Here is a 72,089-nt window from a genome sequence, read left to right on the forward strand (position 1 = left end):
TTTAGAGCCATAGAGGAGGAGTTTAGAGCTATAGAGGAGGGGTTTAGAGCTATAGAGGAGGGGTTTAGAGCTATAGAGGAGGAGTTTAGAGCTATAGAGGAGGAGTTTAGAGCTATAGAGTAGGGGTTTAGAGCTATAGAGGAGGAGTTTAGAGCTATAGAGGAGGAGTTTAGAGCTATAGAGGAGGGGTTTAGAGCTATAGAGGAGGGGTTTAGAGCTATAGAGGAGGAGTTTAGAGCTATAGAGGAGGAGTTTAGAGCTATAGAGGAGGGGTTTAGAGCTATAGGCCGAGGGAGATTGACAGTTCTTTTGTGTTTCTTCCATTTGCAAATAATCACACCAAATGTTGTCACCTTCTCACCAAGCTGCTTGGCGATGGTCTTGTAGCCCATTCCAGCCTTGTGTAGGTCTACAATCTTGTCTCTGACATCCTCGGAGAGCTCTTTGGTCTTGGCCATGGTGGAGAGTTTGGAATCTGATTGATTGATTGCTTCTGGGACAGGTGTCTTTTTACAGGTAACAAGCTGCGGTTAAGGAGCACTCCCTTTAAGAGTGTGTTCCTAATCTCAGCTCGTTACCTGTATAAAAGACACCTGGGAGCCAGAAATCTTTCTGATTGAGAGGGGGTCAAATACTTATTTCCCTCATTAAAATGCAAATCATTTTATAACATTTCTGACATGTGTTTTTCTGGATATTTTAGTTGTTATTCTGTCTCTCACTGTTCAAATAAACCTCCCATTAAAATTATAGACTGATCCTTTCTTTGTCAGTGGGCAAACGTACAAAATCAGCAGGGGCTGCTCAAATACTTCCCCCCTTCCCCCACTGTATACCATATGGCCAAAGGTAATAAGAGTACTGTATTGTATTTGCATTTTGGCCTACATGCAGTGGACAATTTGAGTATTTTTGGTCTGGAGACAAATAGGAGCTGGTCCAGGACGCAACGACAGGGGATGGACAGAACTTGGATTGGGCGCCTCCAAACGATAGATGCCTAAGGGCTTGAATGAAAAATATTAAACTTACTTTTGTTTATTTACCTGATGGGAGGCGCCATCTCGGGTGAGGTTAGATGAGTATCGTTTTTTAGGGTGCTAGGAACGGGTGGGGGGCCGTGGGAGAGCCGCTCATGATAAATGTTTATTTATTTAATTATTTATGAATTCATTCTTATGTTTTTCAAGCACTTCCCGTTCATCCACCTCTGGCCTGCTCGCCTCCCTACCTCTGAGGAAGCACAGTTCCCGCTCAGCCCAGTCAAAACTGTTCGCTGCTCTGGCACCCCAATGGTGGAACAAGCTCCCTCACGACGCCAGGACAGCGGAGTCAATCACCACCTTCCGGAGACACCTGAAACCCCACCTCTTTAAGGAATACCTGGGATAGGATAAAGTAATCCTTCTAACCCCCCCCCCTTAAAAGATTTAGATGCACTATTGTAAAGTGGTTGTTCCACTGGATATCATAAGGTGGACGCACCAATTTGTAAGTCGCTCTGGATAAGAGCGTCCGCTAAATGACTTAAATGTTAAATGTAAATGTAAATGATGGCACTTATTTTATTGATATTTTTTTTTTTATTCGTTAGTGTGGCTTTATGGTTTTACCTCATTTCTTGTATACTTTTATAGCCCTTATTTTGAGTTGAAAGCACTTATTTTTACAGTCAGCGTTGATTCGTCTACTGTGGATTTGTGTTTGGTTTAATATTATTATTGTTATTTTTATTTGTCTGTTGGGCGGTTCCCCTATTTGGTCCTCTCCTTTTCCCTTTATTTTTTCCTTGGATCCCGAATCTAACCCCTAGTTCCTAGTTCCTAATTCCCAATACCAGTTCCTATACCTAAACCTAACCCCTAGACCTCAATACTCAACCCTAACCCCTAGTCCCTAAATCCTAAATCCCAGTCCCTATACCCTACTTTAACCCCTAGATCTGAATACTTAACTCCCAGTTCTCCAATCCTGATGCCCTATCCTAACCCCTAGACCCTTATACCTAACCCTAACCCCCAGTTCCTAAAATCCTAATCCCCTACCCCAATCCCTAGATCCTCATGCCTAACCCTAACCCCATACCTAATCCTAATTTGACCCAACCCTGACGTTAACCCTAACTCTAACCCCAAGTTCCCAAATCCTAACCCTAATTTCCCACCCTAACCCCTACACCCCCTTATCTAACCCTAACCCTAACCTCAACCCCTACACCCCCTTATCTAACCCTAACCTCAACCCCTACACCCCCTTATCTAACCCTAACCTCAACCCCTACACCCCCTTATCTAACCCTAACCTCAACCCCTACATCCCCTTATCTAACCCTAACCTCAACCCCTACATCCCCTTATCTAACCCTAACCTTAACCCTAACCCCCAGTTCCTAATTCCCCATCCTAACCTTAACCTTTATACCCCCTTATCTAACCTTAACCCTTGGAGCTCATATACCTAACTCTAACCCCTAGACCCTCATACCCAACCCTAACTTCTGGACTATCGCTCTGACCTTGGCCCCTAATCCTTAGGATTGTATCCCTGGTTCTTAACCCAGGTTTTATTTTTCAATTATGATCCTGGTTCTCTTTTATCCCCCCCACCCCCCCACCCTTTTTTTTTGTTGTCATTAAAGTATTTTTTATACAAAAGTGTTACCATTTATTTTAAAATGTTTTGCCAGTGCACATCAGATTCGTCTGTCATTATTAAACCTAACCCTGAACCCTTAACCCTGAAAGGTAAGTGTTTTATAGGTAAACATCCCTATGTGGATGGTTATGGTCAGGTACTTCTCTGAAGCTTTAACCATTAGCACTTGCTGATATGCGTGACTCATGTCCAATTTTGTGAACTGTTGCCACTTTGGGTTATGGGGTGATAACTCTATTTACAGTCAACTGGTAGTCACCGCAGAATCTGATGGATCTGGTTTGAGTATGGGAACAACTGGTGAATCTGATGATCTGGTTTGAGTATGGGAACAACTGGTAGTCACCGCAGAATCTGATGATCTGGTTTGAGTATGGGAACAACTGGTGAATATGATGATCTGGTTTGAGTATGGGAACAACTGGTGAATCTGATGATCTGGTTTGAGTATGGGAACAACTGGTGAATCTGATGATCTGGTTTGAGTATGGGAACAACTGGTGAATATGATGATCTGGTTTGAGTATGGGAACAACTGGTGAATATGATGATCTGGTTTGAGTATGGGAACAACTGGTGAATCTGATGATCTGGTTTGAGTATGGGAGCAACTGGTGAATCTGATGATCTGGTTTGAGTATGGGAACAACTGGTGAATATGATGATCTGGTTTGAGTATGGGAACAACTGGTGAATCTGATGATCTGGTTTGAGTATGGGAACAACTGGTGAATATGATGATCTGGTTTGAGTATGGGAGCAACTGGTGAATCTGATGATCTGGTTTGAGTATGGGAACAACTGGTGAATCTGATGATCTGGTTTGAGTATGGGAGCAACTGGTTAATATGATGATCTGGTTTGAGTATGGGAACAACTGGTGAATCTGATGATCTGGTTTGAGTATGGGAACAACTGGTGAATCTGATGATCTGGTTTGAGTATGGGAACAACTGGTGAATCTGATGATCTGGTTTGAGTATGGGAACAACTGGTGAATATGATGATCTGGTTTGAGTATGGGAACAACTGGTGAATCTGATGATCTGGTTTGAGTATGGGAACACCTGGTGAATATGATGATCTGGTTTGAGTATGGGAACAACTGGTGAATATGATGATCTGGTTTGAGTATGGGAACAACTGGTGAATATGATGATCTGGTTTGAGTATGGGAGCAACTGGTGAATATGATGATCTGGTTTGAGTATGGGAGCAACTGGTTAATATGATGATCTGGTTTGAGTATGGGAGCAACTGGTAGTCACCGCAGAATCTGATGGATCTGGTTTGAGTATGGGAACAACTGGTGAATATGATGATCTGGTTTGAGTATGGGAGCAACTGGTGAATATGATGATCTGGTTTGAGTATGGGAACAACTGGTGAATCTGATGATCTGGTTTGAGTATGGGAACAACTGGTAGTCACCGCAGAATCTGATGGATCTGGTTTGAGTATGGGAACAACTGGTGAATATGATGATCTGGTTTGAGTATGGGAGCAACTGGTGAATCTGATGATCTGGTTTGAGTATGGGAACAACTGGTGAATCTGATGATCTGGTTTGAGTATGGGAGCAACTGGTGAATATGATGATCTGGTTTGAGTATGGGAACAACTGGTGAATATGATGATCTGGTTTGAGTATGGGAACAACTGGTGAATATGATGATCTGGTTTGAGTATGGGAGCAACTGGTGAATATGATGATCTGGTTTGAGTATGGGAGCAACTGGTTAATATGATGATCTGGTTTGAGTATGGGAGCAACTGGTGAATATGATGATCTGGTTTGAGTATGGGAGCAACTGGTGAATCTGATGATCTGGTTTGAGTATGGGAGCAACTGGTGAATATGATGATCTGGTTTGAGTATGGGAACAACTGGTGAATCTGATGATCTGGTTTGAGTATGGGAACAACTGGTGAATCTGATGATCTGGTTTGAGTATGGGAACAACTGGTGAATATGATGATCTGGTTTGAGTATGGGAACAACTGGTGAATATGATGATCTGGTTTGAGTATGGGAACAACTGGTGAATCTGATGATCTGGTTTGAGTATGGGAACAACTGGTGAATATGATGATCTGGTTTGAGAATGGGAACAACTGGTGAATCTGATGATCTGGTTTGAGTATGGGAACAACTGGTGAATATGATGATCTGGTTTGAGTATGGGAACAACTGGTGAATATGATGATCTGGTTTGAGTATGGGAGCAACTGGTGAATCTGATGATCTGGTTTGAGTATGGGAACAACTGGTGAATCTGATGGATCTGGTCTGAGTATGGGAACAACTGGTGAATCTGATGGATCCATCTGGTCTGAGTATGGGAACAACTGGTGCTGCCCACTCAGACATTAGCAGAGGATATTCCCGTCGAGCGTTTGTATATTTCCACTTCCACTTTAGGGCTTCATGGGACACGGAACTGACCTTGGCCCATTGAATCTGGGAGTAGCATCTGCAGCAACATGAATGGTAGCTTGGACAACCCTTTCATTCTCCCTAGCTCTTCTTTGAAAACACACTCACGCTTTGAAAGCACCTGCTGCAGTGTAAATGACATGTCTGATTTCATCCCAGTTAAATTGTATTTCCTCCAACCACCTCCTCCTCTCCCTCGTAAACTGGGGGCTGAGAGAGACAGACCTCTCTTTTGTCCTTTGATATTCCACTTGAACATCAGCGACTCCAATCCCAAGTGATCTTCTCACGCTGTGTACCTGTTGAGTCTAATGGGTGTGTTTTCCTATTATCCCACACGCGCATAACACTTTTCATGTTTGAATTTTCACAGTCAGAACTGAGACCGTGTTTTTTTTTCCCCTTCGCAACGACAACAGGCTCTGTTGACTGCTTCCACGCGGCTTTCCCTTTTCTTCCAAACTCGGCGCGCTCAGAGCTGCTCTGTTTCACTGTATGACACACAGTTGCACCCCCTTGCCTGCTGATCCAGAGCATTTCTATGTGCGGACTCCATGGCCAGGGGACAGTAGGGTTGCATTCTTATTGAACGTGAGATTAGGCTCTTAATAACAACAAGCGTATTTGTATCCTGTCATCATTAATCCCACACACCAGCCGATCGCGTAGCATTTTGCGATAATGTATTCCCATAGTTACAGTCCAGTGCTAGTTTTCTCAACTCAGCCACGTTTGTTCCCCCCCACCGATTCCCTAGGTTTTCTCAACTCAGCCACGTTTGTTCCCCCCCACCGATTCCCTAGGTTTTCTCAACTCAGCCACGCTGTTCCCCCCACCGATTCCCTAGGTTTTCTCAACTCAGCCACGTTTGTTCCCCCCCCACCGATTCCCTAGGTTTTCTCAACTCAGCCACGTTTGTTCCCCCCCACCGATTCCCTAGGTTTTCTCAACTCAGCCACGTTTGTTCCCCCCCCACCGATTCCCTAGGTTTTCTCAACTCAGCCACGTTTGTTCCCCCCACCGATTCCCTAGGTTTTCTCAACTCAGCCACGCTGTTCCCCCCACCGATTCCCTAGGTTTTCTCAACTCAGCCACGCTGTTCCCCCCACCGATTCCCTAGGTTTTCTCAACTCAGCCACGTTTGTTCCCCCCACCGATTCCCTAGGTTTTCTCAACTCAGCCACGTTTGTTCCCCCCACCGATTCCCTAGGTTTTCTCAACTCAGCCACGCTGTTCCCCCCACCGATTCCCTAGGTTTTCTCAACTCAGCCACGTTTGTTCCCCCCACCGATTCCCTAGGTTTTCTCAACTCAGCCACGTTTGTTCCCCCCACCGATTCCCTAGGTTTTCTCAACTCAGCCACGCTGTTCCCCCCCACCGATTCCCTAGGTTTTCTCAACTCAGCCACGCTGTTCCCCCCACCGATTCCCCTAAGTTTTCTCAACTCAGCCACGTTTGTTCCCCCCACCGATTCCCTAGGTTTTCTCAACTCAGCCACGCTGTTCCCCCACCGATTCCCTAGGTTTTCTCAACTCAGCCACGCTGTTCCCCCCACCGATTCCCTAGGTTTTCTCAACTCAGCCACGTTTGTTCCCCCCACCGATTCCCTAGGTTTTCTCAACTCAGCCACGTTTGTTCCCCCCACCGATTCCCTAGGTTTTCTCAACTCAGCCACGTTTGTTCCCCCACCGATTCCCTAGGTTTTCTCAACTCAGCCACGCTGTTCCCCCCAACCGATTCCCTAGGTTTTCTCAACTCAGCCACGCTGTTCCCCCCACCGATTCCCTAGGTTTTCTCAACTCAGCCACGTTTGTTCCCCCCACCGATTCCCTAGGTTTTCTCAACTCAGCCACGCTGTTCCCCCACCGATTCCCTAGGTTTTCTCAACTCAGCCACGCTGTTCCCCCACCGATTCCCTAGGTTTTCTCAACTCAGCCACGTTTGTTCCCCCCACCGATTCCCTAGGTTTTCTCAACTCAGCCACGTTTGTTCCCCCCACCGATTCCCTAGGTTTTCTCAACTCAGCCACGTTTGTTCCCCCCACCGATTCCCTAGGTTTTCTCAACTCAGCCACGTTTGTTCCCCCCACCGATTCCCTAGGTTTTCTCAACTCAGCCACGTTTGTTCCCCCTCCACCGATTCCCTAGGTTTTCTCAACTCAGCCACGTTTGTTCCCCCCCACCGATTCCCTAGGTTTTCTCAACTCAGCCACGTTTGTTCCCCCACCGATTCCCTAGGTTTTCTCAACTCAGCCACGTTTGTTCCCCCCACCGATTCCCTAGGTTTTCTCAACTCAGCCACGTTTGTTCCCCTCCACCGATTCCCTAGGTTTTCTCAACTCAGCCACGTTTGTTCCCCTCCACCGATTCCCTAGGTTTTCTCATGCTGTGTAAGAGTTTTGCTTCCGTCCCACCTCCTCACCCATACCTGGGACCCGTCTGCACACATCAACAACTGACACCCTCGAAGCATCGTTACCCATCACTCCACAAAAGCCGCGGCCCTTTGCAGAGGGAAACAACTACTTCAAGGCACTGTTGCCAACTTAGCGACTTTGTCGCTATATTTAGCGAGGACCACTCTAGCGACGCATTTTCAAAAAAGCGACTTTGGAGACTGACGTGAAAGCACGGATCGTTCTTACTCTTCTCAACGAGCAGCGGGTGCTGCCATGGGCCCCAGCCCCGCCATGGGCCCCCCCCAGCAGGTGCTGCCATGGGCCCCAGCCCCAGCAGGTGCTGCCATGGGCCCCAGCAGGTGCTGCCATGTGCCCCCCCCAGCCCCGCCATGGGCCCCAGCCCCGCCATGGGCCCCAGCCCCAGCAGGTGCTGCCATGGGCCCCAGCCCCAGCAGGTGCTGCCATGGGCCCCAGCAGGTGCTGCCATGTGCCCCCCCCAGCCCCGCCATGGGCCCCAGCCCCGTCCCAAAGCACTCACAGGTGGCCCAGTCCTCGCGCTGCAGTCAGAGCAGGAGAAGTTCACCCCTCCGCGTCCAGACTGCAAATGAATCGCGCCGCTGGCTGAGTAAACCCCGTATTGAATCAATACTGCCATCTATTGGTAAACATAATACTTAACATACATATATACCAGGTTACAACACTTTTGATATCATTATTTTTGTTTACGATTCTATACATTTTGTTTTGCAACTGTTCGGTTTTTTGATTTCAGCATCCATTATTTCCCTCTTTCTTCGAAAATATAATGTTTACATTTTCAACTTTATTTTTTTCGTGTTTACGATATATTATATTTAAAATTCAATACATATGAATACATATAATATAAATCTGTCGTTCTGAACAAGGGTCAGACTGTTCCCCGGTAGGCCGTCATTGTAAATAAGTATTTGTTCTTTAACTTCATTGTCTAGATAAATAAATCAGAGAGGAAGAGCGTACCGACCTGGTGGAAGATCTGCCTCCAGCAGGTGGTGTAGTTTCGCTCACCAAGCAAGGAGTTTTTTACACGGAGGTCAATTAGTGTCGAATTTGGTCAGCAAAAAAATAGATGGCTTGTTTGCTGTGATCTTGTTTGCTGTGATCTTGTTTGCTGTGATCTTGTTTGCTGTGATCTTGTTTGCTATGATCTTGTTTGCTGTGATCTTGTTTGCTGTGATCTTGTTTGCTGTGATCTTGTTTGCTATGATCTTGTTTGCTATGATCTTGTTTGCTATGATCTTGTTTGCTATGATCTATGAGGAGCACAGCATCTTCCTCCACAGAATGAGGTGAGGAGCACAGCATCTTCCTCCACAGAATGAGGAGTACACCATCTTCCTCCACAGAATGAGGAGTACAGCATCTTCCTCCACAGAATGAGGAGTACAGCATCTTCCTCCACAGAATGAGGAGTACAGCATCTTCCTCCACAGAATGAGGTGAGGAGCACAGCATCTTCCTCCACAGAATGAGGAGTACAGCATCTTCCTCCACAGAATGAGGAGTACAGCATCTTCCTCCACAGAACGAGGTGAGGAGCACAGCATCTTCCTCCACAGAATGAGGAGTACAGCATCTTCCTCCACAGAATGAGGTGAGGAGTACAGCATCTTCCTCCACAGAATGAGGAGTACAGCATCTTCCTCCACAGAACGAGGTGAGGAGTACAGCATCTTCCTCCACAGAATGAGGAGTACAGCATCTTCCTCCACAGAATACAACACATTATCATTTCAACATCCATTATTTCACCCTTCCTTGAAAATATATAATGTTTACATTTTCAACTTTATTTTACATGTTTATGATTTATTTTATTTTAAATTCAATACATAGGGCATAGTTTTAATTCATCTCGCTCTGCAGAAACGGAGCACAAACTCTCGCGATGTTTCCGTGCTTCGTGAACAGCCTTGTCGGTCTGGACGTAAATAAGCTGCTTGCGCATCTCAGCTGACGCGGCGGGAACGGGGAAGAGCTCGAGATCCCGGCGGAGGTGAGTTGTGTCTCCGGTAATAGAGTTTGTAACGTGGTGATAGATCGGGTTAGAGTCCAGGGTACAGAGAGTTACAGCTCCGCTGGGAAACAGAGTGTGTGACAGGGCGGGGTGAGGAGAAGACACCGCAGGTCTGCAACTAAGTCACGGAGAATTGTCGTTCCTCTCTCCATCCCAGCCCGAGTCTCTTTTCCCTTAACGTGTGTATTGCATCTAACCCCAACACCTTTAGAAGGATGTGTATTCATCAGTCGATCCGGTTCAGCTCCTGATGTAAAATAAAAGCCCGATTCTGTTCGCTCCTCGCCTCGCGCGGTGAAAGGCGACATTGTATTCGCGAGACCCAACCGGGCTGCTGCTGCTGCTGCTGCACGTGACTAAACCCCGCTGTAATATCGGTGTATCTGAACCCGTAACCCAACCATAATCTAACCCATCTGCTCTTATATCATCCGGCTGAAGATGAGACTGTCAGTCCCATGTTTCCTATGTGAGTGGTGTGGAACAGTGAGTAAAGGAATCCGACTAATAGTCTTATTTCATATTATTATTCTTCCTGGAGCATACAGACTCCTCCCATCTCATCTCTCCTCCCCTGTCGTCCTCTCCTCCCCTCCTCCCATCTCTCCTCCCCTCCTCCTTTCCTCCCCTCCCTCCTCCTCCCCTCCTTCTCTCCTCCTCTCTTCCTCTCCTCTCTCCTGTCCTCTTCTCATCTCTCCTCCCCTCCTCCTCTCATCTCTCCTCCTCTCATCTCTCCTGTCCTCATCTCTCCTCCTCTCCTCTCTCCTGTCCTCCTCTCCTCTCTCCTCCCCTCCTCCTCTCATCTCTCCTCCTCTCATCTCTCCTCCTCTCATCTTTCCTGTCCTCTCCCTCCTCCTCTCCCTCCTCCTCTCATCTCTCCTCCCCTCCTCTCTCCTGTCCTCCTCTCTCCTGTCCTCATCTCATCTCTCCTGTCCTCCTCTCCCTCCTCCTCTCATCTCTCCTGTACTCCTCTCCCCCCTCCTCTCATCTCTCCTGTCCTCCTCTCCCTCCTCCTCTCATCTCTCCTCCTCTCCTGTCCTCCTCTCCTCTCTCCTCCCCTCCTCCTCTCATCTCTCCTCCTCTCATCTCTCCTGTCCTCTCCCTCCTCCTCTCCCTCCTCCTCTCATCTCTCCTCCCCTCCTCTCTCCTGTCCTCCTCTCTCCTGTCCTCATCTCATCTCTCCTGTCCTCCTCTCCCTCCTCCTCTCATCTCTCCTGTACTCCTCTCCCCCTCCTCTCATCTCTCCTGTCCTCCTCTCCCTCCTCCTCTCATCTCTCCTCCTCTCCTGTCCTCCTCTCCTCTCTCCTCCCCTCCTCCTCTCATCTCTCCTCCTCTCATCTCTCCTGTCCTCTCCCTCCTCCTCTCCCTCCTCCTCTCATCTCTCCTCCCCTCCTCTCTCCTGTCCTCCTCTCTCCTGTCCTCATCTCATCTCTCCTGTCCTCCTCTCCCTCCTCCTCTCATCTCTCCTGTCCTCCTCTCCCTCCTCCTCTCATCTCTCCTGTCCTCCTCTCCCTCCTCCTCTCATCTCTCCTCCTCTCCTGTCCTCATCTCATCTCTCCTGTCCTCCTCTCCCTCCTCCTCTCATCTCTCCTGTCCTCCTCTCCCTCCTCCTCTCATCTCTCCTGTCCTCCTCTCCCTCCTCCTCCCATCTCATCTCTCCTGTCCTCCTCTCCCTCCTCCTCTCATCTCTCCTGTCCTCTCCCTCCTCCTCCCATCTCATCTCTCCACTCTCTTCCTCTCCTCCCTCTTCTCTCCTCTGCTTCTAACTACAGAATAATGTGTGTGTGTACATCTCTACAGGAAGAGGAAGTGACTAGAGGTCGACCGATTATGATTTTTCAACGCCGATACCGATTACTGGAGGACCAAAAAAGACGATACCGATTAATCCACCGATTTTTATTTTATTTATTTATTCATTTTTAATTGTATTTTATTTGTAATAATGACAATTACAACAATACTGAATGAACACTTTTATTTTAACTTAATATAATACATCAATAAAATCAATTTAGTCTCAAATAAATAATGAAACATGTTCAATTTGGTTTAAATAATGCAAAAAACAAAGTGTTGGAGAAGAAAGTAAAAGTGCAATATGAGCCATGTGAGAAAGCTAACGTTTAATAAGTTCCTCGCTCAGAACATGAGAACATATGAAAGCTGGTGGTTCCTTTTAACATGAGTCTTCAATATTCCCAGGTAAGAAGTTTTAGGTTGTAGTTATTATAGGAAATATAGGACTATTTCTCTCTATACCATTTTGTATTTCATATACCTTTGACTATTGGATGTTCTTATAGGCATTATAGTATTGCCAGCCTAATCTCGGGAGTTGACAGGCTTGAAGTCATAAACAGCGCAATGCTTGAAGCACAGCGAAGAGTTGCTGCCGACCACCGCTCAGTCAGACTGCTCTATCAAATCATAGACTTAATTATAACATAATAAACACACAGAAACACGAGCCTTAGGTCATTAATATGGTCGTATCCGGAAACTATCATCTCGAAAACAAAACGTTTATTATTTTCAGTGAAATACGGAACCGTTCTGTATTTTATCTAACGGGTGGCATCCATAAGTCTAAATATTCCTGTTACATTAAACAACCTTCAATGTTATGTTATAATTACGTACAATTCTGGCAAATTAGTTCGCAGCGAGCCAGGCGGCCCAAACTGCTGCATATACCCTGACTCTGCGTGCAATGAACGCAAGAGAACTGACACAATTTCACCTGGTTAATATCGCCTGCTAACCTGGATTTCTTTTAGCTAAATATGCAGGTTTAAAAATATATACTTCTGTGTATTGATTTGAAGAAAGGTGTTGATGTTTATGGTTAGGTACAGTCATGCAACGATTGTGCTTTTTTTGGCAAATGCGCTTTTGTTAAATCATCCCCCGTTTGGCGAAGTCGGCTGTCCTTTGTTAGGATGAAATAGTCTTCACACAGTTCGCAACGAGCCAGGCGGCTGACGAGGTAAAAATCTGTCGTTCTGCCCCCTGAACAAGGCAGTTAACCCACCGTTCCAAGGCCGTCATTGAAAATAAGAATGTGTTCTTAATTAACTGACTTGCCTAATTAAATAAAGGTGTAAAAATATATATATATAAAAAAAATAATAATAATCGGCCAAATCGGTGTCCAAAAATACCGATTACCGATTGTTATAAACTTGAAATCGGCCCTAATTAATCGGCCATCTCTAGAAGGGACACACTATAGCTGCAGAGTTCAACACTTCCCCTCCTCCCCTCTCTCCTCCCCTTCTCCCCTCTCTCCTCCCCTTCTCCCCTCTCTCCTCCCCTTCTCCCCTCTCTCCTCCCCTTCTCCCCCTCTCTCCTCCCCTTCTCCCCTCTCTCCTCCCCTTCTCCCCTCTCTCCTCCCTCCTCTCTCCTCCCCTTCTCCCCTCTCTCCTCCCCTTCTCCTCCCTCCTCCCCTTCTCCCTCTCTCCTCCCTCTTCTCTCCTCCCCTTCTCCCCTCTCTCCTCCTTCTCCCTCTCTCCTCCCTCTCCTCTCCTCCCCTTCTCCCCTCTCTCCTCCCCTTCTCCCCTCTCTCCTCCCCTTCTCTCCTCTCCCTCCCTCTCCTCTCTCCCCTTCTCCCCTCCCTCCCCTTCTCCCTCTCTCCTCCCTCTTCTCTCCTCCCCATCTCCCCTCTCTCCTCCCTTCTCCCCTCTCTCCTCCCCTTCTCCCCTTTCTCCCCTTCTCCCCTCTCTCCTCCCCTTCTCCCCTCTCTCCTCCCCTTCTCCCCTCTCTCCTCCCCTTCTCCCCTCTCTCCTCCCCTTCTCCCCTCTCCTCCCCTCTCTCCTCCCCTTCTCCCCTCTCTCCTCCCCTTCTCCTCCTCTCCTCTCCTCCCCTTCTCCCCTCTCTCCTCCCCTTCTCCCCTCCTCCCTCTCCTCCCTCTCTCCTCCCTCTCCTCTCCTCCCTCTCCTCTACAGGAAGAGGAAGTGAAGGGTTCCATATTTAGGATGGTTGGAACAGAACTGTGAAGCTCAGTGTTTTAACCCAGACACCACTTCCCCTTCTCCCTCTCTCCTCCCCTTCTCCCCTCTCTCCTCCCCTCTCTCCTCCCTCTCCTCTCCTCCCTCTCCTCTCCTCCCTCTCCTCTACAGGAAGAGGAAGTGAAGGGTTCCATATTTAGGATGGTTGGAACAGAACTGTGAAGCTCAGTGTTTTAACCCAGACACCACTTCAGAAGAGATGGAATAATAATTACTATCTTTTTATCTGAGAGGGGCAGATACAACAACAACTGCAATAGTAAGAACAGTAGAAAAAATATCCCTAATAAAACATCTATAAAACAATAATACTAATAGTTGGAATGACAGCCACATAACCTTTATTATTAGTAGTAGTAATAGGTTATAGGTCCTTAGTGACATAACCTTTATTATTAGTAGTAGTAATAGGTTATAGGTCCTTAGTGACATAGCCTTTATTAGTAGTAGTAGTAATAGGTTATAGGTCCTTAGTGACATAACCTTTATTATTAGTAGTAGTAATAGGTTATAGGTCCTTAGCTACATAACCTTTATTATTAGTAGTAGTAATAGGTTATAGGTCCTCAGTGACATAACCTTTATTATTAGTAGTAGTAATAGGTTATAGGTCCTTAGTGACATAGCCTTTATTATTAGTAGTAGTAATAGGTTATAGGTCCTTAGTGACATAGCCTTTATTAGTAGTAGTAGTAATAGGTTATAGGTCCTTAGTGACATAACCTTTATTATTAGTAGTAGTAATAGGTTATAGGTCCTTAGCTACATAACCTTTATTATTATTAGTAGTAATAGGTTATAGGTCCTTAGCTACATAACCTTTATTATTATTAGTAGTAATAGGTTATAGGTCCTTAGTGACATAACCTTTATTATTAGTAGTAGTAATAGGTTATAGGTCCTTAGTGACATAACCTTTATTATTAGTAGTAGTAATAGGTTATAGGTCCTTAGCCACATAACCTTTATTATTAGTAGTAGTAATAGGTTATAGGTCCTTAGCCACATAACCTTTATTAGTAGTAGTAGTAATAGGTTATAGGTCCTTAGCCACATAACCTTTATTATTAGTAGTAGTAGTAATAGGTTATAGGTCCTTAGCTACATAACCTTTATTAGTAGTAGTAGTAATAGGTTAAAGGTCCTTAGCTACATAACCTTTATTATTAGTAGTAGTAATAGGTTATAGGTCCTTAGTGACATAACCTTTATTATTAGTAGTAGTAATAGGTTATAGGTCCTTAGTGACATAACCTTTATTATTAGTAGTAGTAATAGGTTATAGGTCCTTAGTGACATAACCTTTATTATTAGTAGTAGTAATAGGTTAAAGGTCCTTAGTGACATAACCTTTATTATTAGTAGTAGTAATAGGTTATAGGTCCTTAGCTACATAACCTTTATTATTAGTAGTAGTAATAGGTTATAGGTCCTTAGTGACATAACCTTTATTAGTAGTAGTAGTAATAGGTTATAGGTCCTTAGTGACATAACCTTTATTATTAGTAGTAGTAATAGGTTATAGGTCCTTAGTGACATAACCTTTATTATTAGTAGTAGTAATAGGTTAAAGGTCCTTAGCCACATAACCTTTATTATTAGTAGTAGTAATAGGTTATAGGTCCTTAGCCACATAAACTTTATTAGTAGTAGTAGTAATAGGTTATAGGTCCTTAGTGACATAACCTTTATTATTAGTAGTAGTAATAGGTTATAGGTCCTTAGCCACATAACCTTTATTAGTAGTAGTAGTAATAGGTTATAGGTCCTTAGTGACATAACCTTTATTAGTAGTAGTAGTAGGTTATAGGTCCTTAGTGACATAGCCTTTATTATTAGTAGTAGTAATAGGTTATAGGTCCTTAGTGACATAACCTTTATTATTAGTAGTAGTAATAGGTTATAGGTCCTTAGTGACATAACCTTTATTATTAGTAGTAGTAATAGGTTATAGGTCCTTAGTGACATAGCCTTTATTAGTAGTAGTAGTAATAGGTTATAGGTCCTTAGCTACATAACCTTTATTATTAGTAGTAGTAATAGGTTATAGGTCCTTAGCCACATAACCTTTATTATTAGTAGTAGTAATAGGTTATAGGTCCTTAGTGACATAGCCTTTATTATTAGTAGTAGTAATAGGTTATAGGTCCTTAGCTACATAACCTTTATTATTAGTAGTAGTAATAGGTTATAGGTCCTTAGCCACATAACCTTTATTATTAGTAGTAGTAATAGGTTATAGGTCCTTAGTGACATAACCTTTATTATTAGTAGTAGTAATAGGTTATAGGTCCTTAGTGACATAGCCTTTATTATTAGTAGTAGTAATAGGTTATAGGTCCTTAGCTACATAACCTTTATTATTAGTAGTAGTAATAGGTTATAGGTCCTTAGCCACATAACCTTTATTATTAGTAGTAGTAATAGGTTATAGGTCCTTAGCCACATAACCTTTATTATTAGTAGTAGTAATAGGTTATAGGTCCTTAGCCACATAAACTTTATTAGTAGTAGTAGTAATAGGTTATAGGTCCTTAGTGACATAACCTTTATTATTAGTAGTAGTAATAGGTTATAGGTCCTTAGCTACATAACCTTTATTATTAGTAGTAGTAATAGGTTATAGGTCCTTAGCTACATAACCTTTATTATTAGTAGTAGTAATAGGTTATAGGTCCTTAGCCACATAGCCTTTATTAGTAGTAGTAGTAATAGGTTATAGGTCCTTAGTGACATAGCCTTTATTAGTAGTAGTAGTAATAGGTTATAGGTCCTTAGTGACATAGCCTTTATTATTAGTAGTAGTAATAGGTTATAGGTCCTTAGCCACATAACCTTTATTAGTAGTAGTAATAGGTTATAGGTCCTTAGTGACATAGCCTTTATTAGTAGTAGTAGTAATAGGTTATAGGTCCTTAGTGACATAGCCTTTATTATTAGTAGTAGTAATAGGTTATAGGTCCTTAGTGACATAGCCTTTATTATTAGTAGTAGTAATAGGTTATAGGTCCTTAGTGACATAACCTTTATTATTAGTAGTAGTAATAGGTTATAGGTCCTTAGTGACATAGCCTTTATTATTAGTAGTAGTAATAGGTTATAGGTCCTTAGTGACATAGCCTTTATTATTAGTAGTAGTAATAGGTTATAGGTCCTTAGTGACATAACCTTTATTATTAGTAGTAGTAATAGGTTATAGGTCCTTAGCTACATAACCTTTATTATTAGTAGTAGTAATAGGTTATAGGTCCTTAGTGACATAACCTTTATTATTAGTAGTAGTAATAGGTTATAGGTCCTTAGTGACATAGCCTTTATTATTAGTAGTAGTAATAGGTTATAGGTCCTTAGTGACATAGCCTTTATTAGTAGTAGTAGTAATAGGTTATAGGTCCTTAGCTACATAACCTTTATTATTAGTAGTAGTAATAGGTTATAGGTCCTTAGCCACATAACCTTTATTATTAGTAGTAGTAATAGGTTATAGGTCCTTAGTGACATAACCTTTATTATTAGTAGTAGTAATAGGTTATAGGTCCTTAGTGACATAGCCTTTATTATTAGTAGTAGTAATAGGTTATAGGTCCTTAGTGACATAGCCTTTATTATTAGTAGTAGTAATAGGTTATAGGTCCTTAGTGACATAGCCTTTATTATTAGTAGTAGTAATAGGTTATAGGTCCTTAGCTACGTAACCTTTATTATTAGTAGTAGTAATAGGTTATAGGTCCTTAGCCACATAACCTTTATTATTAGTAGTAGTAATAGGTTATAGGTCCTTAGCTACATAACCTTTATTATTAGTAGTAGTAATAGGTTATAGGTCCTTAGTGACATAGCCTTTATTATTAGTAGTAGTAATAGGTTATAGGTCCTTAGCCACATAGCCTTTATTAGTAGTAGTAGTAATAGGTTATAGGTCCTTAGTGACATAGCCTTTATTATTAGTAGTAGTAATAGGTTATAGGTCCTTAGTGACATAACTTTTATTATTAGTAGTAGTAATAGGTTATAGGTCCTTAGTGACATAGCCTTTATTAGTAGTAGTAGTAATAGGTTATAGGTCCTTAGTGACATAGCCTTTATTAGTAGTAGTAGTAATAGGTTATAGGTCCTTAGTGACATAGCCTTTATTATTAGTAGTAGTAATAGGTTATAGGTCCTTAGCTACATAACCTTTATTATTAGTAGTAGTAATAGGTTATAGGTCCTTAGCCACATAACCTTTATTATTAGTAGTAGTAATAGGTTATAGGTCCTTAGTGACATAGCCTTTATTATTAGTAGTAGTAATAGGTTATAGGTCCTTAGTGACATAGCCTTTATTATTAGTAGTAGTAATAGGTTATAGGTCCTTAGCTACATAGCCTTTATTATTAGTAGTAGTAATAGGTTATAGGTCCTTAGCTACATAGCCTTTATTAGTAGTAGTAGTAATAGGTTATAGGTCCTTAGCTACATAACCTTTATTATTAGTAGTAATAGGTTATAGGTCCTTAGTGACATAACCTTTATTATTAGTAGTAGTAATAGGTTATAGGTCCTTAGTGACATAACCTTTATTATTAGTAGTAGTAATAGGTTATAGGTCCTTAGTGACATAGCCTTTATTATTAGTAGTAGTAATAGGTTATAGGTCCTTAGTGACATAGCCTTTATTATTATTAGTAGTAATAGGTTATAGGTCCTTAGCTACATAACCTTTATTATTAGTAGTAGTAATAGGTTATAGGTCCTTAGTGACATAACCTTTATTATTAGTAGTAGTAATAGGTTATAGGTCCTTAGTGACATAGCCTTTATTATTAGTAGTAGTAATAGGTTATAGGTCCTTAGTGACATAACCTTTATTATTAGTAGTAGTAATAGGTTATAGGTCCTTAGCCACATAACCTTTATTAGTAGTAGTAGTAATAGGTTATAGGTCCTTAGCCACATAACCTTTATTATTAGTAGTAGTAATAGGTTATAGGTCCTTAGTGACATAACCTTTATTATTAGTAGTAGTAATAGGTTATAGGTCCTTAGCGACATAGCCTTTATTATTAGTAGTAGTAATAGGTTATAGGTCCTTAGTGACATAACCTTTATTATTAGTAGTAGTAATAGGTTATAGGTCCTTAGTGACATAGCCTTTATTATTATTAGTAGTAATAGGTTATAGGTCCTTAGTGACATAGCCTTTATTATTAGTAGTAGTAATAGGTTATAGGTCCTTAGTGACATAACCTTTATTATTAGTAGTAGTAATAGGTTATAGGTCCTTAGTGACATAACCTTTATTATTAGTAGTAGTAATAGGTTATAGGTCCTTAGTGACATAACCTTTATTAGTAGTAGTAGTAATAGGTTATAGGTCCTTAGCTACATAACCTTTATTATTAGTAGTAGTAATAGGTTATAGGTCCTTAGCTACATAACCTTTATTATTAGTAGTAGTAATAGGTTATAGGTCCTTAGTGACATAGCCTTTATTATTAGTAGTAGTAATAGGTTATAGGTCCTTAGTGACATAACCTTTATTATTAGTAGTAGTAATAGGTTATAGGTCCCATAACCTTTATTATTAGTAGTAGTAATAGGTTATAGGTCCTTAGTGACATAGCCTTTATTAGTAGTAGTAGTAATAGGTTATAGGTCCTTAGTGACATAACCTTTATTATTAGTAGTAGTAATAGGTTATAGGTCCTTAGTGACATAGCCTTTATTATTAGTAGTAGTAATAGGTCATAGGTCCTTAGCCACATAACCTTTATTAGTAGTAGTAGTAATAGGTTATAGGTCCTTAGCTACATAACCTTTATTAGTAGTAGTAGTAATAGGTTATAGGTCCTTAGTGACATAACCTTTATTATTAGTAGTAGTAATAGGTTATAGGTCCTTAGCCACATAACCTTTATTATTAGTAGTAGTAATAGGTTATAGGTCCTTAGTGACATAGCCTTTATTATTAGTAGTAGTAATAGGTTATAGGTCCTTAGTGACATAACCTTTATTATTAGTAGTAGTAATAGGTTATAGGTCCCATAACCTTTATTATTAGTAGTAGTAATAGGTTATAGGTCCTTAGTGACATAGCCTTTATTAGTAGTAGTAGTAATAGGTTATAGGTCCTTAGTGACATAACCTTTATTATTAGTAGTAGTAATAGGTTATAGGTCCTTAGTGACATAGCCTTTATTATTAGTAGTAGTAATAGGTCATAGGTCCTTAGCCACATAACCTTTATTAGTAGTAGTAGTAATAGGTTATAGGTCCTTAGCTACATAACCTTTATTAGTAGTAGTAGTAATAGGTTATAGGTCCTTAGTGACATAACCTTTATTATTAGTAGTAGTAATAGGTTATAGGTCCTTAGCCACATAACCTTTATTATTAGTAGTAGTAATAGGTTATAGGTCCTTAGTGACATAGCCTTTATTATTATTAGTAGTAGTAATAGGTTATAGGTCCTTAGCCACATAACCTTTATTATTAGTAGTAGTAATAGGTTATAGGTCCTTAGCTACATAACCTTTATTATTAGTAGTAGTAATAGGTTATAGGTCCTTAGCCACATAGCCTTTATTAGTAGTAGTAGTAATAGGTTATAGGTCCTTAGTGACATAGCCTTTATTAGTAGTAGTAGTAATAGGTTATAGGTCCTTAGTGACATAGCCTTTATTATTAGTAGTAGTAATAGGTTATAGGTCCTTAGCCACATAACCTTTATTAGTAGTAGTAATAGGTTATAGGTCCTTAGTGACATAGCCTTTATTAGTAGTAGTAGTAATAGGTTATAGGTCCTTAGTGACATAGCCTTTATTATTAGTAGTAGTAATAGGTTATAGGTCCTTAGCCACATAACCTTTATTATTAGTAGTAGTAATAGGTTATAGGTCCTTAGTGACATAGCCTTTATTATTAGTAGTAGTAATAGGTTATAGGTCCTTAGCTACATAACCTTTATTATTAGTAGTAGTAATAGGTTATAGGTCCTTAGTGACATAACCTTTATTATTAGTAGTAGTAATAGGTTATAGGTCCTTAGTGACATAGCCTTTATTATTAGTAGTAGTAATAGGTTATAGGTCCTTAGTGACATAACCTTTATTATTAGTAGTAGTAATAGGTTATAGGTCCTTAGTGACATAGCCTTTATTATTAGTAGTAGTAATAGGTTATAGGTCCTTAGTGACATAACCTTTATTATTAGTAGTAGTAATAGGTTATAGGTCCTTAGCTACATAACCTTTATTATTAGTAGTAGTAATAGGTTATAGGTCCTTAGTGACATAACCTTTATTATTAGTAGTAGTAATAGGTTATAGGTCCTTAGTGACATAGCCTTTATTATTAGTAGTAGTAATAGGTTATAGGTCCTTAGTGACATAGCCTTTATTAGTAGTAGTAGTAATAGGTTATAGGTCCTTAGCCACATAACCTTTATTATTAGTAGTAGTAATAGGTTATAGGTCCTTAGCCACATAACCTTTATTATTAGTAGTAGTAATAGGTTATAGGTCCTTAGTGACATAACCTTTATTATTAGTAGTAGTAATAGGTTATAGGTCCTTAGTGACATAGCCTTTATTATTAGTAGTAGTAATAGGTTATAGGTCCTTAGTGACATAGCCTTTATTATTAGTAGTAGTAATAGGTTATAGGTCCTTAGTGACATAGCCTTTATTATTAGTAGTAGTAATAGGTTATAGGTCCTTAGCTACATAACCTTTATTATTAGTAGTAGTAATAGGTTATAGGTCCTTAGCCACATAACCTTTATTATTAGTAGTAGTAATAGGTTATAGGTCCTTAGTGACATAGCCTTTATTATTAGTAGTAGTAATAGGTTATAGGTCCTTAGCCACATAGCCTTTATTAGTAGTAGTAGTAATAGGTTATAGGTCCTTAGTGACATAGCCTTTATTATTAGTAGTAGTAATAGGTTATAGGTCCTTAGTGACATAACTTTTATTATTAGTAGTAGTAATAGGTTATAGGTCCTTAGTGACATAGCCTTTATTAGTAGTAGTAGTAATAGGTTATAGGTCCTTAGTGACATAGCCTTTATTAGTAGTAGTAGTAATAGGTTATAGGTCCTTAGTGACATAGCCTTTATTATTAGTAGTAGTAATAGGTTATAGGTCCTTAGCTACATAACCTTTATTATTAGTAGTAGTAATAGGTTATAGGTCCTTAGCCACATAACCTTTATTATTAGTAGTAGTAATAGGTTATAGGTCCTTAGTGACATAGCCTTTATTATTAGTAGTAGTAATAGGTTATAGGTCCTTAGTGACATAGCCTTTATTATTAGTAGTAGTAATAGGTTATAGGTCCTTAGCTACATAGCCTTTATTATTAGTAGTAGTAATAGGTTATAGGTCCTTAGCTACATAGCCTTTATTAGTAGTAGTAGTAATAGGTTATAGGTCCTTAGCTACATAACCTTTATTATTAGTAGTAATAGGTTATAGGTCCTTAGTGACATAACCTTTATTATTAGTAGTAGTAATAGGTTATAGGTCCTTAGTGACATAACCTTTATTATTAGTAGTAGTAATAGGTTATAGGTCCTTAGTGACATAGCCTTTATTATTAGTAGTAGTAATAGGTTATAGGTCCTTAGTGACATAGCCTTTATTATTAGTAGTAGTAATAGGTTATAGGTCCTTAGCTACATAACCTTTATTATTAGTAGTAGTAATAGGTTATAGGTCCTTAGTGACATAACCTTTATTATTAGTAGTAGTAATAGGTTATAGGTCCTTAGTGACATAGCCTTTATTATTAGTAGTAGTAATAGGTTATAGGTCCTTAGTGACATAACCTTTATTATTAGTAGTAGTAATAGGTTATAGGTCCTTAGCCACATAACCTTTATTATTAGTAGTAGTAATAGGTTATAGGTCCTTAGCCACATAACCTTTACTATTAGTAGTAGTAATAGGTTATAGGTCCTTAGTGACATAACCTTTATTATTAGTAGTAGTAATAGGTTATAGGTCCTTAGCGACATAGCCTTTATTATTAGTAGTAGTAATAGGTTATAGGTCCTTAGTGACATAACCTTTATTATTAGTAGTAGTAATAGGTTATAGGTCCTTAGTGACATAGCCTTTATTATTAGTAGTAGTAATAGGTTATAGGTCCTTAGTGACATAACCTTTATTAGTAGTAGTAGTAATAGGTTATAGGTCCTTAGTGACATAACCTTTATTATTAGTAGTAGTAATAGGTTATAGGTCCTTAGTGACATAGCCTTTATTATTAGTAGTAGTAATAGGTTATAGGTCCTTAGTGACATAACCTTTATTATTAGTAGTAGTAATAGGTTATAGGTCCTTAGTGACATAGCCTTTATTATTATTAGTAGTAATAGGTTATAGGTCCTTAGTGACATAGCCTTTATTATTAGTAGTAGTAATAGGTTATAGGTCCTTAGCTACATAACCTTTATTATTAGTAGTAGTAATAGGTTATAGGTCCTTAGTGACATAGCCTTTATTAGTAGTAGTAGTAATAGGTTATAGGTCCTTAGTGACATAGCCTTTATTATTAGTAGTAGTAATAGGTTATAGGTCCTTAGTGACATAACCTTTATTATTAGTAGTAGTAATAGGTTATAGGTCCTTAGCCACATAACCTTTATTATTAGTAGTAGTAATAGGTTATAGGTCCTTAGCTACATAACCTTTATTATTAGTAGTAGTAATAGGTTATAGGTCCTTAGTGACATAGCCTTTATTATTAGTAGTAGTAATAGGTTATAGGTCCTTAGCTACATAACCTTTATTAGTAGTAGTAGTAATAGGTTATAGGTCCTTAGTGACATAGCCTTTATTATTAGTAGTAGTAATAGGTTATAGGTCCTTAGTGACATAGCCTTTATTATTAGTAGTAGTAATAGGTTATAGGTCCTTAGTGACATAGCCTTTATTATTAGTAGTAGTAATAGGTTATAGGTCCTTAGCTACATAACCTTTATTATTAGTAGTAGTAATAGGTTATAGGTCCTTAGTGACATAACCTTTATTATTAGTAGTAGTAATAGGTTATAGGTCCTTAGTGACATAACCTTTATTATTAGTAGTAGTAATAGGTTATAGGTCCTTAGTGACATAACCTTTATTAGTAGTAGTAGTAATAGGTTATAGGTCCTTAGTGACATAGCCTTTATTAGTAGTAGTAGTAATAGGTTATAGGTCCTTAGCCACATAACCTTTATTATTAGTAGTAGTAATAGGTTATAGGTCCTTAGCTACATAACCTTTATTATTATTAGTAGTAATAGGTTATAGATCCTTAGTGACATAGCCTTTATTAGTAGTAGTAGTAATAGGTTATAGGTCCTTAGCCACATAACCTTTATTATTAGTAGTAGTAATAGGTTATAGGTCCTTAGTGACATAGCCTTTATTATTAGTAGTAGTAATAGGTTATAGATCCTTAGTGACATAACCTTTATTATTAGTAGTAGTAATAGGTTATAGGTCCTTAGTGACATAACCTTTATTATTAGTAGTAGTAATAGGTTATAGGTCCTTAGTGACATAACCTTTATTAGTAGTAGTAGTAATAGGTTATAGGTCCTTAGCTACATAACCTTTATTATTAGTAGTAGTAATAGGTTATAGGTCCTTAGTGACATAGCCTTTATTATTAGTAGTAGTAATAGGTTATAGGTCCTTAGTGACATAACCTTTATTATTAGTAGTAGTAATAGGTTATAGGTCCTTAGCCACATAACCTTTATTATTAGTAGTAGTAATAGGTTATAGGTCCTTAGTGACATAACCTTTATTATTAGTAGTAGTAATAGGTTATAGGTCCTTAGTGACATAGCCTTTATTAGTAGTAGTAGTAATAGGTTATAGGTCCTTAGTGACATAACCTTTATTATTAGTAGTAGTAATAGGTTATAGGTCCTTAGCGACATAGCCTTTATTATTAGTAGTAGTAATAGGTTATAGGTCCTTAGTGGCGCGTGCGTACGTGCGTGTGTACGTGCGTGCGTGTCAGGGTTTCCGTTAGGAAAATGTGTCTCTGGACATTTGAGACATTTACCGGACCCATATGCATTGGTTGGTAACCTGATTATGGCATCTACCCACAGAATCACATTTACATTATGGTAATTCATCCACAGTGCTCAGAATGACAGAATCACATTTACATTATGGTAATTCATCCACAGTGCTCAGAATGACAGAATCACATTTACATTATGGTAATTCATCCACAGTGCTCAGAATGACAGAATCACATTTACATTATGGTAATTCATGCACAGTGCTCAGAATGACAGAATTCCATTTACATTATGGTAATTCATCCACAGTGCTCAGAATGACAGAATTCCATTTACATTATGGTAATTCATCCACAGTGATCAGAATGACAGAATAACATTTACATTATGGTAATTCATCCACAGTGCTCATAATCACATTTACATTATGGTAATTCATCCACAGTGCTCAGAATCACATTTACATTATGGTAATTCATCCACAGTGCTCAGAATGACAGAATAACATTTACATTATGGTAATTCATCTTAGCAGAACATGCAACTCCAGGAAGCAATGATGTCCTTCTTACCGAATTCCGATGAGCACTTTGAAGAAGTTAGAATTTACTTTTCCTCCAAGTAACGAACAGCAAAATCACTAGTCTGTCGCAATACTATCCCCAATAGTCCAAAAGTGGACCTATTCTATTGGTCAGCTTGTCATTCTGTGAGGAAATAAATCTCCTATTCCAAACCAACTCTGGGAGTATATCCCGAATTCACACCAGTAAGCCTAGGCTACACCCCAAAAAACATATTTAAAAGTAATGAGGCTGATGCAATTATTTCTTCACATTACAGCTGCGCAGCAATGCGCACACAGCAGTAGGCTACGCGCGAATGTTCGTTACATAATGCAATTAGTGGGAAACACCTGGTCAAAATCGCACTGCACATACGAGCGGTTTCATGGGACTTAAAAATATCTGTTAGAAACTTACAAAGAGGGGAGATCTAAAGATGCAACAACTAGCATGGGTTGCTAATATGACTAGGATTATCATCAGCTAGCATGGGATGCTAATATGACTAGGATTATCATCAACTAGCATGGGTTGCTAATATGACTAGGATTATCAACAACTAGCTTGGGATGCTAATATGACTAGGATTATCATCAACTAGCATGGGTTGCTAATATGACTAGGATTATCAACAACTAGCTTGGGATGCTAATATGACTAGGATTATCATCAACTAGCATGGGATGCTAATATGACTAGGATTATCATCAACTAGCATGGGTTGCTAATATGACTAGGATTATCATCAACTAGCATGGGTTGCTAATATGACTAGGATTATCAACAACTAGCATGGGTTGCTAATATGACTAGGATTAACATCAACTAGCATGGGTTGCTAATATGACTAGGATTATCATCAACTAGCATAGGTTGCTAATATGACTAGGATTATCATCAGCTAGCATGGGATGCTAATATGACTAGGATTATCATCAGCTAGCATGGGTTGCTAATATGACTAGGATTATCAACAACTAGCTTGGGATGCTAATATGACTAGGATTATCATCAACTAGCATGGGTTGCTAATATGACTAGGATTATCAGCAACTAGCATGGGTTGCTAATATGACTAGGATTATCATCAACTAGCATGGGATGCTAATATGACTAGGATTATCATGAACTAGCATGGGATGCTAATATGACTAGGATTATCATCAACTAGCATGGGTTGCTAATATGACTAGGATTATCATCAACTAGCATGGGTTGCTAATATGACTAGGATTATCATCAACTAGCATGGGTTGCTAATATGACTAGGATTATCATCAACTAGCATGGGATGCTAATATGACTAGGATTATCATCAACTAGCATGGGTTGCTAATATGACTAGGATTATCATCAACTAGCATGGGTTGCTAATATGACTAGGATTATCATCAACTAGCATGGGTTGCTAATATGACTAGGATTATCATCAACTAGCATGGGTTGCTAATATGACTAGGATTAACATCAACTAGCACGGGTTGCTAATATGACTAGGATTATCATCAACTAGCATGGGTTGCTAATATGACTAGGATTATCATCAACTAGCACGGGTTGCTAATATGACTAGGATTATCATCAACTAGCATGGGATGCTAATATGACTAGGATTATCATCAACTAGCATGGGTTGCTAATATGACTAGGATTATCATCAACTAGCATGGGATGCTAATATGACTAGGATTATCATCAACTAGCATGGGTTGCTAATATGACTAGGATTATCAACAACTAGCATGGGTTGCTAATATGACTAGGATTATCATCAACTAGCATGGGTTGCTAATATGACTAGGATTATCAGCAACTAGCATGGGTTGCTAATATGACTAGGATTATCATCAACTAGCATGGGATGCTAATATGACTAGGATTATCATCAACTAGCATGGGATGCTAATATGACTAGGATTATCAGCAACTAGCATGGGTTGCTAATATGACTAGGATTATCATCAACTAGCATGGGTTGCTAATATGACTAGGATTATCATCAACTAGCATGGGTTGCTAATATGACTAGGATTATCATCAACTAGCATGGGATGCTAATATGACTAGGATTATCATCAACTAGCATGGGTTGCTAATATGACTAGGATTATCATCAACTAGCATGGGTTGCTAATATGACTAGGATTATCATCAACTAGCATGGGTTGCTAATATGACTAGGATTATCATCAACTAGCATGGGATGCTAATATGACTAGGATTATCATGAACTAGCATGGGTTGCTAATATGACTAGGATTATCATCAACTAGCATGGGATGCTAATATGACTAGGATTATCATCAACTAGCATGGGTTGCTAATATGACTAGGATTATCATCAACTAGCATGGGATGCTAATATGACTAGGATTATCATCAACTAGCATGGGTTGCTAATATGACTAGGATTATCATCAACTAGCATGGGATGCTAATATTACTAGGATTATCATCAACTAGCATGGGATGCTAATATGACTAGGATTATCATCAACTAGCATGGGATGCTAATATTACTAGGATTATCATGAACTAGCATGGGATGCTAATATGACTAGGATTATCATCAACTAGCATGGGATGCTAATATGACTAGGATTATCATCAACTAGCATGGGTGGCTAATATTACTAGGATTATCATCAACTAGCATGGGTTGCTAATATGACTAGGATTGTTCCTTTGGCTACTGGACAATGAAAGAAAATTGATTTGAAAACCAATAAAATAGGTTACTGGTTTCAATGTCATATGTAAATCTTAATTTTTTAGTCATTTAGCAGATGCTCTTATCCAGAGCAATTAGGGTTAAGTGCGTTGCTCAAAGGCACGTCAATAGGTTTTTCACCTAGTCGGCTCAGGGATTCAAACCAGCAACCTTTCGGTTACTGGCCCAACGCTCTTAACCACTAAGCTACCTGCCACCCTAAAATAAACGCCTCCACATTTATAGAAACGGATTTTGGCTCGGCTACTAAAACGTTAAGGTTTCACACAATGAAGTATGTTTTAAAATGCATTCTGCCTCCAGATCAAAGTAGTGTGTGACACGCTGAAGCCTACTTACCATTACCTAAGCGCTTGAATGCTTGAATGGGAAGCGCGCTTCAATTACCGTTTGAGAAATAAAAATAGTAGCTCTTTTTAATCGTGGCCATCAAAACTGTTTTTAACAAGCTATTTCAATGATTGGGCTTCTAGAAGCTTCAGTCCTGCAGCGACAGGAGCTGTAGCAGCAGCTCTCGCACTGCCTGACAGATTTTCCGCTCGGACTAGAGAATTGGCCGGTGTCAATTTTATATCTCGGCTTTTCATTTTCTATTACCGGCTAACGTAAATCCTGGTGTGTGTGTGTGTGTGTGTGTGTGTGTGTGTGTGTGTGTGGAGGGAATGCAGGCCTCTGGCAGTTACCTGTGACTTTACAGGCTGAAGGTCCATAACTATAAATCAAATCTAATTTGATTTGTCACATACACGTGTTTAGCAGATGTTATTGCTGGTGTAGCAAAATGCTTGCGTTTCTAGCTCCAACAGAGCAGTAGTATCTAACTAAATGCTTGTGTTCCCAGCTCCAACAGTGCAGTAATATCTAACTAACCGTTCAGTACACCTGGTCATCACCTGGTCATCTGGCAGCTGTCCAGCCTTAGCAGTCTAGACCGGTTAGGGTAGTGTCCAGCCTTAGCAGTCTAGACCGGTTAGGGTAGGCAGCTGTCCAGCCTTAGCAGTCTAGACCGGTTAGGGTAGGCAGCTGCCCAGCCTTAGCAGTCTAGACCGGTTAGGGTAGGCAGCTGTCCAGCCTTAGCAGTCTAGACCGGTTAGGGTAGGCAGCTGCCCAGCCTTAGCAGTCTAGACCAGTTAGGGTAGGCAGCTGTCCAGCCTTAGCAGTCTAGACCCGTTAGGGTAGGCAGCTGCCCAGCCTTAGCAGTCTAGACCGGTTAGGGTAGTGTCCAGCCTTAGCAGTCTAGACCGGTTAGGGTAGGCAGCTGTCCAGCCTTAGCAGTCTAGACCGGTTAGGGTAGGCAGCTGTCCAGCCTTAGCAGTCTAGACCGGTTAGGGTAGGCAGCTGTCCAGCCTTAGCAGTCTAGACCGGTTAGGGTAGGCAGCTGCCCAGCCTTAGCAGTCTAGACCGGTTAGGGTAGGCAGCTGCCCAGCCATAGCAGTCTAGACCGGTTAGGGTAGTGTCCAGCCTTAGCAGTCTAGACCGGTTAGGGTAGTGTCCAGCCTTAGCAGTCTAGACCGGTTAGGGTAGGCAGCTGCCCAGCCTTAGCAGTCTAGACCGGTTAGGGTAGGCAGCTGCCCAGCCTTAGCAGTCTAGACCGGTTAGGGTAGGCAGCTGCCCAGCCTTAGCAGTCTAGACCGGTTAGGGTAGGCAGCTGCCCAGCCTTAGCAGTCTAGACCGGTTAGGGTAGGCAGCTGTCCAGCCTTAGCAGTCTAGACCGGTTAGGGTAGGCAGCTGCCCAGCCATAGCAGTCTAGACCGGTTAGGGTAGGCAGCTGCCCAGCCTTAGCAGTCTAGACCGGTTAGGGTAGGCAGCTGTCCAGACTTAGCAGTCTAGACCGGTTAGGGTAGGCAGCTGTCCAGCCTTAGCAGTCTAGACCGGTTAGGGTAGGCAGCTGCCCAGCCTTAGCAGTCTAGACCGGTTAGGGTAGGCAGCTGTCCAGCCTTAGCAGTCTAGACCGGTTAGGGTAGGCAGCTGTCCAGCCTTAGCAGTCTAGACCGGTTAGGGTAGGTAGCTGCCCAGCCTTAGCAGTCTAGACCGGTTAGGGTAGGCAGCTGTCCAGCCTTAGCAGTCTAGACCGGTTAGGATAGGCAGCTGCCCAGCCTTAGCAGTCTAGACTGGTTAGGGTAGGCGGCTGTCCAGCCTTAGCAGTCTAGACCGGTTAGGGTAGGCAGCTGTCCAGCCTTAGCAGTCTAGACCGGTTAGGGTAGGCAGCTGCCCAGCCTTAGCAGTCTAGACCGGTTAGGGTAGGCAGCTGTCCAGCCTTAGCAGTCTAGACCGGTTAGGGTAGGCAGCTGCCCAGCCATAGCAGTCTAGACCGGTTAGGGTAGGCAGCTGCCCAGCCTTAGCAGTCTAGACCGGTTAGGGTAGGCAGCTGTCCAGCCTTAGCAGTCTAGACCGGTTAGGGTAGGTAGCTGTCCAGCCTTAGCAGTCTAGACCGGTTAGGGTAGGCAGCTGTCCAGCCTTAGCAGTCTAGACCGGTTAGGGTAGGCAGCTGCCCAGCCTTAGCAGTCTAGACCGGTTAGGGTAGGCAGCTGCCCAGCCTTAGCAGTCTAGACCGGTTAGGGTAGGCAGCTGTCCAGCCTTAGCAGTCTAGACCGGTTAGGATAGGCAGCTGTCCAGCCTTAGCAGTCTAGACCGGTTAGGGTAGGCTGCTGTCCAGCCGTAGCAGTCTAGACCGGTTAGGGTAGGCAGCTGTCCGGCCTTAGCAGTCTAGACCGGTTAGGGTAGGCAGCTGCCCAGCCATAGCAGTCTAGACCGGTTAGGGTAGGCAGCTGCCCAGCCTTAGCAGTCTAGACCGGTTAGGGTAGGCAGCTGTCCAGCCTTAGCAGTCTAGACCGGTTAGGGTAGGTAGCTGTCCAGCCTTAGCAGTCTAGACCGGTTAGGGTAGGCAGCTGTCCAGTCTTAGCAGTCTAGACCGGTTAGGGTAGGCAGCTGTCCAGCCTTAGCAGTCTAGACCGGTTAGGGTAGGCAGCTGCCCAGCCTTAGCAGTCTAGACCGGTTAGGGTAGGCAGCTGTCCAGCCTTAGCAGTCTAGACCCGTTAGGGTAGGCAGCTGCCCAGTCTAGACCTGTTAGGGTAGGCAGCTGCCCAGTCTATTTCGGTTAGGGTAGGCAGCTGTCCAGCCTTAGCAGTCTAGACCGTTTAGGTAGGCGGGTTTCTAGCCTTAGCACTCTAGACCGGTTAGGGTAGGCAGCTGCCCAGCCTTAGCAGTCTAGACCGGTTAGGGTAGGCAGCTGCCCAGCCTTAGCTGTCTAGACCGGTTAGGGTAGGCAGCTGCCCAGCCTTAGCAGTCTAGACCGGTTAGGGTAGGCAGCTGTCCAGCCTTAGCAGTCTAGACCGGTTAGGGTAGGCAGCTGCCCAGCCTTAGCAGTCTAGACCGGTTAGGGTAGGCAGCTGCCCAGCCTTAGCAGTCTAGACCGGTTAGGGTAGGCAGCTTCCCAGCCTTAGCAGTCTAGACCCGTTAGGGTAGGCAGCTGCCCAGTCTAGACCCGTTAGGGTAGGCAGCTGCCCAGCCTTAGCAGTCTAGACCGGTTAGGGTAGGCAGCTGTCCAGCCTTAGCAGTCTAGACCGGTTAGGGTAGGCAGCTGTCCAGCCTTAGCAGTCTAGACCGGTTAGGGTAGGCAGCTGCCCAGCCTTAGCAGTCTAGACCGGTTAGGGTAGGCAGCTGTCCAGCCTTAGCAGTCTAGACCGGTTAGGGTAGGCAGCTGTCCAGCCTTAGCAGTCTAGACCGGTTAGGGTAGGTAGCTGCCCAGCCTTAGCAGTCTAGACCGGTTAGGGTAGGCAGCTGTCCAGCCTTAGCAGTCTAGACCGGTTAGGGTAGGCAGCTGCCCAGCTTTAGCAGTCTAGACCGGTTAGGGTAGGCAGCTGTCCAGCCTTAGCAGTCTAGACCGGTTAGGGTAGGCAGCTGTCCAGCCTTAGCAGTCTAGACCGGTTAGGGTAGGCAGCTGCCCAGCCTTAGCAGTCTAGACCGGTTAGGGTAGGCAGCTGTCCAGCCTTAGCAGTCTAGACCGGTTAGGGTAGGCAGCTGCCCAGCCATAGCAGTCTAGACCGGTTAGGGTAGGCAGCTGCCCAGCCTTAGCAGTCTAGACCGGTTAGGGTAGGCAGCTGTCCAGCCTTAGCAGTCTAGACCGGTTAGGGTAGGCAGCTGTCCAGCCTTAGCAGTCTAGACCGGTTAGGGTAGGCAGCTGCCCAGCCTTAGCAGTCTAGACCGGTTAGGGTAGGCAGCTGTCCAGCCTTAGCAGTCTAGACCGGTTAGGGTAGGCAGCTGTCCAGCCTTAGCAGTCTAGACCGGTTAGGGTAGGTAGCTGCCCAGCCTTAGCAGTCTAGACCGGTTAGGGTAGGCAGCTGTCCAGCCTTAGCAGTCTAGACCGGTTAGGATAGGCAGCTGCCCAGCCTTAGCAGTCTAGACCGGTTAGGGTAGGCAGCTGTCCAGCCTTAGCAGTCTAGACCGGTTAGGGTAGGCAGCTGTCCAGCCTTAGCAGTCTAGACCGGTTAGGGTAGGCAGCTGCCCAGCCTTAGCAGTCTAGACCGGTTAGGGTAGGCAGCTGTCCAGCCTTAGCAGTCTAGACCGGTTAGGGTAGGCAGCTGCCCAGCCATAGCAGTCTAGACCGGTTAGGGTAGGCAGCTGCCCAGCCTTAGCAGTCTAGACCGGTTAGGGTAGGCAGCTGTCCAGCCTTAGCAGTCTAGACCGGTTAGGGTAGGCAGCTGTCCAGCCTTAGCAGTCTAGACCCGTTAGGGTAGGCAGCTGCCCAGTCTAGACCTGTTAGGGTAGGCAGCTGCCCAGTCTATTTCGGTTAGGGTAGGCAGCTGTCCAGCCTTAGCAGTCTAGACCGTTTAGGGTAGGCGGGTTTCTAGCCTTAGCAGTCTAGACCGGTTAGGGTAGGCAGCTGCCCAGCCTTAGCAGTCTAGACCGGTTAGGGTAGGCAGCTGCCCAGCCTTAGCTGTCTAGACCGGTTAGGGTAGGCAGCTGCCCAGCCTTAGCAGTCTAGACCGGTTAGGGTAGGCAGCTGTCCAGCCTTAGCAGTCTAGACCGGTTAGGGTAGGCAGCTGCCCAGCCTTAGCAGTCTAGACCGGTTAGGGTAGGCAGCTGCCCAGCCTTAGCAGTCTAGACCGGTTAGGGTAGGCAGCCGCCCAGCCTTAGCAGTCTAGACCCGTTAGGGTAGGCAGCTGCCCAGTCTAGACCCGTTAGGGTAGGCAGCTGCCCAGCCTTAGCAGTCTAGACCGGTTAGGGTAGGCAGCTGTCCAGCCTTAGCAGTCTAGACCGGTTAGGGTAGGCAGCTGCCCAGCCTTAGCAGTCTAGACCGGTTAGGGTAGGCAGCTGCCCAGCCTTAGCAGTCTAGACCGGTTAGGGTAGGCAGCTGCCCAGCCTTAGCAGTCTAGACCGGTTAGGGTAGGCAGCTGTCCAGCCTTAGCAGTATAGACCGGTTAGGGTAGGTAGCTGTCCAGCCTTAGCAGTCTAGACCGGTTAGGGTAGGCAGCTGTCCAGTCTTAGCAGTCTAGACCGGTTAGGGTAGGCAGCTGTCCAGCCTTAGCAGTCTAGACCGGTTAGGGTAGGCAGCTGCCCAGCCTTAGCAGTCTAGACCGGTTAGGGTAGGCAGCTGTCCAGCCTTAGCAGTCTAGACCTGTTAGGGTAGGCAGCTGCCCAGTCTAGACCTGTTAGGGTAGGCAGCTGCCCAGTCTAGACCGGTTAGGGTAGGCAGCTGTCCAGCCTTAGCAGTCTAGACCGTTTAGGGTAGGCGGGTTTCTAGCCTTAGCAGTCTAGACCGGTTAGGGTAGGCAGCTGCCCAGCCTTAGCAGTCTAGACCGGTTAGGGTAGGCAGCTGTCCAGCCTTAGCAGTGTAGACCGGTTAGGGTAGGCAGCTGTCCAGCCTTAGCAGTCTAGACCGGTTAGGGTAGGCAGCTGTCCAGCCTTAGCAGTCTAGACCGGTTAGGGTAGGCAGCTGCCCAGCCTTAGCAGTCTAGACCGGTTAGGGTAGGCAGCTGCCCAGCCTTAGCAGTCTAGACCGGTTAGGGTAGGCAGCTGCCCAGCCTTAGCAGTCTAGACCCGTTAGGGTAGGCAGCTGCCCAGTCTAGACCCGTTAGGGTAGGCAGCTGCCCAGCCTTAGCAGTCTAGACCGGTTAGGGTAGGCAGCTGTCCAGCCTTAGCAGTCTCGACCGGTTAGGGTAGGCAGCTGCCCAGCCTTAGCAGTCTAGACCGGTTAGGGTAGGCAGCTGCCCAGCCTTAGCAGTCTAGACCGGTTAGGGTAGGCAGCTGCCCAGCCTTAGCAGTCTAGACCGGTTAGGGTAGGCAGCTGTCCAGCCTTAGCAGTCTAGACCGGTTAGGGTAGGCAGCTGCCCAGCCATAGCAGTCTAGACCGGTTAGGGTAGGCTGCTGCCCAGCCTTAGCAGTCTAGACCGGTTAGGGTAGGCAGCTGTCCAGCCTTAGCAGTCTAGACCGGTTAGGGTAGGTAGCTGTCCAGCCTTAGCAGTCTAGACCGGTTAGGGTAGGCAGCTGTCCAGTCTTAGCAGTCTAGACCGGTTAGGGTAGGCAGCTGTCCAGCCTTAGCAGTCTAGACCGGTTAGGGTAGGTAGCTGCCCAGCCTTAGCAGTCTAGACCGGTTAGGGTAGGCAGCTGTCCAGCCTTAGCAGTCTAGACCGGTTAGGATAGGCAGCTGCCCAGCCTTAGCAGTCTAGACCGGTTAGGGTAGGCAGCTGCCCAGCCTTAGCAGTCTAGACCGGTTAGGGTAGGCAGCTGCCCAGCCTTAGCTGTCTAGACCGGTTAGGGTAGGCAGCTGCCCAGCCTTAGCAGTCTAGACCGGTTAGGGTAGGCAGCTGTCCAGCCTTAGCAGTCTAGACCGGTTAGGGTAGGCAGCTGCCCAGCCTTAGCAGTCTAGACCGGTTAGGGTAGGCAGCTGCCCAGCCTTAGCAGTCTAGACCGGTTAGGGTAGGCAGCCGCCCAGCCTTAGCAGTCTAGACCCGTTAGGGTAGGCAGCTGCCCAGTCTAGACCCGTTAGGGTAGGCAGCTGCCCAGCCTTAGCAGTCTAGACCGGTTAGGGTAGGCAGCTGTCCAGCCTTAGCAGTCTAGACCGGTTAGGGTAGGCAGCTGCCCAGCCTTAGCAGTCTAGACCGGTTAGGGTAGGCAGCTGCCCAGCCTTAGCAGTCTAGACCGGTTAGGGTAGGCAGCTGCCCAGCCTTAGCAGTCTAGACCGGTTAGGGTAGGCAGCTGTCCAGCCTTAGCAGTCTAGACCGGTTAGGGTAGGTAGCTGTCCAGCCTTAGCAGTCTAGACCGGTTAGGGTAGGCAGCTGTCCAGTCTTAGCAGTCTAGACCGGTTAGGGTAGGCAGCTGTCCAGCCTTAGCAGTCTAGACCGGTTAGGGTAGGCAGCTGCCCAGCCTTAGCAGTCTAGACCGGTTAGGGTAGGCAGCTGTCCAGCCTTAGCAGTCTAGACCTGTTAGGGTAGGCAGCTGCCCAGTCTAGACCTGTTAGGGTAGGCAGCTGCCCAGTCTAGACCGGTTAGGGTAGGCAGCTGTCCAGCCTTAGCAGTCTAGACCGTTTAGGGTAGGCGGGTTTCTAGCCTTAGCAGTCTAGACCGGTTAGGGTAGGCAGCTGCCCAGCCTTAGCAGTCTAGACCGGTTAGGGTAGGCAGCTGTCCAGCCTTAGCAGTGTAGACCGGTTAGGGTAGGCAGCTGTCCAGCCTTAGCAGTCTAGACCGGTTAGGGTAGGCAGCTGTCCAGCCTTAGCAGTCTAGACCGGTTAGGGTAGGCAGCTGCCCAGCCTTAGCAGTCTAGACCGGTTAGGGTAGGCAGCTGCCCAGCCTTAGCAGTCTAGACCGGTTAGGGTAGGCAGCTGCCCAGCCTTAGCAGTCTAGACCCGTTAGGGTAGGCAGCTGCCCAGTCTAGACCCGTTAGGGTAGGCAGCTGCCCAGCCTTAGCAGTCTAGACCGGTTAGGGTAGGCAGCTGTCCAGCCTTAGCAGTCTCGACCGGTTAGGGTAGGCAGCTGCCCAGCCTTAGCAGTCTAGACCGGTTAGGGTAGGCAGCTGCCCAGCCTTAGCAGTCTAGACCGGTTAGGGTAGGCAGCTGCCCAGCCTTAGCAGTCTAGACCGGTTAGGGTAGGCAGCTGTCCAGCCTTAGCAGTCTAGACCGGTTAGGGTAGGCAGCTGCCCAGCCATAGCAGTCTAGACCGGTTAGGGTAGGCTGCTGCCCAGCCTTAGCAGTCTAGACCGGTTAGGGTAGGCAGCTGTCCAGCCTTAGCAGTCTAGACCGGTTAGGGTAGGTAGCTGTCCAGCCTTAGCAGTCTAGACCGGTTAGGGTAGGCAGCTGTCCAGTCTTAGCAGTCTAGACCGGTTAGGGTAGGCAGCTGTCCAGCCTTAGCAGTCTAGACCGGTTAGGGTAGGTAGCTGCCCAGCCTTAGCTGTCTAGACCGGTTAGGGTAGGCAGCTGTCCAGCCTTAGCAGTCTAGACCGGTTAGGATAGGCAGCTGCCCAGCCTTAGCAGTCTAGACCGGTTAGGGTAGGCAGCTGTCCAGCCTTAGCAGTCTAGACCGGTTAGGGTAGGCAGCTGTCCAGCCTTAGCAGTCTAGACCGGTTAGGGTAGGCAGATGCCCAGCCTTAGCAGTCTAGACCGGTTAGGGTAGGCAGCTGTCCAGCCTTAGCAGTCTAGACCGGTTAGGGTAGGCAGCTGCCCAGCCATAGCAGTCTAGACCGGTTAGGGTAGGCAGCTGCCCAGCCTTAGCAGTCTAGACCGGTTAGGGTAGGCAGCTGTCCAGCCTTAGCAGTCTAGACCGGTTAGGGTAGGTAGCTGTCCAGCCTTAGCAGTCTAGACCGGTTAGGGTAGGCAGCTGTCCAGCCTTAGCAGTCTAGACCGGTTAGGGTAGGCAGCTGTCCGGCCTTAGCAGTCTAGACCGGTTAGGGTAGGCAGCTGCCCAGCCATAGCAGTCTAGACCGGTTAGGGTAGGCAGCTGCCCGGCCTTAGCAGTCTAGACCGGTTAGGGTAGGCAGCTGTCCAGCCTTAGCAGTCTAGACCGGTTAGGGTAGGTAGCTGTCCAGCCTTAGCAGTCTAGACCGGTTAGGGTAGGCAGCTGTCCAGTCTTAGCAGTCTAGACCGGTTAGGGTAGGCAGCTGTCCAGCCTTAGCAGTCTAGACCGGTTAGGGTAGGCAGCTGCCCAGCCTTAGCAGTCTAGACCGGTTAGGGTAGGCAGCTGCCCAGCCTTAGCAGTCTAGACCGGTTAGGGTAGGCAGCTGTCCAGCCTTAGCAGTCTAGACCTGTTAGGGTAGGCAGCTGCCCAGTCTAGACCTGTTAGGGTAGGCAGCTGCCCAGTCTAGACCGGTTAGGGTAGGCAGCTGTCCAGCCTTAGCAGTCTAGACCGTTTAGGGTAGGCGGGTTTCTAGCCTTAGCAGTCTAGACCGGTTAGGGTAGGCAGCTGCCCAGCCTTAGCAGTCTAGACCGGTTAGGGTAGGCAGCTGTCCAGCCTTAGCAGTGTAGACCGGTTAGGGTAGGCAGCTGTCCAGCCTTAGCAGTCTAGACTGGTTAGGGTAGGCAGCTGTCCAGCCTTAGCAGTCTAGACCGGTTAGGGTAGGCAGCTGCCCAGCCTTAGCAGTCTAGACCGGTTAGGGTAGGCAGCTGCCCAGCCTTAGCTGTCTAGACCGGTTAGGGTAGGCAGCTGCCCAGCCTTAGCAGTCTAGACCGGTTAGGGTAGGCAGCTGTCCAGCCTTAGCAGTCTAGACCGGTTAGGGTAGGCAGCAGCCCAGCCTTAGCAGTCTAGACCGGTTAGGGTAGGCAGCTGCCCAGCCTTAGCAGTCTAGACCGGTTAGGGTAGGCAGCTGCCCAGCCTTAGCAGTCTAGACCCGTTAGGGTAGGCAGCTGCCCAGTCTAGACCCGTTAGGGTAGGCAGCTGCCCAGTCTAGACCGGTTAGGGTAGGCAGCTGTCCAGCCTTAGCAGTCTAGACCGGTTAGGGTAGGCAGCTGTCCAGCCTTAGCAGTCTAGACCGGTTAGGGTAGGCTGCTGCCCAGCCTTAGCAGTCTAGACCGGTTAGGGTAGGTAGCTGTCCAGCCTTAGCAGTCTAGACCGGTTAGGGTAGGCAGCTGTCCAGCCTTAGCAGTCTAGACCGGTTAGGGTAGGCAGCTGCCCAGCCTTAGCAGTCTAGACCGGTTAGGGTAGGCAGCTGCCCAGCCTTAGCAGTCTAGACCGGTTAGGGTAGGCAGCTGTCCAGCCTTAGCAGTCTAGACCGGTTAGGGTAGGCAGCTGCCCAGCCTTAGCAGTCTAGACCGGTTAGGGTAGGCAGCTGTCCAGCCTTAGCAGTCTAGACCGGTTAGGGTAGGCAGCTGCCCAGCCTTAGCAGTCTAGACCGTTTAGGGTAGGCGGGTTTCTAGCCTTAGCAGTCTAGACCGGTTAGGGTAGGCAGCTGCCCAGCCTTAGCAGTCTAGACCGGTTAGGGTAGGCAGCTGCCCAGCCTTAGCAGTCTAGACCGGTTAGGGTAGGCAGCTGCCCAGCCTTAGCAGTCTAGACCATTTAGGGTAGGCGGGTTTCTAGCCTTAGCAGTCTAGACCGGTTAGGGTAGGCAGCTGCCCAGCCTTAGCAGTCTAGACCTGTTAGGGTAGGCAGCTGCCCAGTCTAGACCGGTTAGGGTAGGCAGCTGTCCAGCCTTAGCAGTCTAGACCGTTTAGGGTAGGCGGGTTTCTAGCCTTAGCAGTCTAGACCGGTTAGGGTAGGCAGCTGCCCAGCCTTAGCAGTCTAGACCGGTTAGGGTAGGCAGCTGTCCAGCCTTAGCAGTCTAGACCGGTTAGGGTAGGCAGCTGTACAGCCTTAGCAGTCTAGACCGGTTAGGGTAGGCAGCTGTCCAGCCTTAGCAGTCTAGACCGGTTAGGGTAGGCAGCTGCCCAGCCTTAGCAGTCTAGACCGGTTAGGGTAGGCAGCTGCCCAGCCTTAGCTGTCTAGACCGGTTAGGGTAGGCAGCTGCCCAGCCTTAGCAGTCTAGACCGGTTAGGGTAGGCAGCTGTCCAGCCTTAGCAGTCTAGACCGGTTAGGTAGGCAGCTGCCCAGCCTTAGCAGTCTAGACCGGTTAGGGTAGGCAGCTGCCCAGCCTTAGCAGTCTAGACCGGTTAGGGTAGGCAGCTGCCCAGCCTTAGCAGTCTAGACCCGTTAGGGTAGGCAGCTGCCCAGTCTAGACCCGTTAGGGTAGGCAGCTGCCCAGTCTAGACCGGTTAGGGTAGGTAGCTGTCCAGTCTTAGCAGTCTAGACCGGTTAGGGTAGGCAGCTGTCCAGCCTTAGCAGTCTAGACCGGTTAGGGTAGGTAGCTGTCCAGCCTTAGCAGTCTAGACCGGTTAGGGTAGGCAGCTGTCCAGCCTTAGCAGTCTAGACTGGTTAGGGTAGGTAGCTGTCCAGCCTTAGCAGTCTAGACCGGTTAGGGTAGGCAGCTGTCCAGCCTTAGCAGTCTAGACCGGTTAGGGTAGGCAGCTGCCCAGCCTTAGCAGTCTAGACCGGTTAGGGTAGGCAGCTGCCCAGCCTTAGCAGTCTAGACCGGTTAGGGTAGGCAGCTGTCCAGCCTTAGCAGCCTAGACCGGTTAGGGTAGGCAGCTGCCCAGCCTTAGCAGTCTAGACCGGTTAGGGTAGGCAGCTGTCCAGCCTTAGCAGTCTAGACCGGTTAGGGTAGGCAGCTGCCCAGCCTTAGCAGTCTAGACCGGTTAGGGTAGGCAGCTGCCCAGCCTTAGCAGTCTAGACCGGTTAGGGTAGGCAGCTGCCCAGCCTTAGCAGTCTAGACCCGTTAGGGTAGGCAGCTTCCCAGTCTAGACCCGTTAGGGTAGGCAGCTGCCCAGTCTAGACCGGTTAGGGTAGGCAGCTGTCCAGCCTTAGCAGTCTAGACCGGTTAGGGTAGGCAGCTGCCCAGCCTTAGCAGTCTAGACCGGTTAGGGTAGGCAGCTGCCCAGCCTTAGCAGTCTAGACCGGTTAGGGTAGGCAGCTGTCCAGCCTTAGCAGTCTAGACCGGTTAGGGTAGGCAGCTGCCCAGCCTTAGCAGTCTAGACCGGTTAGGGTAGGCAGCTGTCCAGCCTTAGCAGTCTAGACCGGTTAGGGTAGGCAGCTGCCCAGCCTTAGCAGTCTAGACAGGTTAGGGTAGGCAGCTGCCCAGCCTTAGCAGTCTAGACAGGTTAGGGTAGGCAGCTGCCCAGCCTTAGCAGTCTAGACCGGTTAGGGTAGGCAGCTGGGTGACCACTTCTGCTAACAGAATAGGAAGAGAAAAGTCTAGATGCAGTCTGATTGTGGTCTGGGTGACCACTTCGGGAGCTGGTCAGGGATGCATTATGTGTGGATTTCTCCTCAGTCTGGACCAATCAGGCTACCGAAAGCACATACAGTGGGCGACGTCATCAGCACTTCGCCCACAAATCTACAGAAAACCTGTTTTGGGAGCGAGGCACCTTTTTTTCATTAAACGTTGGAGGAAATACATTCCTAGCATGTCACTTTGCAATCACTTTAGCTTTGCTAGCTGGCTGTCTAGCTACATAAGTTAGCTGGATAGTTAGCTGACGTAGTGGGCAATCACTTTAGCTTTGCTAGCTGGCTGTATAGCTACATAAGTTAGCTGGATAGTTAGCTGAAGTAGTGGGCCAGTCACTTTAGCTTTGCTAGCTGGCTGTCTAGCTACATAAGTTAGCAGGATAGTTAGCTGACGTAGTGGGCAATCACTTTAGCTTTGCTAGCTGGCTGTATAGCTACATAAGTTAGCTGGATAGTTCGCTGACGTAGTGGGCAATCACTTTAGCTTTGCTAGCTGGCTGTATAGCTACATAAGTTAGCTGGATAGTTAGCTGACGTAGTGGGCAATCACTTTAGCTTTGCTAGCTGGCTGTCTAGCTACATACGTTAGCTGGATAGTTAGCTGAAGTAGTGGGCCAGTCACTTTAGCTTTGCTAGCTGGCTGTATAGCTACATACGTTAGCTGGATAGTTAGCTGAAGTAGTGGGCCAGTCACTTTAGCTTTGCTAGCTGGCTGTCTAGCTACATAAGTTAGCAGGATAGTTAGCTGAAGTAGTGGGCAATCACTTTAGCTTTGCTAGCTGGCTGTCTAGCTACATAAGTTAGCTGGATAGTTAGCTGAAGTAGTGGGCAATCACTTTAGCTTTGCTAGCTGGCTGTCTAGCTACATAAGTTAGCAGGATAGTTAGCTGAAGTAGTGGGCAATCACTTTAGCTTTGCTAGCTGGCTGTCTAGCTACATAAGTTAGCTGGATAGTTAGCTGACGTAGTGGGCAATCACTTTAGCTTTGCTAGCTGGCTGTCTAGCTACATACGTTAGCTGGATAGTTAGCTGAAGTAGTGGGCAATCACTTTAGCTTTGCTAGCTGGCTGTCTAGCTACATAAGTTAGCTGGATAGTTAGCTGAAGTAGTGGGCAATCACTTTAGCTTTGCTAGCTGGCTGTCTAGCTACATAAGTTAGCAGGATAGTTAGCTGAAGTAGTGGGCAATCACTTTAGCTTTGCTAGCTGGCTGTCTAGCTACATAAGTTAGCTGGATAGTTAGCTGAAGTAGTGGGCAATCACTTTAGCTTTGCTAGCTGGCTGTCTAGCTACATAAGTTAGCAGGATAGTTAGCTGAAGTAGTGGGCAATCACTTTAGCTTTGCTAGCTGGCTGTCTAGCTACATAAGTTAGCTGGATAGTTAGCTGACGTAGTGGGCAATCACTTTAGCTTTGCTAGCTGGCTGTCTAGCTACATACGTTAGCTGGATAGTTAGCTGAAGTAGTGGGCAATCACTTTAGCTTTGCTAGCTGGCTGTCTAGCTACATAAGTTAGCTGGATAGTTAGCTGAAGTAGTGGGCAATCACTTTAGCTTTGCTAGCTGGCTGTCTAGCTACATAAGTTAGCAGGATAGTTAGCTGAAGTAGTGGGCAATCACTTTAGCTTTGCTAGCTGGCTGTCTAGCTACATAAGTTAGCTGGATAGTTAGCTGAAGTAGTGGGCAATCACTTTAGCTTTGCTAGCTGGCTGTCTAGCTACATAAGTTAGCAGGATAGTTAGCTGAAGTAGTGGGCAATCACTTTAGCTTTGCTAGCTGGCTGTCTAGCTACATAAGTTAGCTGGATAGTTAGCTGACGTAGTGGGCAATCACTTTAGCTTTGCTAGCTGGCTGTCTAGCTACATACGTTAGCTGGATAGTTAGCTGAAGTAGTGGGCAATCACTTTAGCTTTGCTAGCTGGCTGTCTAGCTACATAAGTTAGCTGGATAGTTAGCTGAAGTAGTGGGCAATCACTTTAGCTTTGCTAGCTGGCTGTCTAGCTACATACGTTAGCTGGATAGTTAGCTGACGTAGTGGGCAATCACTTTAGCTTTGCTAGCTGGCTGTCTAGCTACATACGTTAGCTGGATAGTTAGCTGAAGTAGTGGGCAATCACTTTAGCTTTGCTAGCTGGCTGTCTAGCTACATAAGTTAGCTGGATAGTTAGCTGAAGTAGTGGGCCAGTCACTTTAGCTTTGCTAGCTGGCTGTCTAGCTACATAAGTTAGCTGGATAGTTAGCTGAAGTAGTGGGCAATCACTTTAGCTTTGCTAGCTGGCTGTCTAGCTACATAAGTTAGCTGGATAGTTAGCTGAAGTAGTGGGCAATCACTTTAGCTTTGCTAGCTGGCTGTCTAGCTACATAAGTTAGCTGGATAGTTAGCTGACGTAGTGGGCAATCACTTTAGCTTTGCTAGCTGGCTGTCTAGCTACATACGTTAGCTGGATAGTTAGCTGACGTAGTGGGCAATCACTTTAGCTTTGCTAGCTGGCTGTATAGCTACATAAGTTAGCAGGATAGTTAGCTGACGTAGTGGGCAATCACTTTAGCTTTGCTAGCTGGCTGTCTAGCTACATAAGTTAGCTGGATAGTTAGCTGACGTAGTGGGAAACTGCTATTAAGTTGTCGTGTTGTTATCAGATTTATCCTGTTCCACCGTTTGCAGAATGCGTACTGGCATTTCAGTCGAGGGAATCTGGACACAATGTGGACAAAGTGGACACATTTAAATGTAGGTGTATGACATGTTCGGAATTCAATGATCAGAATACAAAAGCTGCATGAACCGTCAAGTCTAGAATTTATTTTTACATTTTAGTCATTTAGCAGATGCTCTATATCCAGAGCGACTTACAGTAGTGAACGCATAGATTTCATAGAATTATTTTCCTGTGCTGGCCCCCCCGTGGGAATCGAACCCACAACCCCTGGCGTTGCAAACACCATGCTCTGCCAACTGAGCTACAGGGCTCACGCAGGGCTCACGGCCAGAGAGAGCGTGCAGGCTGTGGAGCAGGGCTCACGGCCAGAGAGAGCGTGCAGGCTGTGGAGCAGGGCTCACGGCCAGAGAGAGCGTGCAGGCTGTGGAGCAGGGCTCACGGCCAGAGAGAGCGTGCAGGCTGTGCAGCAGGGCTCACGGCCAGAGAGAGCGTGCAGGCTGTGGAGCAGGGCTAGCGGCCAGAGAGAGCGTGCAGGCTGAGCTACAGGGCTCACGGCCAGAGAGAGCGTGCAGGCTGAGCTACAGGGCTCACGGCCAGAGAGAGCGTGCAGGCTGTGGAGCAGGGCTAGCGGCCAGAGAGAGCGTGCAGGCTGTGGAGCAGGGCTAGCGGCCAGAGAGAGCGTGCAGGCTGTGCAGCAGGGCTCACGGCCAGAGAGAGCGTGCAGGCTGTGGAGCAGGGCTAGCGGCCAGAGAGAGCGTGCAGGCTGAGCTACAGGGCTCACGGCCAGAGAGAGCGTGCAGGCTGTGCAGCAGGGCTAGCGGCCAGAGAGAGCGTGCAGGCTGTGGAGCAGGGCTAGCGACCAGAGAGAGCGTGCAGGCTGTGCAGCAGGGCTAGCGGCCAGAGAGAGCGTGCAGGCTGTGCAGCAGGGCTCACGGCCAGAGAGAGCGTGCAGGCTGTGGAGCAGGGCTCACGGCCAGAGAGAGCGTGCAGGCTGTGCAGCAGGGCTCACGGCCAGAGAGAGCGTGCAGGCTGTGCAGCAGGGCTCACGGCCAGAGAGAGCGTGCAGGCTGTGGAGCAGGGCTAGCGGCCAGAGAGAGCATGCAGGCTGTGCAGCAGGGCTCACGGCCAGAGAGAGCGTGCAGGCTGTGGAGCAGGGCTCACGGCCAGAGAGAGCGTGCAGGCTGTGCAGCAGGGCTCAGGGCCAGAGAGAGCGTGCAGGCTGTGCAGCAGGGCTCACGGCCAGAGAGAGCGTGCAGGCTGTGGAGCAGGGCTCACGGCCAGAGAGAGCGTGCAGGCTGTGCAGCAGGGCTCAGGGCCAGAGAGAGCGTGCAGGCTGTGCAGCAGGGCTCACGGCCAGAGAGAGCGTGCAGGCTGTGCAGCAGGGCTCACGGCCAGAGAGAGCGTGCAGGCTGTGCAGCAGGGCTAGCTTGTGTGTGTGTGTGTGTGTATATTTGGTGTTGCTATACTTCACAAGTAGTCTTAGGGCAAGTATTTATTAGAGTCAAATATGCCACGGACCAAATAACCCCCCAATCATATTCAAGACAAATATTCCGCAGACCGACAATCATTCGTCCATGGACCGGCGCCGGTCCACAGTCCTGGGTTTGATAAAGACTGCTCTAGTGGTCTACAGTCCTGGGTTTGATAAAGACTGCTCTAATGGTCTACAGTCCTGGGTTTGATAAAGACTGCTCTAATGGTCTACAGTCCTGGGTTTGATAAAGACTGCTCTAGTGGTCTACAGTCCTGGGTTTGATAAAGACTGCTCTAGTGGTCTACAGTCCTGGGTTTGATAAAGACTGCTCTAATGGTCTACAGTCCTGGGTTTGATAAAGACTGCTCTAGTAGATTAAATGCTGTTTATCCTGCGTATCTTTTACAGCATGTCATTGCAGCCTCGTTGCTCCAGTGGTTTGCAAGTGATTTCCATTTTTTTCTAATGTTGTCAATTCTTTTGGGTCTTCATTTTAACTGTGCTCATCTCTCTTGTTTATGTCCTGTGCAACTATTCGCAATGCATCAGTGCAACAATGTTATCATGTGCGGCCAAAGTGATCACACCATCTCCTCAACTTTCCCAGACAGTTCATTCGACCTGATACTGTAGGCCTATTTTACGTTCAGCGATTGACCTTTCGCTAAGCACTGCCCAGAATTTTGGGGAACCAATGGCAGTGCTCCGTTTGATAGCAACTGGCACTAACAATTCTTACCAGTGCTGCTAATGTAATGACTTTGTCCCTATATTTAGTTACTTTGTCTCTATATTTAGTGACTTTGTCCCTATATTTATTTACTTTGTCTCTATATTTAGTGACTTTGTCCCTATAGTTAGCGACTTTTCAGACCCCTCCAGTGACTCTGTCTCTATATTTAGCGACTTTTCAGACCCCTCCAGTAACTTTGTCCCTATATTTAGGGACTTTTCAGACCCCTCCAGTGACTCTGTCTCTATATTTAGTGACTTTGTCCCTATATTTAGCGACTTTTCAGACCCCTCCAGTGACTTTGTCCCTCCTATATTTAGCGACTTTTCAGACCCCTCCAGAGACTTTGTCCCTATATTTAGCGACTTTTCAGACCCCTCCAGTGACTCTGTCTCTATATTTAGCGACTTTTCAGACCCCCTCCAGTGACTTTGTCTCTATATTTAGCGACTTTTCAGACCCCTCCAGTAACTTTGTCTCTATATTTAGTGACTTTGTCCCTATATTTAGCGACTTTTCAGACCCCTCCAGTGACTCTGTCCCTATATTTAGCGACTTTTCAGACCCCTCCAGTAACTTTGTCTCTATATTTAGTGACTTTGTCCCTATATTTAGCGACTTTTCAGACCCCTCCAGTGACTCTGTCTCTATATTTAGCGACTTTTCAGACCCCTCCAGTGACTTTGTCCCTATATTTAGAGACTTTTCAGACCCCTCCAGTGACTTTGTCCCTCCTATATTTAGCGACTTTTCAGACCCCTCCAGAGACTTTGTCCCTCCTATATTTAGCGACTTTTCAGACCCCTCCAGTGACTTTGTCCCTCCTATATTTAGCGACTTTTCAGACCCCTCCAGTGACTCTGTCCCTATATTTAGCAACTTTTCAGACCCCTCCAGAGACTTTGTCCCTATATTTAGCGACTTCTCAGACCCCTCCAGTGACTCTGTCCCTATATTTAGCGACTTTTCAGACCCCTCCAGTGACTCTGTCCCTATATTTAGCGACTTTTCAGACCCCTCCAGTGACTTTGTCCCTATATTTAGCAACTTTTCAGACCCCTCCAGTGACTTTGTCCCTATATTTAGCGACTTCTCAGACCCCTCCAGTGACTCTGTCCCTATATTTAGCGACTTTTCAGACCCCTCCAGTGACTCTGTCCCTATATTTAGCGACTTTTCAGACCCCTCCAGTGACTTTGTCCCTATATTTAGCGACTTTTCAGACCCCTCCAGTGACTTTGTCCCTTAAGTTAGTGACTTTTCAGACCCCTCCAGTGACTCTGTCTCTATATTTAGCGACTTTTCAGACCCCTCCAGTGACTTTGTCCCTCCTATATTTAGCGACTTTTCAGACCCCTCCAGTGACTTTGTCCCTATATTTAGCGACTTTTCAGACCCCTCCAGTGACTTTGTCCCTATATTTAGCGACTTTTCAGACCCCTCCAGTGACTTTGTCTCTATATTTAGCGACTTTTCAGACCCCTCCAGTGACTCTGTCTCTATATTTAGCGACTTTTCAGACCCCTCCAGTGACTCTGTCCCTATATTTAGCGACTTTTCAGACCCCTCCAGTGACTTTGTCCCTATATTTAGCGACTTTTCATACCCCTCCAGAGACTTTGTCCCTATAGTTAGTTACATGTCAGACCCTTCCAGTAACTTTTACCTTATATTTAGTAACTTTGTCACTATAGTTAGCGACTTTTTCTCATGATTAGGTAATTACTGGAGTCGGGCGTGTTAGCTGGGGCAAACTGTGATACCAATCAGGCCCCTGGGACTGGAATTACCCACCACTGCACTAGCACCTAGGTTGTTAATGAGACCGTTGGTAATTTTCTATAATGCCTGCTACAAGAAGTGAGTCATTATTATGTGCATTAATTTTCATAGACAAACTTGAAAGCCAGACCATGCAAATAAGCAGGTTAAAGTATTTGTATTAAATTAATAAAATGATTAGTGGGTCTTATGGTTGTGGAAGTATAATTTCACAACTCTTGAATTCATTAGATTTATTGCTGACTGTTGAAAAACTACATTGAGAAATGATTTTTAGGCCACATCGTCCAGCCCTAAATTCAATGGTTGGATCAATAACCAAGCCCCGCACCCTTAAAACTGTATTATTGATTAGGCCCATGTTAGGGTTAGGGTTAACTAACTAACTAACTAACTAACTAACTAACTAACTAATTAGCTAACCCTAACCCTGTGTTTTTAGACAAGAAAACAATTCTACCTCGGCTACAACCACACAATGCAATGAAGAAATGTATTATTGTCGTCAAGTGAGTAACACAATTATTGTCCAGGCTGTAAAATGCAGTTCTTTTCTTTTGAAATCATTTTTAATGCCGAAATAACTGCCTAAAGCCCTGATTAGACAATCATTTGGATCAGTTCTGGATCAGTTCTGGATCAGTTCTGGATCAGTTCTAGTTCTGGATCAGTTCTGGATCAGTTCTGGATCAGTTCTGGATCAGTTCTGGATCAGTTCTAGTTTTGTAACGATGTTTGTGTATCAGTGTGTGTGTTTGTGTATCAGTGTGTGTTTGTGTATCAGTGTGTGTGTGTGTATCAGTGTGTGTTTGTGTATCAGTGTGTGTGTGTGTTTGTGTATCAGTGTGTGTTTGTGTATCAGGTGTGTGTGTGTGTGTGTATCAGTGTGTGTTTGTGTATCAGTGTGTGTGTGTATCAGTGTGTGTGTGTATCAGTGTGTGTTTGTGTATCAGTGTGTGTGTGTGTGTGTGTATCAGTGTGTGTGTGTGTATCAGTGTGTGTGTTTGTGTATCAGTGTGTGTGTTTGTGTATCAGTGTGTGTGTTTGTGTATCAGTGTGTGTGTTTGTGTATCAGTGTGTGTGTTTGTGTATCAGTGTGTGTGTTTTAGAGGTCGGCCGATTATGGCCGATTAATTAGGGCCGATTTCAAGTTTGTGTATCAGTGTGTGTGTTTGTGTATCAGTGTGTGTGTTTGTGTATCAGTGTGTGTGTTTGTGTATCAGTGTGTGTGTTTGTGTATCAGTGTGTGTGTTTGTGTTTCAGTGTGTGTTTGTGTATCAGTGTGTGTGTTTGTGTATCAGTGTGTGTGTTTTAGAGGTCGGCCGATTATGGCCGATTAATTAGGGCCGATTTCAAGCTTTCATAATAATCGGTAATCTGCATTTTTTGGACGCTGATTATGGTCGATTACATTCCACTCCACGAGGAGACTGCGTGGCAGGCTGACCACCTGTTGCGCGAGTGCAGCAAGAAGCCAAGGTAAGTTGCTAGCTAGCATTAAACTTATCTTATAAAAAACTATCGATCTTAACATAATCACTAGTTAACTACACATGGTTGATGATATTACCAGGTTAACTAGCTTGTCCTGCGTTGCATATAATCGATGCGGTGCCTGTTAATTTCTCATCGAATCACAGCCCACTTCGCCAAACGGGTGATGATTTAACAAGCGCATTGGCGAAAAAAAGCAGTGCCGTTGTACCAATATGTACCTAACCATAAACATCAATGTCTTTCTTTAAAATCAATACACAAGTATATATTTTTAAACCTGCATATTTAGTTAATATTGCCTGCTAACATTAATTTATTTTAACTGGGGAAATTGTGTCACTTCTCTTGCGTTCAGTGCAGCAGAGTCGGGGTAAATGCAGCAGTTTGGGCCGCCTGGCTCGCTGAGAACTGTGCAAAGACCATTTATTCCTAACAAAGGCAGTAATTAATTTGCCAGAATTGTACATAATTATGACATAACATTGAAGGTTGTACAGTGTAACAGGAATATTTTGACTTAAATAATGCAAAAAACAAAGTGTTGGAGAAGAAAGTAAAAGTGCAATATGAGCCATGTGAGAAAGCTAACGTTTAAGTTCCTCGCTCAGAACATGAGAACATATGAAAGCTGGTGGTTCCTTTTAACATGAGTCTTCAATATTTCCCAGGTAAGAAGTTTTAGGTTGTAGTTATTATAGGAAATATAGGACTATTTCTCTCTATACCATTTGTTAGTGCTACATTTAGCTGTGGTTTGGGTTTATGTGACATTATATGCTAGCTTGAAAAATGGGTGTCTGATTATTTCTGGCTTGGTACTCTGCTGACATAATCTAATGTTTTGCTTTCGTTGTAAAGCCTTTTTGAAATCGGACAGTGTGGTTAGATTAACGAGAGTCTTGTCTTTAAAATGGTGTAAAATAGTCATATGTTTGAAAAATGGAAGGTTTTGCATTTCTAAGGTATTTGAATAACGCGCCACAGGATTACACTGGCTGTTGAGTAGGTGGGACGTCCCACCTAGCCCATATATAACAGTGTGTGTGTGTGTGTGTGTGTGTGTATCAGTGTGTGTGTGTGTGTGTGTGTGTGTGTGTGTGTGTGTGTGTGTGTGTGTGTGTGTGTGTGTGTGTGTGTGTGTGTGTGTGTGTGTGTGTGTGTATCAGTGTGTGTGTGTGTGTGTGTGTGTGTGTGTGTGTGTGTGTGTGTGTGTGTGTGTGTGTGTGTATAACATTGTGTGTGTGTGTGTGTGTGTGTGTGTGTGTGTGTGTGTGTGTGTGTGTGTAACAGTGTGTGTATCTGTGTGTGTGTGTGTGTGTGTGTGTAACAGTGTGTGTATCAGTGTGTGTGTGTGTGTGTGTGTGTGTGTGTGTGTGTGTGTGTGTGTGTGTGTGTCTCTGTGTGTGTGTGTGTTGTGTGTGTGTGTAACAGTGTGTGTGTGTGTGTGTGTGTGTGTGTGTGTGTGTGTATCTGTGTGTGTGTGTGTGTGTGTGTGTGTACAGTGTGTGTGTGTGTGTGTGTGTGTGTGTGTGTGTGTGTGTAACAGTGTGTGTATCTGTGTGTGTGTGTGTGTGTGTGTGTGTGTGTGTGTGTGTGTGTACAGTGTGTGTGTGTGTGTGTGTGTGTGTGTGTAACAGTGTGTGTATCTGTGTGTGTGTGTGTGTGTGTGTGTGTAACAGTGTGTGTATCTGTGTGTGTGTAGTGTGTGTGTGTGTGTGTAACAGTGTGTGTATCTGTGTGTGTGTAGTGTGTGTGTGTGTGTGTAACAGTGTGTGTATCTGTGTGTGTGTAGTGTGTGTGTGTGTGTGTGTGTGTGTGTAACAGTGTGTGTATCTGTGTGTGTGTAGTGTGTGTGTGTGTGTGTGTATCAGTGTGTGTGTGTGTGTGTGTGTAACAGTGTGTGTATCTGTGTGTGTGTAGTGTGTGTGTGTGTGTGTGTAACAGTGTGTGTGTGTGTGTGTGTGTGTGTGTGTGTGTGTGTGTGTGTGTGTGTAACAGTGTGTGTATCTGTGTGTGTGTTCAGGGCGTCACCATGGGGAAGTGGAGGTTGTTCAGCGTCTCTGTGGTTCTGGGTTCAGTCTTTATGATCCTGTTGATGATTCTCTACTGGGACGACGTTGGCGCCTCTCACCTTTACCTGCCCGCCCTCTCCCCCCGGCCCGCCCCTCACCACCCCGCCACACACCCCTCCTTCCTCTCCGACATCAACGCCTTCGTAAACCAGTTCCTGGAGGGGACCAATGATCCTACAGATTCCGCCCCCCCAGACTCTGCCAACCAATCAGAGCGCGCCGAGGAGCGGTACGTGCCCCGGAGGGAGTGGAAGGTCCATCTGACGCCCATCGACCCCGAGAAACGACTAGGACAGGTAACTCTAACCTCTAGAAACGACTAGGACAGGTAACTCTAACCTCTAGAAACGACTAGGACAGGTAACTCTTACCTCCCTCTAGAAACGACTAGGACAGGTAACTCTAACCTCCCTCGAGAAACGACTAGGACAGGTAACTCTTACCTCTAGAAACGACTAGGACAGGTAACTCTAACCTCTAGAAACGACTAGGACAGGTAACTCTTACCTCTAGAAACGACTAGGACAGGTAACTCTAACCTCTAGAAACGACTAGGACAGGTAACTCTAACCCCCCTCTAGAAACGACTAGGACAGGTAACTCTAACCTCTAGAAACGACTAGGACAGGTAACTCTAACCTCTAGAAACGACTAGGACAGGTAACTCTAACCTCTAGAAACGACTAGGACAGGTAACTCTAACCCCCCCTCTAGAAACGACTAGGACAGGTAACTCTAACCTCTAGAAACGACTAGGACAGGTAACTCTAACCTCCCTCTAGAAACGACTAGGACAGGTAACTCTAACCTCTAGAAACGACTAGGACAGGTAACTCTTACCTCCCTCTAGAAACGACTAGGACAGGTAACTCTAACCTCTAGAACACGACTAGGACAGGTAACTCTAACCTCCCTCTAGAAACGACTAGGACAGGTAACTCTAACCTCTAGAACACGACTAGGACAGGTAACTCTAACCTCCCTCTACAACACGACTAGGACAGGTAACTCTAACCTCTAGAAACGACTAGGACAGGTAACTCTAACCTCCCTCTAGAAACGACTAGGACAGGTAACTCTAACCTCTAGAAACGACTAGGACAGGTAACTCTAACCTCCCTCTAGAAACGACTAGGACAGGTAACTCTAACCTCCCTCTAGAAACGACTAGGACAGGTAACTCTAACCTCCCTCTAGAAACGACTAGGACAGGTAACTCTAACCTCTAGAAACGACTAGGACAGGTAACTCTAACCTCCCTCTAGAAACAACTAGGACAGGTAACTCTAACCCCTAGAACACGACTAGGACAGGTAACTCAAACCTCCCTCTAGAAACGACTAGGACAGGTAACTCTAACCTCCCTCTAGAAACGACTAGGACAGGTAACTCCTAACCTCTAGAAACGACTAGGATAGGTAACTCTAACCTCTAGAACACGACTAGGACAGGTAACTCTAACCTCTAGAAACGACTAGGACAGGTAACTCCAACCTCCCTCTAGAAACGACTAGGACAGGTAACTCTAACCTCTAGAAACGACTAGGACAGGTAACTCTAACCTCCCTCTAGAAACAACTAGGACAGGTAACTCTAACCTCTAGAACACGACTAGGACAGGTAACTCTAACCTCTAGAAACGACTAGGACAGGTAACTCTAACCTCTAGAAACGACTAGGACAGGTAACTCCTAACCTCTAGAAACGACTAGGACAGGTAACTCTAACCTCCCTCTACAACACGACTAGGACAGGTAACTCTAACCTCTAGAAACGACTAGGATAGGTAACTCTAACCTCTAGAAACGACTAGGACAGGTAACTCTAACCTCTAGAAACGACTAGGACAGGTAACTCTAACCTCCCCTCTAGAACACGACTAGGACAGGTAACTCTAACCTCTAGAAACGACTAGGACAGGTAACTCTAACCTCTAGAAACGACTAGGACAGGTAACTCTAACCTCTAGAACACGACTAGGACAGGGAACTCTAACCTCTAGAAACGACTAGGACAGGGAACTCTAACCCCCCTCCGCTCTCTCTCCTCTCTCTCTCCCCTCCGCTCTTTCCCCCTCCTCTCTCTCCCCCTCCTCTCTCTCCCCTCCTCTCTCTCCCCTCCGCTCTCTCCTCCTCTCTCCCCCTCCTCTCTCTCCCCTCCTCTCTCTCCCCTCCTCTCTCTCCCCCTCCGCTCTCTCCCCCTCCTCTCTCTCCCCCTCTCTCTCCCCCTCTCTCTCCCCTCCTCTCTCTCTCCCCTCCGCTCTCTCCCCCTCTCTCCCCCTCCTCTGTCTCTCCCCTCCTCTCTCCCCCTCCTCTCTCTCCCCCTCCTCTCTCTCCCCACCCCTCCCTCTCCCCCTCCTCTCTCTCCCCCTCCGCTCTCTCTCCCCTCCTCTCTCTCCCCCTCCTCTCTCTCCCCACCCCTCCCTCTCCCCCTCCTCTCTCTCCCCCCTCCGCTCTCTCCCCCCCTCTCTCCCCCTCCTCTCTCTCCCCTCCCTTTCCCACCCCTCCCTCTCCCCCTCCTCTCTCTCCCCCTCCTCTCTCTCCCCACCCCTCCCTCTCCCCCTCCTCTCTCTCCCCCTCCTCTCTCTCCCCCTCCTCTCTCTCCCCCTCCTCTCTCTCTCCCCCTCCCTCTCCCCCCCTCTCTCCCACCTCCCTCTCCCCCTCCTCTCTCTCCCCTCCGCTCTCTCCCCCTCTCTCCCCCTCCTCTCTCTCCCCCTCCCTTTCCCACCCCTCCCTCTCCCCCTCCTCTCTCTCCCCCTCCTCTCTCTCCCCCTCCTCTCTCTCCCCACCCCTCCCTCTCCCCCTCCTCTCTATCCCCCCTCCTCTCTCTCCCCCTCCTCTCTCTCCCCCTCCTCTCTCTCTCCCCCTCCCTCTCCCCCTCTCTCTCCCACCCCTCCCTCTCCCCCTCCTCTCTCTCTCCCCTCCTCTCTCTCCCCCTCCTCTCTCTCCCCACCCCTCCCTCTCCCCCTCCTCTCTCTCCCCCTCCGCTCTCTCCCCCTCTCTCCCCCTCCTCTCTCTCTCCCCCTCCCTCTCCACCCCTCCTCTCTCTCTCCCCCCTCCTCTCTCTCTCCCCCTCCTCTCTCTCTCCCCCTCTCTCTCCCCCTCCTCTCTCTCCAGGAGAGGCGGCGGCAGCGTGTCCATGACCTCTGTCACCATGGTGATGACCTAGCTTTTCCGGGGAAGAACCGTTCATTTGACGACATCCCCAACAGGGAGCTGGATCACCTGATCGTCGACGACCGACATGGGGTCATATACTGCTACGTCCCCAAGGTACACACACACACACACACACACACACACACACACACACACACACACACTGCTAACTTTATATTGACTGTAGGTGGCCTGTACTAACTGGAAGAGGGTGATGATCGTGCTCAGTGAGAGGCTAATATAACCTGTATATATTGTATATATATTTATATTGACTGTAGGTGGCCTGTACTAACTGGTAGAGGGTGGTGATCGTGCTCAGTGAGAGGCTAATATAACCTGTATATATTGTATATATATTTATATTGACTGTAGGTGGCCTGTACTAACTGGTAGAGGGTGATGATCGTGCTCAGTGAGAGGCTAATATAACCTGTATATATTGTATATATATTTATATTGACCGTAGGTGGCCTGTACTAACTGGTAGAGGGTGGTGATCGTGCTCAGTGAGAGGCTAATATAACCTGTATATATTGTATATATATTTATATTGACTGTAGGTGGCCTGTACTAACTGGTAGAGGGTGGTGATCGTGCTCAGTGAGAGGCTAATATAACCTGTATATATTGTATATATATTTATATTGACTGTAGGTGGCCTGTACTAACTGGTAGAGGGTGGTGATCGTGCTCAGTGAGAGGCTAATATAACCTGTATATATTGTATATATATTTATATTGACTGTAGGTGGCCTGTACTAACTGGAAGAGGGTGGTGATCGTGCTCAGTGAGAGGCTAATATAACCTGTATATATTGTATATATATTTATATTGACTGTAGGTGGCCTGTACTAACTGGTAGAGGGTGGTGATCGTGCTCAGTGAGAGGCTAATATAACCTGTATATATTGTATATATATTTATATTGACTGTAGGTGGCCTGTACTAACTGGTAGAGGGTGGTGATCGTGCTCAGTGAGAGGCTAATATAACCTGTATATATTGTATATATATTTATATTGACTGTAGGTGGCCTGTACTAACTGGTAGAGGGTGGTGATCGTGCTCAGTGAGAGGCTAATATAACCTGTATATATTGTATATATATTTATATTGACTGTAGGTGGCCTGTACTAACTGGTAGAGGGTGGTGATCGTGCTCAGTGAGAGGCTAATATAACCTGTATATATTGTATATATATTTATATTGACTGTAGGTGGCCTGTACTAACTGGTAGAGGGTGGTGATCGTGCTCAGTGAGAGGCTAATATAACCTGTATATATTGTATATATATTTATATTGACTGTAGGTGGCCTGTACTAACTGGAAGAGGGTGGTGATCGTGCTCAGTGAGAGGCTAATATAACCTGTATATATTGTATATATATTTATATTGACTGTAGGTGGCCTGTACTAACTGGTAGAGGGTGGTGATCGTGCTCAGTGAGAGGCTAATATAACCTGTATATATTGTATATATATTTATATTGACTGTAGGTGGCCTGTACTAACTGGTAGAGGGTGGTGATCGTGCTCAGTGAGAGGCTAATATAACCTGTATATATTGTATATATATTTATATTGACTGTAGGTGGCCTGTACTAACTGGTAGAGGGTGGTGATCGTGCTCAGTGAGAGGCTAATATAACCTGTATATATTGTATATATATTTATATTGACTGTAGGTGGCCTGTACTAACTGGTAGAGGGTGGTGATCGTGCTCAGTGAGAGGCTAATATAACCTGTATATATTGTATATATATTTATATTGACTGTAGGTGGCCTGTACTAACTGGTAGAGGGTGGTGATCGTGCTCAGTGAGAGGCTAATATAACCTGTATATATTGTATATATATTTATATTGACTGTAGGTGGCCTGTACTAACTGGAAGAGGGGTGATGATCGTGCTCAGTGAGAGGCTGCTCCAGGACGGAGGCCCCTACAGGGGATCCACTGGCTGTTCCTCAGGAGATGGTCCACAACAGCAGCCTCCACTTCACCTTCAACAAATTCTGGAAACGCTACGGGAAGTTCTCACGACATCTGATGAAGGTCAGTTCACTGCTAATCTCTCTTACCTCCGACGCTAAACCCTGGTGGTGGTCAGTTCACTGCTAATCTCTCTTACCTCCGACGCTAAACCCTGATGGGGGTCAGTTCACTGCTAATCTCTCTTACCTCCGACGCTAAACCCTGATGGGGGTCAGTTCACTGCTAATCTCTCTTACCTCCGACGCTAAACCCTGGTGGTGGTCAGTTCACTGCTAATCTCTCTTACCTCCGACGCTAAACCCTGATGGTGGTCAGTTAGCCCTGATGGGGGTCAGTTAGCCCTGATGGTGGTCAGTTAGCCCTGATGGTGGTGGTCAGTTAACCCTGATGGTGGTCAGTTAGCCCTGATGGGGGTCAGTTAGCCCTGGTGGTGGTCAGTTAACCCTGATGGTGGTCAGTTAGCCCTGATGGTGGTCAGTTAGCCCTGATGGGGGTCAGTTAGCCCTGATGGTGGTCAGTTAACCCTGATGGTGGTCAGTTAGCCCTGATGGGGGGTCAGTTAGCCCTGATGGTGGTCAGTTAGCCCTGATGGGGGTCAGTTAGCCCTGATGGTGGTCAGTTAGCCCTGATGGGGGTCAGTTAGCCCTGATGGGGTCAGTTAGCCCTGATGGTGGTCAGTTAGCCCTGATGGGGGGTCAGTTAGCCCTGATGGTGGTCAGTTAGCCCTGATGGTGGTCAGTTAGCCCTGATGGTGGTCAGTTAGCCCTGATGGTGGTCAGTTAGCCCTGATGGGGGTCAGTTAGCCCTGATGGGGGTCAGTTAGCCCTGATGGGGGTCAGTTAGCCCTGATGGTGGTCAGTTAACCCTGATGGTGGTCAGTTAACCCTGATGGTGGTCAGTTAGCCCTGATGGTGGTGGTCAGTTAACCCTGATGGTGGTGGTCAGTTAACCCTGATGGTGGTCAGTTAGCCCTGATGGTGGTCAGTTAGCCCTGATGGTGGTCAGTTAGCCCTGATGGGGGTCAGTTAGCCCTGATGGTGGTCAGTTAGCCCTGATGGTGGTCAGTTAGCCCTGATGGGGGTCAGTTAGCCCTGATGGTAGTCAGTTAGCCCTGATGGTGGTCAGTTAACCCTGATGGGGGTCAGTTAGCCCTGATGGTGGTCAGTTAGCCCTGATGGGGGTCAGTTAGCCCTGATGGGGGTCAGTTAGCCCTGATGGTGGTCAGTTAGCCCTGATGGGGGTCAGTTAACCCTGATGGGGGTCAGTTAGCCCTGATGGTGGTCAGTTAACCCTGATGGTGGTCAGTTAGCCCTGATGGTGGTCAGTTAGCCCTGATGGTGGTCAGTTAGCCCTGATGGGGGGTCAGTTAGCCCTGATGGGGGTCAGTTAACCCTGATGGTGGTCAGTTAGCCCTGATGGGGGTCAGTTAGCCCTGATGGTGGTCAGTTAGCCCTGATGGTGGTCAGTTAACCCTGATGGTGGTCAGTTAGCCCTGATGGTGGTCAGTTAACCCTGATGGTGGTCAGTTAGCCCTGATGGTGGTCAGTTAGCCCTGATGGTGGTGGTCAGTTAGCCCTGATGGTGGTCAGTTAGCCCTGATGGTGGTCAGTTAGCCCTGATGGGGGTCAGTTAGCCCTGGTGGTGGTCAGTTAACCCTGGTGGTGGTCAGTTAGCCCTGATGGGGGTGGCCAGTTAGCCCTGATGGTGGTCAGTTAACCCTGATGGGGGGTCAGTTAACCCTGATGGTGGTCAGTTAGCCCTGATGGTGGTCAGTTAGCCCTGATGGGGGTCAGTTAGCCCTGATGGTGGTCAGTTAGCCCTGATGGTGGTCAGTTAGCCCTGATGGTGGTCAGTTAACCCTGATGGTGGTCAGTTAGCCCTGATGGGGGGTCAGTTAGCCCCTGATGGTGGTCAGTTAGCCCTGATGGTGGTCAGTTAGCCCTGATGGTGGTCAGTTAACCCTGATGGTGGTCAGTTAACAGCTGACTCATTAGGGTTTATTTTTATTTATTTATTTAACCTTTATTTAACCAATCAGTCTCCAGATCCTTCATCAGTGATTTAAAAACACCAATCGGGACCAAGTTCTTCCAGTTTAACAGTATTTTGTAAGGCGTTTCCAAGGCGATGGCGCAGGGTACATAAAAGCCCTTTTATACCCAAATTCAGTTCGGACATTTGGAACAGTTAGCAGGATAAAGTCCAGCGAACGAAGAGACGACCCACCACATTACTGAACAATAAAAAATATGAATCTATTATATAAATGTGTAAGTGATGTATTCAGCGCATTCGGAAAGTATTCAGACACCTTTTCCCACATTTTGTTACGTTACAACCTTATTCTAAAATTTATTAAATCGTTTTTTCCCCCTCCTCATCAATACCACATAATGACAAAGCAAAAACAGTTTTTAGAAATTCGTGCAAATATATTAAAAATTAAAAAATGTCAATGTCACATTTAAATAAGTATTCAGACCTTTTACTCTGTACTTTGTTGAAGCAGCTTTGGCAGCGATTACAGCCTCGAGTCTTCTTGGGTGTGACGCTACAAGCTCGGCACACCTGTATTTGGGGAGTTTCTCCCATTCTTCTCTGCAGATCCTCTGCAGCTCTGTCAGGTTGGATTTGGAGCGTCACTGCACAGCTATTTTCAGGTCTATCCAGAGATGTTCGATCGGGTTCAAGTCCGGGCTCTGGCTGGGCCCACTCAAGGACATTCAGAGACTTGTCCTGAAGCCACTCCTGCGTTGTCTTGGCTGTGTGCTTAGGGTCGTTGTCCTGTTGGAAGGTGAACCTTCGCCCCAGTCTGAGGTCCTGGATCAGGTTTTCAGCAAGGATTTCTCGGTACTTTGCTCCGTTCATCTTTCCCTCGATCCTGACTAGTCTCCCAGTCCCTGCCGCTGAAAAACATCCCCGCAGCATGATGCTGCCACCACCATGCTTCACCGTAGGGATGGTGCCAGGTTTCCTCCAGATATGAAGCTTGGCATTCAGCCAAAATAGTTCAATCTTGGTTTCATCAGACCAGAGAATCTTGTTTCTCATGGTCTGAGAGTCTTTAGGTGCCTTTTGGCAAACTCCAAGTGGGCTGTCATGTGCCTTTTACTGAGGAGTGGCTTCCGTCTGGCCACTCTACCATAAAGGCCTGATTAGTGCAGTGCTGCAGAGATGGTTGTCCTTCTGGAAGGTTCTCCCATCTCCACAGAGGAACTCTGGAGCTCTGTTAGAGTGACCATCGGGTTCTTGGTCACCTCCCTGACCAAGGCCCTTCTCCCCCGATTGCTCAGTTTGGCCGGGCGGCCAGCTCTAGGAAGAGTCTTGGTGGTTCCAAACTTCTTCCATTTAAGAACGATGGAGGCCACTGTGTTCTTGGGGACCTTCAATGCTGCAGAAATGTTTTGGTACCCTTCCCCAGATCTGTGCCTCGACACAATCCTGTCTCTGAGCTCTACGGACAATTCCTTCGACCTCATGGCTTGGTTTTTTGCTCTGACATGCACTGTAAACTGTGGGACCTTATATAAACAGGTGTGTGCCTTTCCAAATCATGTCCAATCAATTGAATTTACCACAGGTGGACTCCAATCAAGTTGTAGAAACATCTCAAGGATGATCAATGGAAACAGGATGCACCTGAGCTCCATTTCGAGTCTCATAGCGAAGGGTCTGAATACTTATGTAAATAAGGTTTTACTGTTTTTTATTTGTAATACATTTGAAAACATTTCTAAAAACCTCTATCAACTGGTACCTTTGTCATTATGGGGTATTGTGTGTAGATTGATGGGAGGAAAAAAGAATATTTGATCAATCTTAAAATAAGGCTGTAACGTAACAAAATGTGAATACTTTCTGAATGCACTGTGTATTTGGGTTAGGGGTTAGGGTTAGGGGTTAAGGGTTAGGGGTTAGGGTTAGGGGTTAAGGGTTAGGGGTTAGGGTTAGGGGTTAGGGTTAGGGGTTAAGGGTTAGGGTTAGGGGTTAGGGTTAGGGGTTAGGGGGTTAGGGTTAGGGGTTAAGGGTTAGGGGTTAGGGTTGGGGTTAGGGTTAGGGTTAGGGGTTAAGGGTTAGGGTTAGGGGGTTAGGGTTAGGGGTTAGGGTTAGGGGTTAGGGTTAGGGGTTAGGGGTTAGGGTTAGGGGTTAGGTTAGGGTTAGAGTTAGGGTTAGGGGTTAGGGTTAGGAGTTAGGAGTTAGGGGTTGGGGTTAGGGGTTTAGGGTTAGGGGTTAAGGGTTAGGGTTAGGGGTTGGGGTTAGGGGTTAGGGTTAGGGGTTAGGCTTAGGGGTTAGAGTTAGGGGTTAGGGGTTAGGTTTAATAAAGGTGGTTTGTTTGTTTGTCAAGGTGAAGCTCCAGAAGTACACCAAGTTCCTGTTTGTCAGAGATCCGTTCGTCCGCCTCATCTCGGCGTATCGGAACAAGTTCGAGCAGCCCAACGAGGAGTTCTACCGCCGATTCGCTCTGCCCATGCTCCGTCGCTACGGTAACCACTCTGAACCTCCCGCGGCAGCGGCGATGCGTTCCTGCGGGGAATCCGCCCTTCCTTCTCAGAGTTTGTCCAATACCTACTGGACCCCCAGACGGAGAGCGAAGCCCCTTTCAACGAGCACTGGAGACAGGTCTACCGGCTCTGCCACCCCTGTCAAATACAGGTAATATATAACAACAATACTACATTTATTTATCCAATGTCTAAGAAGAAGAAGTGTTTTGGCAGAAGTAAACAACCAAGATCCACCTTCTGGTGGAAGAAGAGTGAACTCTTGTCATCTAACTAATGTGGAGCCCAACGTTCTGCATTTATTAGACCAGCAAACATCAGTCCCCACTACTTTACAAATAACATGGATTATACTATTCTACCAGTCTGGAATAGGGGGACAGGTCCATAAAACAGGACTGATTGGTCCTCAATAACATGGATTATACTATTCTACCAGTCTGCAATAGGGGGACAGGTCCATAAAACAGGACTGATTGGTCCTCAATAACATGGATTATACTATTCTACCAGTCTGCAATAGGGGACAGGTCCATAAAACAGGACTGATTGGTCCTCAATAACATGGATTATACTATTCTACCAGTCTGCAATAGGGGACAGGTCCATAAAACAGGACTGATTGGTCCTCAATAACATGGATTATACTATTCTACCAGTCTGGAATAGGGGGACAGGTCCATAAGACAGGACTGATTGGTCCTCAATAACATGGATTATACTATTCTACCAGTCTGCAATAGGGGGACAGGTCCATAAGACAGGACTGATTGGTCCTGGTCCTCAATAACATGGATTATACTATTCTACCAGTCTGGAATAGGGGGACAGGTCCATAAGACAGGACTGATTGGTCCTCAATAACATGGATTATACTATTCTACCAGTCTGGAATAGGGGGACAGGTCCATAAAACAGGACTGATTGGTCCTCAATAACATGGATTATACTATTCTACCAGTCTGGAATAGGGGGACAGGTCCATAAGACAGGACTGATTGGTCCTCAATAACATGGATTATACTATTCTACCAGTCTGCAATAGGGGGACAGGTCCATAAGACAGGACTGATTGGTCCTCAATAACATGGATTATACTATTCTACCAGTCTGGAATAGAGGGATAGGTCCATAAAACAGGACTGATTGGTCCTGGTCCTCAATAACATGGATTATACTATTCTACCAGTCTGCAATAGGGGGACAGGTCCATAAGACAGGACTGATTGGTCCTCAATAACATGGATTATACTATTCTACCAGTCTGCAATAGGGGGACAGGTCCATAAGACAGGACTGATTGGTCCTCAATAACATGGATTATACTATTCTACCAGTCTGCAATAGGGGGACAGGTCCATAAAACAGGACTGATTGGTCCTGGTCCTCAATAACATGGATTATACTATTCTACCAGTCTGCAATAGGGGGACAGGTCCATAAGACAGGACTGATTGGTCCTGGTCCTCAATAATGTAATGTATACAAAAGACAAGCCTTTTCATCTACTAGACTAGAATATAAGGGAAGACAAGTCTTTTCATCTACTAGAATATAAGGGAAGACAAGCCTTTTCATCTACTAGAATATAAGGGAAGACCAGCCTTTTCATCTACTAGAATATAAGGGAAGACCAGCCTTTTCATCTACTAGAATATAAGGGAAGACAAGCCTTTTCATCTACTAGACTAGAATATAAGGGAAGACAAGCCTTTTCATCTACTAGAATATAAGGGAAGACCAGCCTTTTCATCTACTAGAATATAAGGGAAGACAAGCCTTTTCATCTACTAGACTAGAATATAAGGGAAGACAAGCCTTTTCATCTACTAGAATATAAGGGAAGACAAGCCTTTTCATCTACTAGAATATAAGGGAAGACAAGCCTTTTCATCTACTAGACTAGAATATAAGGGAAGACAAGCCTTTTCATCTACTAGACTAGAATATAAGGGAAGACCAGCCTTTTCATCTACTAGACTAGAATATAAGGGAAGACCAGCCTTTTCATCTACTAGAATATAAAGGAAGACAAGCCTTTTCATCTACTAGACTAGAATATAAGGGAAGACAAGCCTTTTCATCTACTAGAATATAAGGGAAGACCAGCCTTTTCATCTACTAGAATATAAGGGAAGACCAGCCTTTTCATCTACTAGACTAGAATATAAGGGAAGACAAGCCTTTTCATCTACTAGAATATAAGGGAAGACAAGCCTTTTCATCTACTAGAATATAAGGGAAGACAAGCCTTTTCATCTACTAGACTAGAATATAAGGGAGGACAAGCCTTTTCATCTACTAGACTAGAATATAAGGGAAGACCAGCCTTTTCATCTACTAGAATATAAGGGAAGACAAGCCTTTTCATCTACTAGACTAGAATATAAGGGAAGACAAGCCTTTTCATCTACTAGAATATAAGGGAAGACCAGCCTTTTCATCTACTAGACTAGAATATAAGGGAAGACAAGCCTTTTCATCTACTAGAATATAAGGGAAGACAAGCCTTTTCATCTACTAGACTAGAATATAAGGGAAGACAAGCCTTTTCATCTACTAGACTAGAATATAAGGGAGGACAAGCCTTTTCATCTACTAGACTAGAATATAAGGGAAGACAAGCCTTTTCATCTACTAGAATATAAGGGAAGACCAGCCTTTTCATCTACTAGAATATAAGGGAAGACAAGCCTTTTCATCTACTAGACTAGAATATAAGGGAAGACAAGCCTTTTCATCTACTAGAATATAAGGGAAGACAAGCCTTTTCATCTACTAGAATATAAGGGAAGACAAGCCTTTTCATCTACTAGACTAGAATATAAGGGAAGACAAGCCTTTTCATCTACTAGACTAGAATATAAGGGAAGACAAGCCTTTTCATCTACTAGACTAGAATATAAGGGAAGACAAGCCTTTTCATCTACTAGACTAGAATATAAGGGAAGACAAGCCTTTTCATCTACTAGACTAGAATATAAGGGAAGACAAGCCTTTTCATCTACTAGAATATAAGGGAAGACAAGCCTTTTCATCTACTAGAATATAAGGGAAGACCAGCCTTTTCATCTACTAGAATATAAGGGAAGACAAGCCTTTTCATCTACTAGAATATAAGGGAAGACAAGCCTTTTCATCTACTAGAATATAAGGGAAGACAAGCCTTTTCATCTACTAGAATATAAGGGAAGACAAGCCTTTTCATCTACTAGACTAGAATATAAGGGAAGACAAGCCTTTTCATCTACTGCTAGAATATAAGGGAAGACAAGCCTTTTCATCTACTAGCCTTTCATCCACTAGAATATAAGGGAAGACAAGCCTTTTCATCTACTAGACTAGAATATAAGGGAAGACAAGCCTTTTCATCTACTGACTAGAATATAAGGGAAGACAAGCCTTTTCATCTACTAGAATATAAGGGAAGACAAGCCTTTTCATCTAAGACTAGAATATAAGGGAAGACAAGCCTTTTCATCTACTAGAATATAAGGGAAGACCAGCCTTTTCATCTACTAGAATATAAGGGAGGACAAGCCTTTTCATCTACTAGACTAGAATATAAGGGAAGACAAGCCTTTTCATCTACTAGAATATAAGGGAAGACCAGCCTTTTCATCTACTAGACTAGAATATAAGGGAAGACAAGCCTTTTCATCTACTAGAATATAAGGGAAGACCAGCCTTTTCATCTACTAGAATATAAGGAAGACAAGCCTTTTCATCTACTAGAATATAAGGGAAGACCAGCCTTTTCATCTACTAGACTAGAATATAAGGGAAGACAAGCCTTTTCATCTACTAGACTAGAATATAAGGGAAGACAAGCCTTTTCATCTACTAGAATATAAGGGAAGACCAGCCTTTTCATCTACTAGAATATAAGGGAAGACAAGCCTTTTCATCTACTAGACTAGAATATAAGGGAAGACCAGCCTTTTCATCTACTAGACTAGAATATAAGGGAAGACAAGCCTTTTCATCTACTAGAATATAAGGGAAGACCAGCCTTTTCATCTACTAGACTAGAATATAAGGGAAGACAAGCCTTTTCATCTACTAGAATATAAGGGAAGACCAGCCTTTTCATCTACTAGAATATAAGGGAAGACAAGCCTTTTCATCTACTAGACTAGAATATAAGGGAAGACCAGCCTTTTCATCTACTAGACTAGAATATAAGGGAAGACCAGCCTTTTCATCTACTAGACTAGAATATAAGGAAGACAAGCCTTTTCATCTACTAGACTAGAATATAAGGGAAGACCAGCCTTTCATCTACTAGACTAGAATATAAGGGAAGACAAGCCTTTTCATCTACTAGAATATAAGGGAAGACAAGCCTTTTCATCTACTAGAATATAAGGGAAGACCAGCCTTTTCATCTACTAGACTAGAATATAAGGGAAGACAAGCCTTTTCATCTACTAGAATATAAGGGAAGACAAGCCTTTTCATCTACTAGACTAGAATATAAGGGAAGACAAGCCTTTTCATCTACTAGACTAGAATATAAGGGAAGACCAGCCTTTTCATCTACTAGACTAGAATATAAGGGAAGACAAGCCTTTTCATCTACTAGACTAGAATATAAGGGAAGACCAGCCTTTTCATCTAACTAGAATATAAGGGAAGACAAGCCTTTTCATCTACTAGACTAGAATATAAGGGAAGACAAGCCTTTTCATCTACTAGAATATAAGGGAAGACAAGCCTTTTCATCTACTAGAATATAAGGGAAGACAAGCCTTTTCATCTACTAGAATATAAGGGAAGACAAGCCTTTTCATCTACTAGAATATAAGGGAAGACAAGCCTTTTCATCTACTAGAATATAAGGGAAGACAAGTCTTTTCATCTACTAGAATATAAGGGAAGACGAGCCTTTTCATCTACTAGACTAGAATATAAGGGAAGACAAGCCTTTTCATCTACTAGAATATAAGGGAAGACCAGCCTTTTCATCTACTAGACTAGAATATAAGGGAAGACAAGCCTTTTCATCTACTAGAATATAAGGGAAGACCAGCCTTTTCATCTACTAGACTAGAATATAAGGGAAGACAAGCCTTTTCATCTACTAGAATATAAGGGAAGACAAGCCTTTTCATCTACTAGACTAGAATATAAGGGAAGACAAGCCTTTTCATCTACTAGAATATAAGGGAAGACCAGCCTTTTCATCTACTAGACTAGAATATAAGGGAAGACAAGCCTTTTCATCTACTAGACTAGAATATAAGGGAAGACCAGCCTTTTCATCTACTAGAATATAAGGGAAGACAAGCCTTTTCATCTACTAGACTAGAATATAAGGGAAGACAAGCCTTTTCATCTACTAGAATATAAGGGAAGACAAGCCTTTTCATCTACTAGAATATAAGGGAAGACAAGCCTTTTCATCTACTAGAATATAAGGGAAGACAAGCCTTTTCATCTACTAGAATATAAGGGAAGACAAGCCTTTTCATCTACTAGAATATAAGGGAAGACAAGTCTTTTCATCTACTAGAATATAAGGGAAGACGAGCCTTTTCATCTACTAGACTAGAATATAAGGGAAGACAAGCCTTTTCATCTACTAGACTAGAATATAAGGGAAGACAAGCCTTTTCATCTACTAGAATATAAGGGAAGACAAGCCTTTTCATCTACTAGAATATAAGGGAAGACAAGCCTTTTCATCTACTAGAATATAAGGGAAGACAAGCCTTTTCATCTACTAGACTAGAATATAAGGGAAGACAAGCCTTTTCATCTACTAGAATATAAGGAAGACAAGCCTTTTCATCTCCTAGAATATAAGGGAAGACAAGCCTTTTCATCTACTAGACTAGAATATAAGGGAAGACAAGCCTTTTCATCTACTAGAATATAAGGGAAGACCAGCCTTTTCATCTACTAGACTAGAATATAAGGGGAAGACCAGCCTTTTCATCTACTAGAATATAAGGGAAGACAAGCCTTTTCATCTACTAGAATATAAGGGAAGACAAGCCTTTTCATCTACTAGAATATAAGGGAAGACCAGCCTTTTCATCTACTAGAATATAAGGGAAGACAAGCCTTTTCATCTACTAGAATATAAGGGAAGACAAGCCTTTTCATCTACTAGAATATAAGGGAAGACAAGCCTTTTCATCTACTAGAATATAAGGGAAGACAAGCCTTTTCATCTACTAGAATATAAGGGAAGACAAGCCTTTTCATCTACTAGACTAGAATATAAGGGAAGACAAGCCTTTTCATCTACTAGACTAGAATATAAGGGAAGACAAGCCTTTTCATCTACTAGAATATAAGGGAAGACAAGCCTTTTCATCTACTAGACTAGAATATAAGGGAAGACAAGCCTTTTCATCTACTAGAATATAAGGGAAGACAAGCCTTTTCATCTACTAGACTAGAATATAAGGGAAGACCAGCCTTTTCATCTACTAGAATATAAGGGAAGACAAGCCTTTTCATCTACTAGACTATAAGGGAAGACAAGCCTTTTCATCTACTAGACTAGAATATAAGGGAAGACAAGCCTTTTCATCTACTAGACTAGAATATAAGGGAAGACAAGCCTTTTCATCTACTAGAATATAAGGGAAGACCAGCCTTTTCATCTACTAGAATATAAGGGAAGACAAGCCTTTTCATCTACTAGAATATAAGGGAAGACAAGCCTTTTCATCTACTAGAATATAAGGGAAGACAAGCCTTTTCATCTACTAGACTAGAATATAAGGGAAGACAAGCCTTTTCATCTACTAGAATATAAGGGAAGACAAGCCTTTTCATCTACTAGACTAGAATATAAGGAAGACAAGCCTTTTCATCTACTAGACTAGAATATAAGGGAAGACCAGCCTTTTCATCTACTAGACTAGAATATAAGGGAAGACCAGCCTTTTCATCTACTAGGAATATAAGGGAAGACAAGCCTTTTCATCTACTAGACTAGAATATAAGGGAAGACCAGCCTTTTCATCTACTAGACTAGAATATAAGGGAAGACAAGCCTTTTCATCTACTAGAATATAAGGGAAGACAAGCCTTTTCATCTACTAGACTAGAATATAAGGGAAGACAAGCCTTTTCATCTACTAGAATATAAGGGAAGACAAGCCTTTTCATCTACTAGAATATAAGGGAAGACCAGCCTTTTCATCTACTAGACTAGAATATAAGGGAAGACAAGCCTTTTCATCTACTAGACTATAAGGGAAGACAAGCCTTTTCATCTACTAGACTAGAATATAAGGGAAGACCAGCCTTTTCATCTACTAGACTATAAGGGAAGACAAGCCTTTTCATCTACTAGAATATAAGGGAAGACCAGCCTTTTCATCTACTAGACTAGAATATAAGGGAAGACAAGCCTTTTCATCTACTAGAATATAAGGGAAGACAAGCCTTTTCAGCTACTAGAATATAAGGGAAGACAAGCCTTTTCATCTACTAGACTAGAATATAAGGGAAGACCAGCCTTTTCATCTACTAGACTAGAATATAAGGGAAGACAAGCCTTTTCATCTACTAGAATATAAGGGAAGACAAGCCTTTTCATCTACTAGACTAGAATATAAGGGAAGACCAGCCTTTTCATCTACTAGAATATAAGGGAAGACAAGCCTTTTCATCTACTAGAATATAAGGGAAGACAAGCCTTTTCATCTACTAGACTAGAATATAAGGGAAGACCAGCCTTTTCATCTACTAGACTAGAATATAAGGGAAGACAAGCCTTTTCATCTACACTAGAATATAAGGGAAGACAAGCCTTTTCATCTACTAGACTAGAATATAAGGAAGACAAGCCTTTTCATCTACTAGACTAGAATTTAAGGGAAGACAAGCCTTTTCATCTACTAGACTAGAATATAAGGGAAGACCAGCCTTTTCATCTACTAGAATATAAGGGAAGACAAGCCTTTTCATCTACTAGACTAGAATATAAGGGAAGACCAGCCTTTTCATCTACTAGACTAGAATATAAGGGAAGACAAGCCTTTTCATCTACTAACTAGAATATAAGGGAAGACAAGCCTTTTCATCTACTAGAATATAAGGGAAGACAAGCCTTTTCATCTACTAGAATATAAGGGAAGACCAGCCTTTTCATCTACTAGACTAGAATATAAGGGAAGACAAGCCTTTTCATCTACTAGAATATAAGGGAAGACCAGCCTTTTCATCTACTAGACTAGAATATAAGGGAAGACAAGCCTTTTCATCTACTAGACTAGAATATAAGGGAAGACAAGCCTTTTCATCTAGACTAGAATATAAGGGAAGACAAGCCTTTTCATCTACTAGACTAGAATATAAGGGAAGACAAGCCTTTTCATCTACTAGAATATAAGGGAAGACAAGCCTTTTCATCTACTAGACTAGAATATAAGGGAAGACCAGCCTTTTCATCTACTAGACTAGAATATAAGGGAAGACAAGCCTTTCATCTACTAGACTAGAATATAAGGAAGACAAGCCTTTTCATCTACTAGACTAGAATATAAGGGAAGACAAGCCTTTTCATCTACTAGACTAGAATATAAGGGAAGACCAGCCTTTTCATCTACTAGAATATAAGGGAAGACAAGCCTTTTCATCTACTAGACTAGAATATAAGGGAAGACCAGCCTTTTCATCTACTAGAATATAAGGGAAGACAAGCCTTTTCATCTACTAGACTAGAATATAAGGGAAGACAAGCCTTTTCATCTACTAGACTAGAATATAAGGGAAGACAAGCCTTTTCATCTACTAGACTAGAATATAAGGGAAGACAAGCCTTTTCATCTACTAGACTAGAATATAAGGAAGACAAGCCTTTTCATCTACTAGAATATAAAGGAAGACAAGCCTTTTCATCTACTAGACTAGAATATAAGGGAAGACAAGCCTTTTCATCTACTAGAATATAAGGGAAGACAAGCCTTTTCATCTACTAGAATATAAGGGAAGACAAGCCTTTTCATCTACTAGACTAGAATATAAGGGAAGACCAGCCTTTTCATCTACTAGAATATAAGGGAAGACAAGCCTTTTCATCTCCTAGAATATAAGGGAAGACAAGCCTTTTCATCTACTAGAATATAAGGGAAGACGAGCCTTTTCATCTACTAGACTAGAATATAAGGGAAGACCAGCCTTTTCATCTACTAGAATATAAGGGAAGACCAGCCTTTTCATCTACTAGAATATAAGGGAAGACAAGCCTTTTCATCTACTAGAATATAAGGGAAGACAAGCCTTTTCATCTACTAGACTATAAGGGAAGACCAGCCTTTTCATCTACTAGACTAGAATATAAGGGAAGACCAGCCTTTTCATCTACTAGACTAGAATATAAGGGAAGACAAGCCTTTTCATCTACTAGACTAGAATATAAGGGAAGACAAGCCTTTTCATCTACTAGACTAGAATATAAGGGAAGACCAGCCTTTTCATCTACTAGAATATAAGGGAAGACCAGCCTTTTCATCTACTAGACTAGAATATAAGGGAAGACCAGCCTTTTCATCTACTAGAATATAAGGGAAGACAAGCCTTTTCATCTACTAGACTAGAATATAAGGGAAGACCAGCCTTTTCATCTACTAGAATATAAGGGAAGACAAGCCTTTTCATCTACTAGACTAGAATATAAGGGAAGACCAGCCTTTTCATCTACTAGAATATAAGGGAAGACAAGCCTTTTCATCTACTAGACTAGAATATAAGGGAAGACAAGCCTTTTCATCTACTAGAATATAAGGGAAGACCAGCCTTTTCATCTACTAGACTAGAATATAAGGGAAGACAAGCCTTTTCATCTACTAGAATATAAGGGAAGACAAGCCTTTTCATCTACTAGACTAGAATATAAGGGAAGACCAGCCTTTTCATCTACTAGACTAGAATATAAGGGAAGACAAGCCATTTCATCTACTAGACTAGAATATAAGGGAAGACAAGCCTTTTCATCTACTAGAATATAAGGGAAGACAAGCCTTTTCATCTACTAGACTAGAATATAAGGGAAGACAAGCCTTTTCATCTACTAGACTAGAATATAAGGGAAGACAAGCCTTTTCATCTACTAGAATATAAGGGAAGACAAGCCTTTTCATCTAACTAGAATATAAGGGAAGACAAGCCTTTTCATCTACTAGACTAGAATATAAGGGAAGACAAGCCTTTTCATCTACTAGAATATAAGGGAAGACAAGCCTTTTCATCTACTAGAATATAAGGGAAGACAAGCCTTTTCATCTACTAGAATATAAGGGACGACAAGCCTTTTCATCTACTAGAATATAAGGGAAGACCAGCCTTTTCATCTACTAGACTAGAATATAAGGGAAGACAAGCCTTTTCATCTACTAGAATATAAGGGAAGACAAGCCTTTTCATCTACTAGACTAGAATATAAGGGAAGACAAGCCTTTTCATCTACTAGAATATAAGGGAAGACCAGCCTTTTCATCTACTAGACTAGAATATAAGGGAAGACAAGCCTTTTCATCTACTAGAATATAAGGGAAGACAAGCCTTTTCATCTACTAGACTAGAATATAAGGGAAGACCAGCCTTTTCATCTACTAGACTAGAATATAAGGGAAGACAAGCCTTTTCATCTACTAGACTAGAATATAAGGGAAGACAAGCCTTTTCATCTACTAGACTAGAATATAAGGGAAGACAAGCCTTTTCATCTACTAGAATATAAGGAAGACAAGCCTTTTCATCTACTAGACTAGAATATAAGGGAAGACCAGCCTTTTCATCTACTAGACTAGAATATAAGGGAAGACCAGCCTTTTCATCTACTAGACTAGAATATAAGGGAAGACCAGCCTTTTCATCTACTAGACTAGAATATAAGGGAAGACAAGCCTTTTCATCTACTAGACTAGAATATAAGGGAAGACAAGCCTTTTCATCTACTAGACTAGAATATAAGGGAAGACAAGCCTTTCATCTACTAGAATATAAGGGAAGACAAGCCTTTTCATCTACTAGACTAGAATATAAGGGAAGACAAGCCTTTTCATCTACTAGAATATAAGGGAAGACCAGCCTTTTCATCTACTAGAATATAAGGGAAGACCAGCCTTTTCATCTACTAGACTAGAATATAAGGGAAGACAAGCCTTTTCATCTACTAGACTAGAATATAAGGGAAGACCAGCCTTTTCATCTACTAGACTAGAATATAAGGGAAGACCAGCCTTTTCATCTACTAGACTAGAATATAAGGGAAGACAAGCCTTTTCATCTACTAGAATATAAGGGAAGACCAGCCTTTTCATCTACTAGACTAGAATATAAGGAAGACAAGCCTTTTCATCTACTAGAATATAAGGGAAGACCAGCCTTTTCATCTACTAGAATATAAGGGAAGACAAGCCTTTTCATCTACTAGAATATAAGGGAAGACAAGCCTTTTCATCTACTAGAATATAAGGGAAGACAAGCCTTTTCATCTACTAGAATATAAGGGAAGACCAGCCTTTTCATCTACTAGACTAGAATATAAGGGAAGACAAGCCTTTTCATCTACTAGACTAGAATATAAGGGAAGACAAGCCTTTTCATCTACTAGACTAGAATATAAGGGAAGACAAGCCTTTTCATCTACTAGACTAGAATATAAGGGAAGACAAGCCTTTTCATCTACTAGACTAGAATATAAGGGAAGACCAGCCTTTTCATCTACTAGACTAGAATATAAGGGAAGACAAGCCTTTTCATCTACTAGACTAGAATATAAGGGAAGACCAGCCTTTTCATCTACTAGAATATAAGGGAAGACCAGCCTTTTCATCTACTAGAATATAAGGGAAGACAAGCCTTTTCATCTACTAGACTAGAATATAAGGGAAGACAAGCCTTTTCATCTACTAGACTAGAATATAAGGGAAGACAAGCCTTTTCATCTACTAGACTAGAATATAAGGGAAGACAAGCCTTTTCATCTACTAGACTAGAATATAAGGGAAGACAAGCCTTTTCATCTACTAGACTAGAATATAAGGGAAGACAAGCCTTTTCATCTACTAGAATATAAGGGAAGACAAGCCTTTTCATCTTAGACTAGAATATAAGGGAAG

At 44.4% G+C, this 72,089-nt stretch overlaps 1 pseudogene; it reads left to right on the forward strand.

Annotated features, from left to right (window-relative positions):
• Positions 1-9,428: 9,428 nt before the first annotated feature.
• On the forward strand, positions 9,429-60,363 carry LOC123739218 (carbohydrate sulfotransferase 12-like; annotated as a pseudogene).
• The last annotated feature ends 11,726 nt before the right edge of the window (positions 60,364-72,089 follow it).

The sequence above is a fragment of the Salmo salar genome, unplaced genomic scaffold (assembly GCF_905237065.1).
Source record: "Salmo salar unplaced genomic scaffold, Ssal_v3.1, whole genome shotgun sequence".
NCBI lineage: Eukaryota > Metazoa > Chordata > Actinopteri > Salmoniformes > Salmonidae > Salmo > Salmo salar.